The following is a 57,271-nucleotide window of genomic DNA, read 5'->3' as shown; positions in this document are numbered from 1 at the left end:
CATTTACTTTTTCAGATCCTGGTTTCCTCTGTCCCCATACTTTCACTTGCATATTTCTTGATCCCACAAGTGAACGCCATGAATCCCAAGCACACAGCGGTCCTGTCCTCCCAGCATGCATTGTCCTGTTCTGGCTCGTCGCAGAAGCACATCACAGGTCTCTGCAGTTTCACTTTGACACCAGGACCTTAGTGGGAAATGGGGCCTGCTCTTTAGCTTTGAGAAATTTTCTAATCAGCCTTCCCGGATCCACTGAGACCCGCGGAACTCACCACAATTAGTGTAATTCCCTTTTATCTGATTTCCTGTCAGTGTCTTTGTAGTCAAAAATGCCTTTTCACCACGGCTGCAAGCCACGAACAAAATTTTCTTTAGCGTTTGGCCTTAGCTTTCTTTGCCCTTTTTTTTTTTTTTTTTTTTTTTTTTTTTTTCCCCCCGAACAAACAATTTGAAGATGGAATTTTTGGGAATCAACAGTAGAAATGCTGAAGAAATTGGCATCAACTGCTGTAAACCAATGGTGTTGTTTTGGAAAACACACGGACGTTTCAAATCCAGTTCATTACTAATCATTTACAAATGCTGAAAGATAAGCTTCCCTGTCCTTAAGGACACAATGCATTTGTTCCTGTCATTGTTATTTAACTTTGCAAAAATTTATAGGGAAAAACACTTGTGTAGTCTCCACCACCCACTCAAAATCTTGAACAGATTGTTTTTATTGACTCATTATTGGTCACCAGGAGATGCTTTGGCCCCCTGCTGAGTGAATTTTTAAGCCAACATGTATTGAGTGTTATGATATAATCAGAAACAAATCAAAAGTTCCCCAGGGTTTGGTGTGGTAGTATTACAAGCCCTCTGTGAGCCGAAAAAAGTGACCCAGCGAGGGTTAACAAGAGCAGCACTGTGTTCCCTCCTCCTGACGTTGACTGAGCACTCACACACTCTTACACACACACACACACACACACACACTCACACACACACTTTCTCCGCTGAGGCCAGCAAAGAGCCAGAGAGGAGGGACCGTGTGCAGCTCTGAGAGCCAGCTGTCGTTCGCTCAGAGCTGGGGCTTTTCTATCTCTGACTCCTTCGCTCTCCACTGGCCTCATCACTCCATGGGACTCCAGACCTGGCCGCCCAGCAAACCAAGTCTGCCCTCCATGGCCTGCCTTGATGTGGAGACCCCTTCCATCTGCAGGGGTAAATTCAAATCAGGTGCTCTTCCTTATTTTCTTTTTTTTTTTCCCCCTTTTCTTGTTTTTGTTTGTTTCTTGTCTGATCCTTATGCATTTCATTGCTTTAATTGAGTATCCGCTTTGGGTTAACTCGAGCTTTTTGTTGTTAGTTTTTACTGATGCTGGCAGCAGGGGCAAGGGGATTGTAGTGACGTGGATGCAGACCTAACAGGAAATGACAGTGCAACAGTAAAGCTCATCACACTGACTCATGCCAAGCATCAGTCTTACAGGGGAGACCATTGATTTCTGACTGATCATAAAATAACATTACAGGATTATAAAATGAACTACAAAGACAGAGTAAGTTCGAGAGAGATTCAGGAGAGAATACGTGTCTGTCTCAGCTGCCTGTGTTTATAATGGCAATCTGCTCAAACATTGTTTTGCTTTTCTGTGACACAGTTTAAAATTCCCTGCTGTAAGATGGACACAATGACTTTTAGTCAAAGGAAGTGCAGTCCGCAAATATGCTGCTGATCAAGATTCTGTCATGATTTGAATATTTCTTATCTTCCTTGTGTGCATTCATCAGCTGCAAGTTCTTTTGATTAAACCAGGCCTTGAGTAATGTGAACTCTTAAATAAATAAAGCGCAACAAACCCGTCCTTTAATTATAAAAAAATAAATAAATAAATAAATCATTGTCACTGGTGTTTAGTATCTCTACCAGACTATTCAAACTGTTCTAACATCTGGGTTGTCATATTTGATAAAAACATTTGGCAGCCGCTGAACTTCACCTATATAAGATATAGGTTGAGATTCTTTCATCCTACAAAAAATAATTTACTACATCACTTTTTCCTGCAGTAAGAAGAGTGCTATCAACACTTAAATAACAAAAGCGTGTCAGAGTGGGTGTGAAAAAAGTAAGAAAAATTTTGTTTCCTTTCCGTCAGAGCCGTCAAATGAGATTTACGTGTAGAATAATGAATATAATAATACGAATATATTTTAGTCAGTGCCATTCATTGCAGTCAAAGACACTTTACATCAGTTGAAAAACATCCAGTTTCCGTTCTGTGTCCGACTTTAATTTGTAGTCCTTAAGCCTAGTGGATAAAGTGCTTTGTTGATTTTTTTTAGGACAAAATGAGTAGCACTATATTTCCTATGCGGTCCAATTTCAAATACTCCAGCATTATTTAAATATAGTTTGTCTACACAAAAGATGAATTACGTCAGGCGATATGTTTACTGATGCTTTGAATGATTGCGAGGTCACAATATAACAAGAAAGTTCAAATAAATTCAGGCACACAAAACGGCGAAGGACAGTTTCAATAAACCAGCGTAGTCTGCATATCATGGTTTAGTCTGTTTCTGGTTGTAGATGCACAAATCTTTGTTAAAATTGGATTTTGTTTAAAGTCTTTGGTATTTATAACAGCAAAGTCAACAGAGCCCAGTGTCAGTCCGTTTCTAAACTAAATTCAGCTTTGTTGGGCTGGGGCCTATCTGTATAATATTTTTTTTATTTATTTATTTTTTCATTTGTTTTTTTTTTTCTAAAAAAAAAAATCAAAAGAAAGTCAAATAGAAATAAAATGTCTGATGAGAGACCTCCAGGGATGATTTGCTGAGAACAATGTGGGTCTGAGATTAGGGATTACATCAGTTGGGAAGGATTTCTGCAGAGTCCTCTCTCTGTTTCTCCACAACCTCTGTTTACGCTCTGCTGGTGAGAAGGAGAGCGGAGCTGGTTTGCATCACAGAGAGGTTAGCCAGGGTTCAGGTTGAAACGCAAGATGGCAGAAAGCGAGGAGCACCCCGGGGGGGCGCCGGGTGTACCCCCATACCGATGCTCAAATTAAATTCTGCATTCCCCCTCGTGGTGCTGGAAGGCAGCTTTTGATCTTATTGATATGTAGTAATGTGCACTCATAAATTTTCTTGCTTGTGGCGTTCTCTTCAGGTCACAGTGGATACAAATATTGAAATAAACCAATGGCTTTTTTTTTTTTTTAAATCTCCTGTAATGATCTGTCTCATGCTGACCATAACCCCCCCCCCTGGCTTGGGTTAGTAATAGGAAACACAGCAGGCGGGGCAGGCACACAGTGTTCTCTGCCCCGCAGTTGATGGGCTGCTGTGAGAATGAACTCGGCCTCCCACCCTTTGCCTCTGCTTTTGTCGCTCTGCGTTCCCTTGCCCGCAACTAGAAGCCCGTGAATGTCCCCCTCAGCCCTGCGTACGACTGAAAAGCCCACCCCCTTAACTAACCCCCAATTTCATGGTTCCCAGGCCTTGTTCTCACAGCTGCCCAGTTTATTTTTGCTAGAGTGAGTCACAGAGGCCTGTTCAGACGAAGCGCATTTCCCAGGAGAGTTGAGCAGGTCTGGTGTGCTTGTGTGTGTGTGTGTGTGTGTGTGTGTGTGTGTGTTGGAGTAGCAGCCCGAGCCAATGAGCGGTTCTAACTAAACCGGCTTCAGTTCACTTGAGTGGTGATGATAAGGGCCTGATGTAGCTCGCACCGCCGCCTCATTCGTCACCATCGCCCGTCACCTTTCTCTTCAAACAGTTTTTTCATGCACGGAGGCCTGTGCTGTTATACTACAATAACATGTCCACGCTCCATTGTTAATAAATGTTTAAACTGCGGCCTTACTACAGTTTACACTGACGGGCAAACAACACTGAGGGCTGAGGACTGTATGTGGGGCCGGCAAACAAGATAGTCGCTTCTTTGATGTTGCATGGAAAGATTACATTTTAAAAACTCCCTCGGCTCTTTCATGGCGTCATGGCCACCTCCAGTTTTGCTCCTTATCAGAACTACAGCGCTAACCCTAATCCCTCTTTTATCTGCATATATTCGGCACAGTTGTTCCTAAACGCATTTGCATCCCACACAGGGGATATTGCCTCTCGCTGGGAAGGCTCTCGGCCAATCACGTTTGAGTCCAACTGTTGTCAAATGTTCGGTACTTTTAACAACCCCAGTTAAAACCATACAGGAAGTGAATAGGATGTCTGTGGTGGGGAACAGGCTGAAAGGCTGTCAGGCCTGTGGGGTAGTGTATTGATTGAGAAATAATAAGTACTTTGTTTGATTTGAAGTCTGGCAGGTTTAACGGTTTGAAGCGAAAGGTGGTCGTTACACAGCGGAGTTGGCTCTGGACGGTAAAAGTTGAAGTCTGACCTCTGTGTCTCTGCACTCCCACAGTCCTGCAGCTCTGTCTGCAGCAGAGGAGAACTCGGGAGCAGCTTGTGGAGCAAGGCATCATGCCACGTGAGTATTCACATCGCACGAGCACAACTCTAACCTCGCAAGAAAAAAAAAAAAAACTAGGTTAACTGACTGGCACCTACAGTATGGAAATTCAGACCGCCTCAGAGAAAGAAACCAGTTTCCTCTGAATGTGGACCGGCTTTCCTTCTCACAAGTATTTTCTGCTTTACTCAGAGAGAGTTTTGCTTACGTTGTCGTTATCACAGACGTCTTCATGGCTTCAAGAGAGAAAGAAAGACAGAGAGAGAGAGAGAGTGATTGCAACTTTTACATGAAGGCCCTTTCTGATAAAAATCAAGTGTTTAACCTCGTTGCCATATCCAAATGGGAGCTCCACCCTGGAGCTGCAGTGAACCAATAAATGACTGAAAAACAGTAACCGGTCATCTCGACTTGCAGTGGTGAGGGGTTTGAAAAAACAAACCCAAAACCTCCTCAGTGCAGAGAGTACAAGTTTGCATCAGCACAGCCGCTAACACTGTGTCAGCCACAGCCAGTTATATTTCATGGTTATGGTTATGTTACAGACGTGACCAATTAATTGTGCTAATAGCAGCTTACGCATTTCCTCCACTAACCATCTTGATACCCCCTGCTGTTTCGCCTGCCAACCCAGCAGCAGTGGTGGATGGGGCTCAAGTCTGATTCAGGATTCTCAGAGAGGCAGTAAATGAATATGTGCCTCCAGCGCAGCAGAAAATTTTTACAGTTTAAAGCAAGTCTGCCGAAGAATTTTAGGTAAAATGAGTCCATCGTTGTGCAGCACGGCGGCATAGTGGTTATCGCTGTTGTCTCACAACAAGAAGGGCGTGTGTTCGGTTCCCGGCCTGGGGCCTTTCTGTGTGGAGTTTCCATGTTCTCGCCGTTCTCCCACTGTCCAAAGACATCATGTTTGGGATAACTGTTGACTCTAAATTGTCCGTAGGTCTGAGTGGCTGTTGGTCTCTGTGTGTTGGCCCTGCGATGGACCGGCGGCCTTTCCAGGGTGACCCCGCCCTCACACAGTGTGAGCTGAGATTGGCTCCAGCTCCGCCCCCGTCGTAGAAACGGATACGCAGTCGAAGATGGATGAATGAATGAGTCCATCATTTGCATAGGGCAGGAAAAAGATGGCAGCTGTAAATGTTTACACACTGAACTGTCTTGGTCGGGATGTGTCGTTGACAAGTGGGCTGATTCTGCACAAGAATCTATTTTTTCCTCCAAACTGTGAGGTTCGTCTTACTTCCCCAAAAGGTTGCATCATTGCCCTCATAAAACCCTCACCAATAATGAAAGTGACTCAGCCGTTTAACACAGATCGGCCACCAAGCAGCCAAACCAGAGAGGACTAGCTCGTACTTAAAGACCCTCCTCATTCCTCCTTTGATGTGACAGACTCAGTCTGTGAGCGCAGTGTTTTACAGAACACCTAATAAAACACGAGCTGAATCTGTGACAGAATCATGCTGATAGCTGGGAAGGTAGAAAGAGAAAATGACAAAGCTCTTTCTTTTTGTCCGACTCTCTCTTGCAGAGACTCCTGCAGTCGGGTTTTCAACTCTTCTCTGGCTCCATGTGGCCAAATGACTCAACGACTGAGCCTCTCGTGGAGGTCAGTCACCCCTCTGCGGCCCGGTCAGGCATGGCTGCCACACAAAACTCTTATTCTCCACTTACGCGCTCGGTTACTCCCACAACTTTAGTCTTATGGCTGGTATGCAGTAAAGATTTAGGTGACAGGCAGGAATGTTTTGCTTTGCATCTGTGACACACTCCTCAGCCCCCCCCCCCCTCCCGCCACCCAGCCAGATTGTCTTTAAAGCAAACAGTGCTCATCATAGCAGAGGTGACTAGTCAGTGAGCCAGACCTCGCCTAAAGCAGCACGGATTTATTCTGAGAGATCAAAGAGTTACTCTCTGCATGGAACAATCTCCTCTCTGCTTGAATCAGTAAAGCTGACACTTCCTGTTGGACTCCCCTGAGATTCTGTTTATTATTAATGTCACACTCATGCAGAACAAAGACAAAACACATGAAAATAATACTGGGAAAAAAAAAAAAAGTGTTATTGTGGAGAGTGATTGTTGTTGTTATCCCGGAGAAGACAATCTGTGCAGCGATACGACATCCCTTGTCTTTGGACCCTTAAAATGGAAAAAGGAAAAATAAATCCAAATTTGAAGGGAGAAAAAAAAAAAAGCTATAAAATCTTGGAGAACTTCCAGGTGTCGCCGATGGATTGTATCTGAGATGCGAAATCGCATCTTCTCCACGAAACCTGGGGAAAGGACAAACTACACAAACACACAAGAGGCAAAAGAAAACACATCATAAATATCTAAGATAAGGAAACAAACACACAGAAGTGCAGAAACAAGAAGGAAGTTGGGATTTTTCATGGAAGAAGATCCAGATCTAAAACATCTGTAATGAGGCGCTGACAGCCGGAAGAGGGAGAGAGGTCCCAGGATGGTCCAGCACAGAAAGTCCGAGCGAAAAGAGAGGACAGGGAGGAGAGCAGGGCGAAAGAGACAGACAGCCTGGACACTGGTATGCTTGAGGGAATAAACAAACAGAATGTTACAGAGATACAGAGGTCGTCAGTAAGTTTACACCAACCTTGTCAGCAGGACAGCATGGACTCTGGTGTCTGACAGTTTAATGGATTCATTGGGACTCAGATTCAAAGTTCAGACATAAAGATGTGTTTGAGATGAGGAGGTTGTTCGTCTGAAGACAGATCGGACATAAGGGGATCAGAAAGCTTTAAGGAGATGAGGCAGGTGCAAAGCAGCCTGCCCATTTATGATTTTGTAAGTCATCAGAGGCTTAAAGCCTTAAATCTGATCTGACCTGGATGAGGGAGCCGACGACAAGAAGCTAAAGTTGATGTCATTTGGTCACTGAATTTCTGAATCACTTTGAACCATTTCAAGCACATTACAGTAATCCGGTCCGGATTTCAAATCTCAATATTTATTACAGACGGAGGAACTCATTTGTATCTTATTTGATGTTATGCTACACTGACAAAGAAGAGCAATTGTTCACTCTGTGTCTGTATCCGGTCAGGCCAATGAGCTCACTTTCATCTGAATTGGAGAAGCAGAAATCTTTGGACGTCCAGGTTTTCACAAGCCCTCTGATTTGAGAACTTGAGGAAGGTCATCAGTTTATACGGGAAAATACAGCTGAGCGTTGTGGTGGAAATTCTTCTGAGCTCACCGGGAGATTTCAGATGTTCAGCAGGAGATTTCAGATGTCTGATGCAGAAGTATTTATTGAAAGCCTGTTGTGCCAAGGACATAATTATAAACAGCACAATGTCTGCAAGTGAATCAAAGCAATGCCACACCAATTTCACCAGGTGTCCTTTCCAGCAGAGTGTGTGCAGATGAAGCGTCACATGACTTCATCATCACACCCACCAATGTTGGTTACTTGAACACTTAACACAACATCTCTATCTGGAACAAGAGTGACAACATGATAAAAGAAGAATAACATTCTTCCTCCACACAACGAAAGAAAATCTCAATTCCACTGAAAATGTCAGCCATGAATTTTGGATCACCTTCAGCTCATAGACCATGCCAGAAGTTTTTTTTTTTTTTTTTTGAGGGGGGGGGGGGTCAGAAATGATTTGTGTTAAAATGGAAGGAGCATTTTGCTCATATGTGGAAATACAGTCACCGGGAAAAGTAACAGATGTTGTTTATTTGCCTTCTCTCAGCTCTGAAAACACCGGCCGCCTTTCATGAGCAGATTCGCAGTCTGGAGAGAGCCAAGGTGAGATATCAACTAATGTCATCAACACTGCAGGTGATCCCGGTTTAATTTTTCCACACTATGTTGTGTTTTCATATTTAACAAGAAAAAAAAAATACCTCTCCTTAACAGACCGGAAACTTCTTGAAGCACAAACTCTGCAGCAGGCCTGAGCGCTCTGAGCTGGTCCGTATGCACATCCTACAAGGTGATCATCCTCCTGTGTGTTCTTGCTGGTCATTAGCATTCAGATAAGGGAGATGAATAAGGCGGTTATTCATCTGTCTGGATGTACTGCCTGTTTTGTTTTACAAAGTTATTACCAGATAAACGTCTTGGTGGCTTCCGACCTGAGCTGTTGTGAGTCACGCTGACGAAGCAGTTCAGGGGCTGACTGATGCTGGCCAGATCATGGCTAATGATCCTCTCGTGTGTTTACAGAGACACAGGCTGAACCCTCCCTTCAGGCCACACAGATGAAGCTGAAGAGGGCCAGACTGGCTGATGATCTCAACGAGAAGATCGCCCAGAGACCTGGACCCATGGAGCTGGTGGAGAAGAACATCCTGCCTGTGGACTCTGCTGACAAAGAGGTCACCAATGGTACATACACATCCATACCATGGCATCCTCACTTTCAAAGCCCAGAGACGTTAAAACTTTTTGTCTGAGCCCATTTTGCTATTAACAAGAAACATTTCACCGCTTACAGTGACACCCACATAGTTAGCATGTCCATCAGGTATCACAACGTTATTCGGGGTCCATCACTTTTGGCTGAACTTTGCAGCAGAAGCTCAGCGACCTTAGGGATAGCCTGGTTTATATCCGTCGATGAGTCAGCTATCTTAGTATATGAGTGCAGATTTTGCCTCCATTGTAAAACGTTGAGCGGTCGAAGAGACAAGAAGAACACTGTGTAGGTGCTGTCCGTTTCCCATTTATGTCAGCATGCTGGCGTTGGCTCAGAGCTCTGCTGAGCCCAAATGCACCCTTGCAGAATTATTCCAGTTGTTATTGTTCCATCTGCACTTTATTGCGTGTACAGTGAAGTGATCACTGCCTCGCAACTCAAGTTTTCCTTCTGCAATCAGAAAACGTGTACAGCTGGCAGCAAATCTCGGCAATGCTGAAAATTAAGTTTGGCCAGGGCCTTTAGATTAATCTCCATTAGGTTATACTTGTTTCTGTTTGATGTATGCCTTGTAGGTGATAAGACAAACCGCTCCAAGACAGCAGATATTTACAGCTTTGATGAGGACAGCAGTGATGCCTTATCACCAGAACAGCCTTCAAACCAGGAAACACCCAACTCCTCCTTGAAGGAGTCGGCGGGGACTGAGGCCATTTCAGCCTGCGGTCATTTAAACTCTCCCAAACAGGTACACCACTTCTGTGACAATTTCTAACAACTGTCCATGTCAGCAAAGAAGCAAAGAAACGTTATAAAAGGTTTTCCCGTTCAACAGGATTATTAAACACTGGAATTGAATCTAATGAAGCTCTGATACAAATATTCACTGAAGAGATAAATAATATTTTGACCTTATTATTTGCCGTATTTTTCACAATTTGTTGAAACAGATTGTACTCGTTTTTTATTTTCTCAGTGTTTATCAACCTGTTTTTGGTTATACTGTTTCATTTGAGCTGCTTTTCTTTTCTGGCATGAGATGATGATTAACAGGCATAGCGGCTTCAATGTTCTTACCGAGCAGCTCATGGTGTTTTGTTTTTTTTGGGGGGGATTTTTCTCTCTCTCTCTCTCTCTCTCTCTCTCTCTGTCTCTTCTTTTTTTAGCACTCCCCAACACCTATCTCGCAGTCCACGGCAGATTTGACCAACCTCGTCTCTACTACCGAGCAACAAAGCAACCAACAAGCACTTACTCCTCAGACAGTTCCCACTGTTGTTCCCAGTATCACACCAGGGCCCCTTCTTGTGAAGGTAAGCTAGGATTTATTTATTTATTTATTTTTAACAGCTTTAAGTTTGGAAAAAGTTTCCCTTTAAAGGGGTTCTTACACTCAAGTGGCAGCAATTTTAAAGAATGTGTTCATGTAGTTTATTGGAGTTAACACGGAACTGACCACTGGTCCTTTGCTCTTTGTCGTTCTGATTTATTTACAGATTTTTTATTTATTATATTTATAAACATTTTTTTTGTTGTTGTTGTCTGCTTAGGGAATGCGCTGATAGATGCAGTCTGTGTTTCGTCATTCTGAAAGTCACTTCAGTTTGGAGGTATTGAGCCAAGTCAACCACAGTTCAAAGAACAACAGGGTTTAAAATCATTAAATAAATCTTTGGTTTTAAATCTCTGCCAGCCACAGTTTGTCTTCAGTTAGGGTCAAATGAAAGCCTGGCTCAGGCAGGCCGTTTAAAATCAGGACAGGGTGAAGCAACGACTTCTGCATTTATCATAATCCATTTATTCTCTAAGCATGCAATGAACCCTCCCTCCCTTGGAATATGATAGGGTGAATAAATTTGACAAATTGGAGGGTGTGTGCTTGCTTAACCTAACTTGAGTTTCTGGTTTCATACTTAGGACCTGCTGCTCTTATGCCAAACCATTTTCATGTGTATCCTGCAATTGCAGGTGGTAAAACAATAAGGGTCACATTTCCACTACCCGTTTCCTCATCCTGCAGTTCTCGTCGGCTGTCAGAACAATGTTCCACCTCAGCATTTTGAGCTATAAAAATCCAGTACCAGTTCCAAACCTCGCACTGTTGGTACTGGCAGTGCAAACTGTGTTCCCTGATAAACTGGACAGAGATCAGTCACAGCAATCAAATTTCCTCCAGATGGTCCTCGCAGGTTTTACATGCCCCCTTTCTTTGTTTTCCTCCTCAGCAAAGCCTGCCCAAGATACCTGGTGATAAAAGCCGCAGCAAAAAGAGCAAAGAGTCAAAACCATGGGTGAAAAAGTTGAAGTATCATCAGTACATTCCTCCAGACCAGAAACAGGAGCTCAATGAAGTGCCGATGGACTCTGCTTATGCTCGCCTCCTGCAGCAGCAGCAGCAGTTCCTGCAGCTCCAGATCTTAAGCCAGCAACAGCAGCAATTCAACTACCAGGCCGTCCTGCCTACCACAGTCAAGTATGTCTTCATTCAACAACACAAACACTCCTTTTTTATTTGAATTTCTTTTCTTTCTTTTTTTATGAACTAAAATCAAATGCCCACATCTGGATTCAGAGAATCCAAGGCTCACTGCCACAGCTCTTCGGTCACAGTTGATGTTTGCTTCAAATACTTTACATTTCCTGCCCACATTTTCCAACACAGAAGCTGTTAATTGTGAAAAATGGATCATAGTTCCGACTCTGTACTCCCATTTTCTCCCATGTTATCACAACAGACCGGCAACTGAGGCACAAACCAGCTGTTCCAGTGCTCTGAGTGCAAACGTTGGTTCTGCTGCTGTGCATTCTCGCCACCCTCAGACGAACCGCAGGCCGGATCATTTACCAGCTAATCTGGATGAGATGAAGGTGACACACTGCTGCCTGCATGCAGTCTGACTTGATGTGGCTCATGCATGCTTCAGAGCAAAGTTTTGAGAGATGCTTTGTGATAATCTGCTCCGTTTGCAGGTGGCTGAGCTGAAAATGGAACTAAAACGCAGATCTCTGCCTGTTTCTGGGACTAAGACAGACCTGATAGAGAGGCTAAAGTTATATCAGGAGACCTCTAACATTCAGACTGCTGCAGCAATGGAAACCACAGCCGTCCCAGCGGCTTCACAGCCTGAAAGCATACGGCTAACCCCACCCGTGTCCCCCATAGCCTCCAAGGTGTCCTGTCTGGGTATAGAGGACAATAGTATGGCAGAGAGTCCAGCAAATCTTTCAGATGCTCTTTCTCCAACTTACACTGCTCCCTGCACAAGCTCACCTCAGAGAGCTCCACAGGAGGAGTTTTCCACAGAGACAAAGTCCTACGACAAGGACTCCGTCAAGGACGCGCGTCTTCATGAGAAGGACTCTGAAAAGGACAAACGTCTGTATGAGAAGGAGCGTCAAATTGAGGAGCTGATGAGGAAGCTGGAGCAGGAGCAGAGGTTGGTGGAGGAACTGAAGATGCAGCTCGAGGTGGAGAAGAGGAGCCAGCATGGAGATTCTCCACCTCAGCTCAGCCCTCTCACTCCCATGCAGGTCAAAGAGGAAAACAGGTCCCCCTTAAACTGCACCGCATCCTGTGGCTCTCCTGGTCTCCCGGTGTTGGTCAAACAAGAGGAGGCTGCAGATCAGAGCCACTTAGCCACTCCAAATCAATTCATCATCAGTCATCAGACCATCAAGCAGCCTGAAACTCTGCAGTCTGTCCAGGCCGGAGCACAGATCCTCCTGCCTGCTTCCCTTCCTGCCTCAGCAGTCGCCATCCAGCTCCCAGCCAACAGCATCAAATTACATCCCACTGCTAGCAGCGCAGCCACAGGCCTCGTCCAGACCTCTGGACAGGTGCCACAGAAAATAGAGGCCTCTGCAGCATTACAGCAGCAATGCAGCACTCAAGCTCAGCCACTGACAAAGGTAAGAAAACACACAGGCTGCCTCGGTCCGCCTCCCTATTAGTCATCACGATCAGCTGTGATTTCATGGTAGATCTGGATTCCTTCACAACATACAGACTTTAATTGTGCATGATCATCCGCACGTGAAACGTGTTTGCACCTGAAATCATAAAGTCGCTTTTCTGGGCAATAAATTGTCATGGGGCTACGCATCATAGATGTGGTGCAGTGTTTTGGATGGCACTGGCTAACACAGCACATGTCATACTGCACTGGGTCCTAAGTCTCACCACGGTAATAACAGGCTGCTGCTGAGTGGTGAAATCGTCGACTCGCATCAAAGGAAGGCCTGTGGAAATCTGGCTTTCTGGAGCAGGTGCTGAGCGAAGGCTGACCGTAGCACCCTTGCTGCTCTGTGTCGTCTTTTTGTTCGGAGGCCAAAATGCAGCCAGAATTAGCAACGCAAGCCGCAGCTCAATGCAAACACAGCAATTATGAGTTGTCACAAGTGAGGTATAATGTGGCGATGCCTCGGCAGAAGAGGTCACTTCAATTGAAGTTATTTTTCTGGAGAAGTTTTGGTCCACGTCCCAGCTACGCCCCTGATCCTCTGCTGCTCGGTGAAGTGTGCGTTGCAACAAGCTACTTTTCACGAGGTTGTGGCGGGAAGCACTTTAACCACATTGATTGCATTAATGCGTGCCTCCATGCTGACGTGTCTGAATTGTTCTGCAGGCGTGGAGGATGGAGACCACAGCACAAAGCTTACTCAACACATTCCCAGCAAGTGGACATTCAGCAGGAGCAACAGCGAACCAGCCAATCCCAACCGGATCCAGGAACAAGGTAGAAACTCTCAGTCTCAGCTTGTTATTATTTTATGTTTTTCTTAAAGCGCTTTACTGTTCAGACTACAGTTTTCTTTTTGTGCCTTTCCTCTGATTTCTTGAACTCTCATCGACTCCCAGTTTATTAACTTCTTAATAGAAAGTGACCTGCATCCTAACTGTTGTCTTGTTCCGTTCAACAGTCACCCAGTCCCAGTCAGCCATCGCTGATCTTCCAGCAGCCAACCTTCACAAACCACGTGTCAAAGTGTAAAGACCCTCCCCGATATGAGGATGCAGTTAAGCAGACCCGCAGCATGCTGACAGCTTCTCAGGTGAATAAATGAAACAATGAAATATACTGTTCGGTTTATTATACATTGAAGTTTTAACTGCTGGTTCTCATTATTTCTCTGGAGGGCCCCACTGCAGCTAGCCAACAGATGGATGACCTGTTTGACGTGTTGATCGAGAGCGGTGGTGAGAAACGCTGGACTCTTTTATTTATTTATTTATTTTTAGTAAATGACAATTTACTATTGGGTTTTTTTCACACTTTTTGTTCTGCATTTGTTTTTTCAGAGATCTCGCCCTTCATCAGACACGATCCTCCCAGCCTGGACAAGCCTCTCCCCGTCACCGCCAGCGTAACCACCCTTCCTATCAACATGGTTCTATCCCGTCCCCCTCCCATGGTCCAAGTGGCCCAGCTGCCAGCCTCGCCCCTTAGACCTTCAACTAGCTTGGCGGCGCTGACCTCTGATGGCCAGCTGGACACCCTCCTGGACTGCACGTTAGGTGCTGACACTGAACCACAAACACTGAACCTAATGGAGGAGTTACACTCTCCCATGGACGTAGACTTCAGTGAAAACACATCACCCTCTGCGTTGACCTTGCACAACACCAACATGGACAATATGGACTGGCTGGACCTCACCCTGTCTGTGCCAACAGAGGGGGTCAACCCTTTGGACATGTCAACACCGGTGGGTGTCTTCTCTTCTGACTTCCTGGACTCTCATGAACTGTGTTGATGGAAATGAGGTAATTCACAATGTCAATGCATATCCAGCGTGTTCAGCATTAAACAGCATATTAATCAATATATTCCATGCATGTAATCCATATACTGTATATTATCTGTAATCAAACAGCGCATTTACTCATATCACTGTGCATAGAGGGGCAGGAAAATGGACGCCATTTGGACTAGTGGATGAATTGGCATTTTTTTGGCATCATATTCCACAAGGAGGAGTGCACAGTGTAGAAAAGGGAGTTATGGAGGGTTAAAAGTGCAGGCTGGGAAAATATCTCATCTCTGCATCCTAGGTCCAGGCCGTTTATATGTCAGATGTGTGCTTTGTGCTCTGTTGCCCAAAAAAATAAATGATTGTGTGATAAAGATAAAGTCAAGTTCATCCGAGTTTGACTCCGATGAATCTATCAGAGGATGTTATTGAAGACAGACAAACTCCAGAACAACTGCATTTGAAGTGGAGCTGAGTTCTGTCGAGGTGGATTCTTACACCAGTCAACACCGTTTTTTAATTATTTAAGGGAGGAGTACATTTGTTTCCATGAGAGAATAAGAGCTGTTGGAAGTTTGGGCAGCTCTGTTGTGCTTTGAACGATTAATCCATTCGGTAATCAAGCCGTGTATTGTCGTTTTAGATGTTGCTTTGTTGCTTCCTTTGAGGCGTTAAACCCCTCTAATTATAGACAGGGCTGGTACTGGATCAGTTTTAGCTGATAACAAATCTGACTTTTAAGATTTGGATCTTAAGGTGTTTTGGTAGCAATCTCTTCTCACAATTGTCCTCTTTTCCCTCCAGCCTTTATGAATGTACATTGTTGTGTTGTAGCAGAAGCTACTGCACACTAGCTTGAAGTGTCAAGTGTTTCTTTAGCAGTAAAATCTCATGGATGGCAGAAAAACAACAAAAAGGAGTGTCCAGGTACGCTCTGCGTGTACTGCTGTAAGACCAGTTGTCCCATAAGCTTAAAAAAGGAGAATCACTTCTGGTTTCCGGCTCGTGTCCAAATAAAAAATAATAAATTGTCCCTGGAACATCACAGGGTTTAAGTCAATTTGACTTTTGGTTACACATTTTATTCAACAAGGTAGAAACACAAACACAGCAGATCAGACTACACCAAAGTGCCTGCAGCAACAGCAGACACAAGCTGAAGAGAAACACTCAGCAGGAGTTTGTTTTACTCTTTTTGCACGCTGAAATAACCTGAAGAGTTATTTGTATGGTAGTGACACCTGCTGGCCACGTCTGCTTTTTTTTTCTTCAGCAAATTGTAAAAGATGACTTGAGGTATGCAGGAAATAGAAGTGTCAGATAATCAAAAGACAGCAGCGTATTGTTTGTTGTGGCTGTGTTGGTGTGTGTCCTTTAGTGTTTCACTGTTTGCCTCTGCGGTTTATCGCAGGTGTCGCTGACAAACTCGCCTGAAGGCTAAAGGAAACATTGCTAAGAGGTTCTAATACGATTGACCTGGTCCCTCATTTGACTATTCAAATGTCGTTTCTGGATTATGTGCTGGAATGAGAAAAATATTGTCTTTGCTATCCTGGCGTAACTCAGCAGCAAGAAATATTTTGATGCCTAGTTTGAATGCCACGTTTTACACATTGTATATTTATGTTACCTTTTCTACAAATGTACCAGTTTTTTTGTAAATACAGAGATTATTTGGGATTTCACACTCAGCAAATGAGAATCTGCAGTACGACATTTACCCTTGAGTGCTTGTCATTAAAAACTACAACAAAAAAGCTTTAATTTTGTAGTTTCTTGAAATAAACTTAATTCTGACTGAGACTTAATTCTTTCTGCTGGTAAGCCTTGAAAGAGAATTTTTTTTTTTTTTTTTTTGGTAGTTCAGTGTGCTTAAAATCATATTGTGTAACAATCTGTGGAAGTCATCAACACAACTCCTGCCTTCAGTCCACTGAAAACAGAGCCATGCTGCTAAAATACCACTTCTCCCCAACAGTCCAGTGTCCTGCACATTTTCCTCTCAGAGCCTTTTAATCGTGCTGATTGTCGATCGACACTTTGGACATTTGTGTGCAGTCGATTTCATGGAATCCATGCAGAAGGGGATCAAGCAACATCCACCAACGCACCTGTGAACAACAGCAAGAAAATTAAGATCTCACGCCTGCAAAAAACACAAACAGGAAAACCATCCTCCAAAGTGATGAAGAGGGGAGAGGGCCCGTACCCAACCAAGGCTGTCATCCAACACACCATCCAGGTGACGCTGCTGACCGCCGTGGAGATTTCTGTCACAATAAACTGCTGACACTGCGGGCACTGGGTCCTGCATGGACACGTTGGGAGCTTTTTCATATCTAGGATCACTTTCGGGGCTGTGGGGAGAAGAAATATGACGCATTGTTTCCAGCGACGCACAACAAGATATACACAAAGGAAACACATGTTCATGCAATGTTGCCAAAGTGTGTGAGCTTTCAAACATGTTTATTTTGCTAAAAATGTTCCCAAAGAGTCCAAAAGGATTTCATGGGTGAGAACACTGGGTCTGTTTTTGTTCCTTTTTTTGGGCATCTAATGGCTGCAGGCATGTTGCCCAGATGACACACAGTGTTTTTTGTCCTGATGTAGGCCGGAACTGTGTGCATCAGTGACTCACCAGGTGTCATAGGTGGCGCCTCCACATAGAAAATATTCTTCTCAGGAGCAGGTTCATACTTCTCAGTAGAAGTGAACTTCACCTCTGTCGGAGAAGGCGGGGGACAAAAAGAAAGTGGTTATGAGTTCAAAGGGTGAAGGGGTGACGAGTCGCTGCGGGAAGTTTGGGCTCACCCTTCATGGAGTTCTTCTTCTGGTCTCCACTGAGGATGATGTCGAGGCCTTTCTGGACCTCGGCCGCTCTTTCGCCCAGTTCTTTCAGTTTGTCATCAATGCTGTCGAGCTCATGCTGGTTTGAGGCTGCCTCCTCTGGCAGGAAACAAACACATAAAACACACAGATTCGAAGAAATAAGTGTTTTAGCCTGGGATTTTCTTTTCCTCCTTTTTGATTTCAATTTCTTGCTTCTGTGTGCCACCTGTCTGTCCAAATTCAGCACGCTTCCTCAATTCTTGAAATATGCTTAGGATTTTCTTCCTCTCCAGAAGTTGACGCCTTTTCACTGAAAGCGCTTCCAGTTCTGCTGTTCTCATCTTCAGAGCTTTGTCTGAGGCCATGGTGTCGACTGAAAAGGCTGAAAAGGCAAATTGTCTTAACTGTATTTGTGTTTATGTTTGTTTGGTGCGCCCAATGTTCTGTCCTCAAGCTTAAAGCAGATGTTTGTAGATACTGTGTGTTCATAGTGACACCACAGAAGAAATTTAATCAGATTATAAAATATCCTGCGACCCAGAAACGGATAAGTAGTTGAAGATGAATGAATAATTAATAAGATATACATACAGTATGTGACCATTCATTTCAATGCGATGACTCAACATAAAGGCCAGCTTTGAGTATTAGCTGTACAGCAGCTCAGTAACAATAACAGATTATTTATGACTCAAACATCAGAAAATCGTTCTTCTTCTTAATAGTTTTCAAAGCAACACTTTAAACATCATGACATAACAGCTGCAGATCTCCAATGCTTGTAATAAGACCTGTGCTGTGCTAGCTTAGTGCACAAACAGGACTAAAATCTTAACGAACAATTTCAGAAAACTGAATTGAAAACGCCATTAAAGAGAAATGTAACGCATAAGAGAAAAAGAGTGTGTGTTACCGAAGCGCCTCAGCTGCCTCCAGTGTATCCTGTGTAAGTAACATCAAACTAAGTCAACAAAGACTTATAGTGTTGATGTACACCAGGAAATTATTCAAATCAGCAGGTCTGCTCAAACATGCTATTGAATTCAAACGCTGTTTGTGCTATGCACGCTAAAAGAAAACCGACACGGTAAATGTTTAGGAAAAACTGTAGTACATTTAATATTTGCTGAAAATTATACAAACACCTCAGTAAATAGCTTCTTTAAGGAACAATAACATTTGTAAAGTGATCAGAGAGATTTACAACACAACTGTCCCAAACACTTTAAATAAAATACATTTTATTATTATCAATACAAAGTTGTTTCATCTGTGACGTTTCACTTCTTTCTCAGCCTCTTCATGAACGTCACTTCATCTCTGTTCCTGATCCCGTAGCTGAATATGTTTAAAAGAAGGAAAAGAGCTCAGAGAGTGTTGATGATTATGGAATATCTAAAGTAATAAATTTATACACTTACTCTTTAAGCCTCATCTTGTCATCGTCAAGCTTTTCCCCCTGAAATACCAAATGATAAGTTCTCCAAACGTATCTCCTGTGAAAGAAAAGAGACAAAACAGTTGAACAAATGATAATTATGAATGTTAAAATCTGTTATACGTTCTTTTGTTTGTGTGTGTGGTTTTTTTGTGGTTTTACCAGCTGACATGTTTCACACCACCTTCACGTTGTTGTTTCAGCTCAGCAAATCTTTGGATTGCCTTTTTCAGTTCAAGGACAGTAGCGTTCTGCACCACCACTATGGCTTCGAGAGAAAAAACAGAGTGTTAGGTTTGTAGAAAAACATATATACATATCACAACAACAAAATGGCCACTTCAGCACTTACGCATTACTTCACCATCTGCCTTTAAAACCCTCACTGTCATGGCCTGACCGTACTCCAAAGCAATCTGAGAATTTACCTCCTCCAGAGTCACCTACATCAGATCGAGATCAGAAAGACATTTCACAGGACTTCAATCTATCAGTGCTGAGTCTGACTGCTTTCAAACAGACATTCAGAAATAATGACACAATTTAAAAAAAAAAAAAAAATTCAACAAAAAGCCTGATACTTGAAGTGAATGATGTTCCAACTTTCAACTTGTGCTGACACAATTATTCCGTTAATCGAATGGTCAGTTACCAGAAAATGAATAAATCCTTTATAATCTGAGTCAGGTAGCAGACAACAATGACTGATTCTCAACTGTGGCCCTTTTTAACGAATTTTTAATTGATTATTTTGGATGTTTATCGGATATTTCATCCATTCAGAAAATGTCATCTTGGGCTCGTTGGAGGACAGATCACCTGGATCGGGAGGTCGCAGAGCAAAGGGTCCTGCACAAGTTTAGCGAGTCCTTCCTCAAACATATCCAGAATCTCCGAGTGAGGAAGAGACTCCTCATCTTCCTCTTCCTCCTGTTCATCCGGAGCGGCCATGTTCTCCTCCTTCACCTCCTCCTGGGCTCCATCGGAGTCCCGGACCTGCTCCTCCATCACTTTTTGGAAACCACGAACCGGTGAAGGTAAACAACGCCGAGTGCTGCACGAATTACTTACCGGAAGGACTGCGTAAACTAAAATACAAAGTTCCGCTCAGCCGAACTCATTTCAAACATCACTTCAGTGTGTTATTAAACGATTACATTTTCCACTTCAATAACAATAACCTTATTGAGGCATTATAATTTAATGGATTCTTTTATTTCAAAATAAAAAATGGTCCTTGTCTTTTTTGCTTGTTTCTTGCCGGGCTGTAAAAAACAAACAAAGGGAGCTTCCGCTTCCGGTGCCGCAGCTTCCGCCATATGCGCCGAACTGCTAAAGCTAGTTTTTGTGCGAAATAGCGTAATTCTGCTGTATTTGTCGGTTTATTTTACAAATTGAAGTTGCCCAAATCTTCGGATAACATGCTCCTTTTCTGTCCGACCTGTGGGAACGTTTTAATTGTGGAGGAAGGACAGAAGTGCATGAGGTTCGCCTGTAACACTTGTCCTTACGTCCACAACATCACCAGAAAGGTGAGTTATCCGACAGAAAAAACACCATTAAACACACATTTAGTCATGTTTTGAACTAGTCGTTATGTCTTTGCTTTGTATTTAGAGGTGCTGCTGTTGAGTGATTTTTGGTTATTTTTCTGGCTGCAGGTGAACAACAGGAAGTACCCGAAGCTAAAGGAGGTGGATGATGTTCTTGGTGGAGCTGCAGCCTGGGAAAACGTGGACTCAACTCCCGGTGAGTCATCCTCAGATCCACTGCCTTGGTGAATTTGGGGACAAACTTGTTGAAACCAGACCTTATGGTCTTTTGTCCATTTGAGTGTGTAGTCCTCGGGGCTCTGCTGCACCCCTGACTTGAAAGTTGACTCTATAAAATGGAAATTCATAGATATGAAATGACAAAGGTATGTAGTTAAATGTGAGAAGAGGCTAATATAATAGTCAGTGAAAAGAGGTCTTCGTCTGCAGCAGGTCTCTTTGGGTAGATCAGCAACATGCTGCTGTAAGACAACTGTAAATTATGTTGGGACCCAAAGTGATCTGAAGTTCGATGAAGGTGATGAAACTACTTAACAGGGAAGAGAAAAAATCTTAGTTGGTGTTTGCAAACAATAACAGTGATGTAGATCTTTGTTTACTGTATACTGTAGAGATACATTTATATTAAAACAAATTTCCCAAACAGATTGGGCAGACCGCTGTAAGACATTTGAGCAGACTTTGGTCACAGTGTGTCTGAGTGATACAAGTTATCTTCATGCGCTTTAAAACAGTTTACTGTGAGTTGGCAATATTATTGGCTCTTCATAACGCAGCACACACATTCATCAGTGGAGTCTGATTCTATGCTGTCACTATAACTATAATGTTAATATTGTGTGATAGCTGCCTGTGTCATTCATTTACTTTGTGGATTTAACCACAGAGACAAAACATACATGAGATACTAAGTTTGTTTCATTTTAAATATCATCTTCAGTTCACTGAGATCTGGTAAATGCATATAAAAATACCAGTTTGAGAAATATTGACTAAGAAATTTTTTATTTTACTCAAACTAGCCAGAGTTCAGTATTATAAATTTAATATGAACATTTTATCAATGCCAGAGTATTTAATTTTGCAATGAATCAAAGTTTACCAGTCATCGCATGTAGAGGATTTTTTAAGCTGTTAATCTACAGTTGATCCTTTCTGTCTGGCTAATCCTGACGTGAAGCTCTATTTTAAATGCACATCTGCATTTATGAATGTGACTTATCTGTGGAAAAGCTCTTCTTGTTTCAATTTGGCTCGCATTTTTCTCTTTACACTATAAAGCCAAGATGCAGTCCATGTGATCAAAGAGTGACACTTCCCATTTGTCTGTTTTCAGAAACTTGTCCCAAGTGTGAGCATCCTCGGGCGTATTTCATGCAGATTCAGACCAGATCAGCCGATGAACCAATGACGACATTTTACAAATGCTGCAATGCCCAGTGTGGACATCGGTGGAGGGACTGACACGTTTGCATTTTGAAATTATTTATTAGCTTCTTAAGTGAGAGATTATCATGGGATGAGCCTTTATTTACTCACAACAGGCTCTGGTTTTGATTATTTTTATTATATGTTGAGGCACAGCTGGAGAAATGTTTCCTTTCTTCTTTACAGATTATAGTTGTACAAAGTGTTCAATTTCACTTCGTAGGCATAATGAAGTTTCTAGATAACATTAAAATGAATTTCAAAGAAAAATCATGTTCTGCTTTTTATTGATAAAATAGTACCTGTATACAACAGTCAAACAAATTTTGACTTACATGGTCATAAGTATCACAGACATTTAGAGAGAAATGCAGGCCAGCATTATTCACAACCATGGCATATTGTATTAAAAGTTAAATGCAATCGTTTAATTCAAAGAGGAATCCTCTTGCACATCTTAGCTAGCCTCAAGAGAAAACAAAAATCAAATGCAGGCAGTGTAAGGTAACTAATTGATTTCGATGTGGCTCATGCAGGCAAACTGCACTTGGTGAGCAAAGGTGAATGGCAGGTCAGGCATGCTCTGGTGTAACAATGTCAGTATTGATTTCAATGGAACCACAATGTAATTTTGCAAGATGACTGATACAATCATTTATTTCAAGCTTATTCCTAGCATAGATTACTTTTTTTTTTATTACTGTATTAGCCCAAAGACATCTGTGTTTGTTTTCTAACATGCATCTGAGCAATGCAGGTAATCTTAAAGGGCTGGTGCCATATTAAGAAGGTAACAGCCTATAGAGAGTTATGTCATGATGGAGCCACCAGTTTTATTTGACCAACGTTTTCACTGTCTACTGTAACTACCTGTTTCCTGTGGCAGCTAACCTCAACTGGCCCCATTAGTGAGAATATAACAGCCAGAGAGGACATAAGATTACAAAAGACGTCATCAGAAACATTAAATCCCCTCCGTCTGCCAAATTTACTCCCACTCTGCTTTACTTTGGAGTTAACCAAAATGACCTAACAACTAACCCAGTGAAAGCCAAAATAGTGCACTGCTTTAACTAATTCAATGACCTTTACATCACATCTTTTCCCTCAAGACAAACGATTTTCAGAGGCTGACAGGAGTATCTATTGATTTAAACCTAAAGTGCAAATGTTACATATATTTTCAAATTTGAGCACAGGGTGGACAGAGGGCCTTGATGCAACTCAACTGAAAATCGCTCAATACTTTTTTTTACCGCTCACTGAAGCCCAAATGATCACTAAATATAGCAAGTAACATCAATCTTGGGCATTTCCAAAAAAGCAAATACATCCACTTACCAGATGAAAATGGCTGATTATTAGTTCACATTTAGAATGGGATCATGATAAAAGGAAAAAACTAGGCCTGTTAGAACAAAATTATCAGACAAAGACAAAAATGTTCACAGTTCTTAAGATTAGTTTGTTAAAGTAGTCGATAAAATATATAAAAAAAAAAAAAGGTATCCCAGCATGTCTGACTTCAGCACTTGCTTCTAAGCAAGATTCACAGATTATTTCAAATAAATAAAATTTGCATTTTTTTCACAGTTTTTTTCTACTGAGGTTATCTGTCTATCCACACATTTCTTCGTTTTACCTGCGTAATGCTGCGTAAAGCCTTTTTTCCCAGATGCACCGGTGAGCCTGATGCTCTGAATGTTTTAGTTCACAACATCCGCTGTAGTTCGGTGAGAGATTTGTACATTTCAAATGCATATTTATATATGAAAGACCTATGCTGAAAGATATACACAGTAAATAATCAGTGAAATCATGAGAAAACTGCACTTACAATTTGAGAGGGCTACACAACACTTTGCAAAAATGTGGGCGGGGAAAAAAAAAAGCCTGTCACTACCAGCAGGAGGAGCTGTGAGTTTTTATGTGTGAGCATGTACATGTCTCTGTAGCATACAGCTATTGGAGGTTAGCATATACGCTTGTATGTGTAAATGTAGCCCTTACAGTAAGGGCAGGTGTGTGTCACATCCTTGAGGTCATCAATCAGACAAGGAATCAAGCAGCAGCCTAGATCACACCTGAAAATCAGGAAAAGAGAGGCAACATATTATGTTTAATATTACTGACCACTCAAAACTTTGCTAACTTTAGCAATACTTCCAACAACCAGCAAAGAATACATGTCAATTGCTTGAAGACGATAACATCTGGAGTCAAAAGCATTCCCAGTGTGATGTCTGTGACAGAAGCGGCTTGGTGACATTGTGAAAGTGACGCCTTTCTGTCGGCCCTGATCTGAATAAAGTCAGGAAGTGTATGTCTAGATATCCTGAAATGGACGGCACAGATGCCTCTGAATGCAAAGTATCCCATTGCATAACTCAAAATAAGCTTGTTGACTGAATTAAGAACTTGTTGTTGGCACTTTTGCATGTCTGTGGATAAAATTTCTATCTCTTTTAAATTTGCTTGTGACCAACCCCTTTAATTTGCATGATTCTCACCACAAATGGCTGCTCTTGTTTTGCATACAAGTGGCTTACTGAGAACAAACTGCCTGTGTGAGCTAACAGACAGCAAGAGTGAATGATTGTGAGTTTGAACCACAATGCTACTTTGAGACAAGGGCCTGCTTTCATCACAGTTTGATTTGAATATCAGAAGACAATGGCTGAACGTTTTGGGTCAAGACAAAAGCTTTTACACAGACCTCTCCATAAATGCCTTATCACTCCAAGAGCCCAACTTCAACTTATCAGCCCACATTTCTCCAATGTGATCTACTCACCCTACAAAGAAGCAGAAGAGGCAGAAGAGTGTGTTCATGAGGCCGACGTCGTGGGAGATGCGTGTGACGATCGCCTGCTGACAATGCGGACACACCGTCTGCACTGGTGATGTCTGGAACATTTCCCCCTGCAGTACGGTCACAGTGGTGGCTGCCCCCGGAGGAGCCAGGACGGTCGCTGTGTGTCCTCCCATGTGGACAAAGTGACTGGGACCAGGGCCCATCTGTCCTGGCACTGGATGAGGAAAGTGTCCTGGGGGTGGTGGGTAGTGGCCGCCTGAGTAAAAGATAAAGAAAATTTGAGAGTTTAAACTGTCTGATGTATTTTTCAAGTTCTCTCATTTAAAAACTTAAATTCAGTTGAACACACAGGACATTGAAGAGGACTGGATGTTTGCTTCGGTTTTCTGATTCCTGCTAACTAATACTGAGGTTGAATCTCAATGAACAAATGATTTTTGGAGACACTTTTTGGACTTTCCAGGCTATTAACATTAAACGTACATTCATCATGCAGCCACGAATTAGCCTAACACATTAGCCAAGACACTTTTACATGTCTGACGGGTTGTTTTGATGATTGATATGTTAATTTCACATATGGTGACTCTGCAGCACCTTGAGGTGGCATTGGCATTGGCATGGGCATGGGACCTTCTCCGGGGACATGTGGTGGAAGGAAGCCTGGGTGTGGGGCCTCGTAGGGTGGAGGACCATAGTCTGGAGGCAAGGGCTGTCCCGGTGGAGGTGCAGTTCTTACAGGAACCGCTTCTGAAAGATAACACACACATAAGAAAGAAAAGGTTAGAAAGAAAGAATTGACAATATAGTATTCATATCACTAATGTGGCTAAGATTCATTCAACTAGCTTTATGATTCCTGCTGCATTAATGTCAGAGTATTAGGTTTAATACAGATTTCTTCTTCACAAGGGTTTTGTGATTAGTTAAGTTCACTTTTTAATGATAATCAATTTTTATTTTGATGAAGTAAAATTTTCAAAGTTTGTTGTTAGAAAAAAGAAAATACAAAAACTGCACTATAATGAATTCATATATATAAACAAGAAAAAGGCAACACAAATTCTGTATCAATGAGCACCTCATTTCACAATTCGACATGTTTTGTTTTGTGTTTTTTTTATTACCAGGTTGTCCATTCTTCTCCTCAATAAGAGGGGCACTGGGGCCTCCGGGGTATGGAGGAGGAGGATCACTGGACATACTGGCCGGTTGTCTGGACAGGGAGAGGGGATGGACGACAAGTTCCTCTCACAACTCTCCTTTGGATTTTCACTGTTAGATTAATTAAAAAGACAACAGCAAAAAAAAGACAAAACACTTGAAGTCCCACAGCTTATTACTCTGACACAAACTTCTCCCAAGTCATACATTTGTTCCAGCAACATTCAGAGAGGCTAATGAGGTACATGGTGTAAGTGCTGATAACAGTCTAATCATGAACAACGTTTTAGAACATGCAAAATACAGCAGTTTGGTGATTAAAAGACTGATTAATGTTGTTGCTGTTCTTGTACTGCAGCGATATATTGGAGCCTTCAGTCTATAATAACAATGATACCTGAGACGACCTGACATGAGTCATAAATATTTTGGTCAACACTGTGACTTTTACCTGGAAATGAGTTGTTGCATGACAAAGCTGACACTCCAGAATAATGTTAATCAGCAGCAAAGAAAACACAGTAGTAATTAATTAATTCTACTTATTAAAATATACCTACTCTGGAGGCCTGTAAGAAAAGATAACAATCACAGAAAAAGATCATCACCACCACCACAAATTAGAGTTCACATGTTTTCCTATCTCAGGGCTCGGGTTACAGCAGGAAGTGTGTTGTCACTGTGGCTAAATAACACATAATTTGGCATTTGCGGAACGCTTCATTCGAAGAGTTCAAAAAAATGTCTTTAAGAAACATTCAAATTGGCAGGATTTTTACTTTAATGTCTGCACTATGATTTTCTGGTGATGATATGACTGCAGAGAGCTGCAGGGAAATTTAAACACAGTTGGCAGTGCTGTGTTGTTCAAATGAAAGTAAATGTTATTTCACAGACAACTTGGCTCTCCACGTGTTGGTCTGTTGAAAACAACCTATAGCAATCAAAATAATATTTGTTATATGCAATGTTAAGGTGTGTGTACATCGTAAATAACTGGCTGACAAGAAGGCAAATATTTACCTGTTTTTATTTAAGAAAGATTCCTCTTGATGAATCAGGCAACCTGTAATATGATATAAAGCAGCAAAGAGATTAAAATGTACCAGACTCCATAACAAAACATGTGACTCATTGTATTGGGATCTGTCCCCTAAATAAAATCGGGTTGTCCTTCACCCCCCGTCCAATAACATCCACCTAGTTCCATGTACCATGTTCAGTTTTTAAAGATTTATCCTGTTGACAAAAGCAAACAAACCAAAAAAGAAAAGAAAAAAAAAAAACAAACCTTGACAACAATAAAATTCTTTGGCTTCCTACTGTTGTGATGTTCAATGCACTTATGTTATTTAAATAGCCGACGTGCTGCCCAGAATCAAAACATTATATCTGTTACATCCTCACTTTCAGCTGAACAGCCCCCAGGCTGCTAAACAAAAACAATTACAACAACAACAAAACACCATCACACACACACAAAAAAACAACTCACAATTTCTGCTCCTTTAAAAAATAAGATAAAAATAAATACCAGTTTTCTGGAAAGCATTCCTTCTACATTGATGCTAACAGTTCTGTGCTAAACAACTACATCGCTAAAGCTAGCTGATTTTTTTTTTTTAATCCTTTCCCAGATAATCCAGCTCAAAACTACTTGCACAACTAACCATGAATAACTCAGTTGCGTAACACAGTTTAACGAAAGGAGAGAGATCATTTGTGTTAAATTAAAACGGACATGTTGCGCAAAAGAAACGCTGTGACTGTTATTATCGATAACTGGCAGCAGAAATAAGGCGATGTAGTAAACGAAACCAGAGCTGGTTAACAGGAAATGAACGATTGTTGATATCAGCTAGTTCCTATTATATGTTTAAGAGTGACTGGCATTTAGTCTTTTTCCTTTTTTTGTGTGTATTTAGCTGTTTGGGTTCTTTCAGAGGCGAGGATGACTGCTCAGCTCGAGCTAATATCCGTTAGCTAGCGAGCTAGCTAGTTAGTTGACGTTATCGACCGAAGCACAAAAACAGATAAAAGGCAGAAATGTACACACGAACCGGCTAAATTTCTCACTATCGTGGAGCACTGTTTATTCTCACGACTGTTACGATCCAGCTGTCAGTGTCATAATAGCTGGTTTTTACCTGGTTCCGAGGGGAAAGGCGAGCTAGTCCGCCGTGGAGCCCGAAGTTTGTTTGACGTTAGCGGCTCCAACGTCAGGCTGAGACGGGCCGACTCTGCCCGTCAGTGTTTATTATCACCGGCAGACCTCCACAAATACCGAAAATAAATTTACTGATGTCAATCCTTAAAAGAGACACAAACACCGAACAACTAACGCTTTCATAGCATTTCCTCACACATATATATGGAAACTGGTTACATTTGCACGTTGTTTTTTTTTTTTTGTTTGTTTGTTTGTTTTTTTTACATTTTTAATGTTTGTGTGTAAAATACTATCTCATAAAAATTAAATATTATCTAATATAGTAAACTACATAAATGTATAAATAAAATATAACATGTTTGATCATGACCCCTTTTTTGCTCGTGAATTTTGAAAATTTGTGTGCAACTTAACTTTTATCCATAACTCTGTTGTCTATCTTTACATACATATATAATAACATAAATATAAGTATATATAAATATGGTAATTTTTTTATTTCAGTTGACCTGAGTTGTTGACCTACTGCCACCAATGCAAGACAAAATACAAAAAAACAAAAAAACAAAAAACTGTTATTAACATAACCTCATAAGCTCAGTGTTGTTTTAGTATAAAGTGAAAACAAAAATATTTGTTTAAGATTACAGTTTGGAGTTGAACCATTTTATAATTTATCAGAATACGACACAGTGGTTCATTTGAAACTCAATATAAAGTGCCTCCCAGTGCTCACAGTGAGCAACTGCAACACTGTTAAACTAATGACACAACAATTTAGCAATAAAATCCCAATAACTGATTGTCAAATTACCCAGAATGAGCAGTATCATCACTGTGTGGTGCAATTATCTAATAGAAAACAATCCAATCGAGATGACACTGTACTGCCAAACATCTGTGAAATAAAGTATAATTGTTAAACTAAATTATTAACACTGACAGAAGCACAAACACGATTTGTATTGATAGTTTCAAAGATTTATACAATGTGATGAAAGTGTCCATTACTGGGTTATTTACTGGTGCTTTATGGATCAGTTTAGATATTTAGTAATAACATATTTGGCTTTTTTACTTGACATGATGGCTTAGGGAATGCAGAATTTAAGTGTCATGCTGCCAAAGCATCAGTAATAATAAATACTAATGAAGCAATAAAAGCTTATAAGGCCTTAAACCTTAATGCTGATAATATGTGTAATAGCACTAACATGATGATCTGATTATGAGTTTATTTTATACATCGATCGTTTCTGTTTCTATAATAACTTTCTTCACATCTTCCTTCCTCTTTGTTCCCCAAATGTAATAAAATAATTCCGAAAAACACACCACCCTGAAGCTGACTCCCCGGCGGGCGGTCCCCTGACACAGACCGAACGCCCCGACTTCCGGGTAGCGCTTGGAAACAGCCAATCAGATCGCCTCCCTGCTTCGTTAGCACCGCTCGGCCAAAACAACAGCCTCCCGTCGCTCTGTGTGTGTGCGTGTGTGTGTGCGCGTGTGTGTGTTTCCTGGTAGCGTCCGCGGCACAGCCACCGATTGACCAAACCTGTAAAATGTTAAACTAACGAAAACGGGTTTTTTTTTATTTATTTTTTTCTTTTATTTTTTTTATCACAGCACCTCTGTTGATGTTAGCTGTGCTTTGGCGTTTGAGCGCCGCCGGAGCTGCTGACTCGCCGTCCGCTAGCTGCTGCTAAGCTAACCGTAGCTAACGTCGGCGATCCAGCGGAGGAAAGATGGGCTCCATCCTGAGCCGCAGGATCGCTGGTGTTGAGGACATCGATATCCAGGCCAACTCGGCCTATCGATTCCCACCCAAATCCGGTGAGCGATCGTCGCTGCCTCTCGGCTGGGTTTCGTATCTCACACCTTCGGTGGCTGTCTAAAAGCAGCAGGAGGAAGCGCTCCCAAATGACCGAGAGGTGTTTAGTTAGACAACGACTTAAACATCCGTCTGCTTTTTCCTGCAGGAATGTCACACATTACTCTCGTTATATTCGTCTTTTGACCAGTCACAGGATTAAAACAAGTCTGTTTATTTAGTTTTTACAACATCGATTTTAAATAAAAAAAAAAACAAAAACAAATCCTCTTCAGTAACTAAGGGGGAAAAAGTTGGTGACATCCGGAGAACCGACACACTTATGTTTTTGTTTTTATTTTCCTACTTCAGCTTTAATGATACTTGTCAATATTTATTGAGACTTTCGGTGCTTGTTAATGTGAAACCAACAAGTCTGCCTAATTTTAAACCCCATTTAAAAAAAAAAAAACAAAAAACCAAGAATCAGATATTTTATTGCCAGCTAATGTTTCACTAGGTCACAAGTTTACACCCAGCCACATTATCACCACTGAAATGGTGATTAATGTGGCTTGTTTATGGATGGAAAATGTTGTACACATACATACATGCGAAGTATCATGTTGTGCTACAGCTGATGTAATGGTAGAGGTAGAAGAGAGAAGGTTTTGGTGGTCATGTTGCTGTTTTTGTGTTGTGTTTAGGTGTTAAACAGTAAGATGGGGTTGTGTGACTGCCTAACACGTACCTCAGTTCCTTCCAATTTAGTGAATCCTCTATCTTTTTGCCTCATATTACATTCCACCTCCTATTGTACAGCTAAAGCAATTTATTTTTGCTCAGGCCGCTTGAAGTAAGTGCATATTGACTGAGCTAACTGAAAGAAATGTACTAAAAAAAATATTAAGGGAAGTTAGCAGTGACATGCTGGCATTTCCTTTATTATTTTTATTATTTATGTCTTTTTTTTTTTTTTTTTTTTTTTTTTTATTCCTCCTCCGTCCTCAGGGAATTACTTTGCGAGCCACTTCTTCATGGGAGGAGAGAAATTCGACACACCACATCCAGAGGGATATCTTTTTGGAGAAAACATGGATCTGAATTTCCTTGGGAACAGGCCAGTGCAGGTGAAAACCTGATGTTTATTCAACTTGCTTGTTTTGAAACGCTGTCTGTTTTCCACAGATTTAAAGCAACAATGGTGTAGTTCTATTTTTATTGCCAATGAGTTTCACCAAACGATGAAAGAAAAGAAATTTAAATCATGTATCATTCATTTGATGTTATTATTTTCCCTAGTTTCCATACGTGACACCTGCACCCCATGAGCCTGTGAAAACCCTGAGGAGTCTGGTCAACATTAGAAAAGACTCTCTGCGCTTGGTCAGGTAAATTTTTCCAGGCAGCCTCATGATGCAAATCATACTGAGAGCAAAGAACTGTTTTAAAGAAGCGCCTCTCAAATGTTGTTGATCCTAGATACAAAGATGATTCCGACACACTGGTGGAGGAAGGTGGAAAGCCAAAGGTCCAGTACGGAGTGGAGTTCACCTTTGATGCTGATGCTCGGGTGGCCATCACCCTCTACTGCCAGGCATTTGAGGAGTTCTCCAATGGGATGGCAGTGTAAGACTCTTATAAAGGGTTAACTTTAATTTTTTATTTAATTTAATTTTTTTTAAATTGGACTAAATCTGCTGAAAATAATAAGCTACTTAAAATGTTAAATTTTGTCTTTTAGTCATTGAATCGAATTTAAATCCATTTTAGAACTTGTCTCTATTAAGGGCATTTTGTATCCATCCAATTTGAATCAGAGCAGCTTAATTGAAACTGCATTTTGGTGTAAAACATGTAAACCGTTTTATGGATGGAGAGATTCAAGCCTTGGAGCACAAAGACTGGAATAGATATAGTGGGCCCCTAGCAACCACCAGTAACCATGGATACCGCAGTTAAGATTCAGAAGGAGATGAAAGTAGTACTTTGTACTGAAGTTATTGTTTAGTGATGAGACTGAATAATGATTCATTTTTTCTGTCATCACAAAGATCAGACATTGCTGCTGTTGTACTGCTCTTTTTAGTCTTAATTTTATGCTGTCTAGAGTCTAGAGACTAAGGAATTCATCCACGCTGATAAGTGCCTAAATGTCAGCTTTTTTTCCTGCTTTCCGTCTCAGTGAAATAGAGTGCACTGGATGACAGATCCAGGACTTATTCATCCCCCTGCACACTGATCACTTTTCTCTTATCATACTTTATTTAGATACAGCCCAAAGGATCCATCAATGGTCTCTGAAACTGTGCACTACAAGCGAGGGGTGAGCCAGCAGTTCTCCATGCCGTCTTTCAAAATAGATTTCAGCGAATGGAAAGAGGAAGATGTAAGTATCTGGAGCGATTAGTGGAGTTCATCACTTGAAAACACACAACTAAAGTACACCACTTGGCCTGTCTCACTAAATATCATGTTTATACATTTTGGGCAGAAGATTAGATCATTGTATCAACATAACATTTGAATTTTACACACAGACACTCTGAAAGCACCATACTGATTGTAACCTGCTTCTTATTGAAATGTACCTTTCCCCCTGAAGCTGAACTTTGACCTTGATCGAGGAGTGTTCCCCATGGTTATCCAGGCTGTGGTTGATGAAGGAGATGGTAGGTTACAAGGGCTGCACGGCGACAGTATGTCTTTTTTCAGACAGGCAGAAACATGTATCATAAGGTAGCAGCTCAGAAGTTACAAGACTATTCATTAATAACAGCGATCATTAATAAGGTTAGTTGAAAACTTTTTTTTTTTTTTTTTTAAAGATTGCCTTGGACATGCTCATGTACTTCTGGCAGCATTTGAAAGAGTAAGTATTGAGCTGTATGAAAGTAATTTAAATCTGTATAAGCAAACATTTGGAATGACATTAAACATGTTTTCTTGTTTTTCTTTGTTTTTTTTCACACCTCCAGCACGTTGATGGCAGTTTCTCTGTCAAACCTCTGAAGCAGAAACAAATTGTAAGTTTATAAAAATTCTTTCATCTTAACATTTAATGCCAACATCATAAGCATTTTTATCACAGTTTGGGTTTTCAGGTTTGATCTGTTCATCTCGTTTATCATTCAATTCTACTTAAGATTTTTTTTAATCTTATAGCAGTGTAGTCAGTAATTTACGAAGCGCAGCGTGTCAATAAATCAGTGCAGGCCAGGTGAAGGACATGGGGTCAACATTCATGGAATGGCTCTGAATAAATTATAACCAGTTCTATTCCAGCTGCGTTCTGTTTTCATCCTCATATCATCTGCAGCTTTTGTAAGCCCTCCATGGCACAAAATCTGTGCCAAGACCCCAGGGAGCATGCAGACCTTTTAAGGAGCCGTTGAACGTAAACTTACAAGCAGCTCCAGATAATTGTACGCATGCTCTATATAAGACTGTAGATAACAGTGAGCAGTGAAATATATGTAGTAGTTGTTTAAGACCACTTCTGTCATCCCTCTCTAAAATAAAAACAATGAACACAAGACAGTGGGGATAATATTTTGTATCTTTTGCTCACCCCTCGGATAATTTTTCATTGTCTCTGTGCAGGTGGACCGTGTGAGCTACCTCTTACAGGAGATCTATGGGATTGAGAACAAAAACAACCAAGAAACCAAGGTTTAAGCTGCTCTGGAATTTACAATGCTTCAGACGTCAGCACTGTTTTATTTGTATGGTTTACGATTTTTCTCTGTCCAGCCCTCCGATGATGAGAACAGTGACAACAGCAACGAATGCGTTGTCTGCCTGTCAGACCTGAGAGATACGCTCATCTTGCCCTGCAGACATCTGTGTCTTTGCAACTCATGTGCAGACACTCTTCGTTACCAGGCCAACAACTGTCCAATCTGCAGGCTGCGTAAGAGCTGTTACATTATCGTCGCAAACTTGTGCTCTTTAACAGGCTTTAGGCGTGCTATTTAAGACGGAACTTCAAAATGTCATAACTTAACAGGATGGCACGGTTACTGTGTTCAGTTTAACCTGGTCTTCTTCTACTCAGCTTTTAGAGCCCTCCTGCAGATCAGAGCTGTGAGGAAAAAGCCTGGAGCTCTGTCTCCTGTTTCTTTCAGCCCTGTTCTGGCTCAGACTATGGACCATGACGAGCACTCAGTAAGTATCATGCACATCTATGCATTACCAGCTAACCCTATCTCTAAAGTGCAGCAACATCAACAGGAAACATGTTCTTATTTTCAACACAATAAGAAGTTGAGCAATCCAGGCGTTGCTCAGTATCACATATGTAAAATTAAGTCCATTCCTCCCTTAATGTGTGTTCAACTTATAAAATATTACTTTTGCATGTTTTTGCAATCACATCTTATATGGTTATTGTTGCGTTGCATCAGATTGTCAGATATCAGTTTTCCTCCATGTTGTACAGCACCTTGTTCCTAAGTTAACTGTCAGCCCACTTTATCCGGCTCTTTATCTGCTAATAGTGCGTATCTGAGTGATGTTGTCGAATTTTTCACACTCACAATACACTATCACCAAAAGTCTTTGTGACTGTTTCTTTGCAGAGCACAGACTCAGTCCCTCCAGGCTTTGAGCCAATCTCACTGTTAGAGGCTCTGAATGGTCTGCGGTCCGTGTCTCCAGCCATCCCATCTGCCCCCCTGTACGATGAAATCAACTTCTCGGGTGGCATGGGTGGTGAGAGCCGACAACTGAGCTCCCCAGAGCATTTGAATGATGGGAGTCTGCAGAAAAGCAAAGTCAGCAAGTCACCTGACAGGTAGCGTTATTTGACTCGTTGGTAATCAGGTTAAGATTATCAAAATGTTTACACGTATTACAATAGTCAAAAACGCTGCTTTACATTCATCTTTGTTAGCAATTAGATTTGATCTGAGAGTTTTCTGTTGTTGTTCCTTAATGATTTACCTTGTGCTGCACTCCCAGCACCCTTAGGTCTCCATCCTCCCCAATCCAGGAGGAGGATGAGGAGAAGCTGTCTGAGATGTCTGATGCTCAGCCACACACACTGCTGTCCAGCAGCCCTGCTCCCACCGATGTGAGCCACACTTCACTGCCCAACATCTAAACTTTTTCCTGCAGAGAAAAACTTAAAAAAGACACAATATTTAATTTTATTTTTTTTTACCCTTCTCTTCCAGGCCACAGCAACTGAGGATGTGGCAGAGTCTCTGTCTCCAGATGATGGTGAGTTCTCTCATTTGACAAACAAACAATCAATAATGCGTTTGACAGCTCTGACAAAGTTGCTCTTCTCTGGTGCAGAAGACAGAATGCATTCTGGAGGGGACATCCTGCAGGACTGCAGCAGTGAGCACAGCAGCTTGACCAAAACGGAGAGCGACCCACCGGGTGACCTGTCTCTGCCAGGTGAAAAATCCTCTGTCAGGAACTGATCATATCTCTCAAAGGCCCTACAAGGAGAGAACAGGAAATGTCATATTTTTACATTATAGCCCTGTACCATCTGGTGACGGCTCCTAAAATAATCTCTTCTTGCTCATTTTTGACACTTTTCCAATTGATAAAACTCTGTTCTAGTACTCAGGTTCAATGTCTCTCTTCTCTTATCCAAGACTTTACTTCTGTAATTCCCTGTGCTTTGCATCTAACCTGAGTGCTCTTGTGCTTCTTTCGGTTTCCTAACACTCCTCTCCTGTTCCTTGTCATCTTATCCCTTCACTCTGCTTCACTTTGGGCAGCTCTAGGTCCTGATTCCTGCTCTATTGGTATGGAGGAATAACTGTGGTATGTAAGCTTCCCTGTTTGTGCTGCTTCTCTTTGTATGAGCTCTACTGCTCCCACTAAATCTGGTTCTCCATGAAAGATGTAGCAGTTATTAATCTCTGAATTTGCTACTTTTTTGCAACCAGTTTTTAATGAAGAGCAGGCCTTAGCATATAAAGAACAAGAACTATTTTTCTGATGTGTCTCTGCTTAAAATCTCACTTTGTGTCTTGCTCTGCAGGTTCATCAGAGTCAACAGAAAGCCTGAAAAGTCAGAGCACAAACTGCTCCAGCCAGCCTCTCCTGTGTCCCACAAACTGCCTTCACATGGAAGATGAGCATCTCAACCCCTGACTCAGATCATCCATCAGGACAGATTTATGCTTTAAAAAGACTCCACCTACCCCCCAGTCCAGCCCAGTCTTCTGCTTCAATGATCAGAGTCAACCGAGGCTCTGACAGGAAGCTCACCAGGACCAGGGAGGACTCTGTTTATCCCATTAATGTCTCTGACATTATAAAAGAATTTTAATCCATGCAAAGATGCCCACAGTACCTTTTGTTATTGTTTCCCCAACTTTGAAAACATTTCATTAACTGTCAGATGGTGTTCAGTTGTGTGTTTTGGTTTGAACTAGTAATGTGGACTTCAGCGATATTTCACTACCTGTCATGGTGGTGCTTCTAAGCACACTTAATTAAATTAACTATGTACAAATTCCTTAACACTAAATTCATAAGAACATATAATTACAGTTTGTGTTTAGATATTGTATTCATTAGTGACATACATGAATAAACGTGACAACTTGTTTTTCCAGTCAGGTGGAGCATTTTTGGTCCCGAGCAGATATTTGAAAACATATTATTATATATTTGTGTCTCTATTTGAAGTGATTTTTTTTATTTTTTTGCACTGGTTTATAATCCATTCCTTAGAACAAGAGTTGATGGCGACATTGCTTTAAGTTGTCTGCAGTCTTAAACATCTACATTTAACCTTGTTTTTTTTGTTTGTTTGTTTTTTTGTATCATTTCAAATAATATATGTATTATAACTGTACTCAAATCCTGTGTAGTTCCAAAATTCTATACTTGCATATTCTATGAACTACTCACATTGAAGTAACGAGACTACATTCAGATAACATGCACATATTTAAGACTTTGGTAATCAGTAAGAGCTAAAGATTTACATTTTAACAGCTGAACTCAAAGACAGTTAAAGCCTGCAACAAGCATATAGAAGCTCTAGCTACGTGTATGTTGACTGACTCAGTGTGGCACAGTAAGTGTGCTTGATCTCTGTAAGGTCTTTTTTTATGGCAATACTGGTGTCTGCTTATGTGATGTAGCTACAAAAAAAAAAAAAAAAAGGTTGGGTGTTTGTGTGGCTGCAGCACCTTTTGCGTACCTTGGTCCTGTATGTGTAGCGCCATGCATATAGATCTATGTGCCTTGAATTGATATGGCTGCCTGCTTGTTGCATTGGACATTAGTGTTCTTCAAAATGCTACAACACACAACAGTTTTCAGCCCAGAGACAGGATTTTTGATGCTGATGTATAGAGCCATTTTTTTTTTCTATCGCAAACACAATGCCACTGGAAAAGACTGTATCATTATCGAGCAATATGAAGTTAAGCTGTTCATTTATTGTGTCATGACCATTTCGCAATTATGCATTTAATCTTAGTGTTTAGGTTCAAGTGGATTCTCTTAATGTACGTTTGACTAAAAGGAAAACATCCAATGCAGTTGATGCAAACAATGCATTTCAATAATTGGGCTAACATTTGCATGTGAATTTGTAGACGCTTAAATCTCTCATAGCTTTTAAGTATTGTGGTTATTTTGCCCCGCCTCCCCTCTTTACTCTTCTGTGCCATTTGAACTTGACACTGTGCCTTCCTGTTCTTGTTCTGACCACTATTGACCTGGTATCCAGGATAACTCCACAGTAGGTGGTTTGTGGCTCTCTGTAAAATCAATACCTGTCCTTCCTCGTGTGTATAGCAGCATGTGTATAACAATAAAGAACAAAGACTCAGTACTTCGACTACCACTCCTTCTCTATGAACCTGGGACTCTCATACAATTCTGTAAACATGATGAGGAGTAACCATTAACCAGCTGAATGGTTGTTAAACTCAAGCTGAACAGAGTGTGATCTGAACGGTCAGATCAGTCAGAGCTGGGGGGGTGTTAGTGATGGGTGGGCTACTGCACAGGGAAAACACTGTTGGAAATAATTGCTTGGCATATTTATTTTTCATTTCCATTTAAAAAAAAAAAAAAGTTACTAATAGTTGTGTTTAGTTGTTGGAGTTGCATTTAGAACTACATACGTTTAAAATATAAAACTACAGCAATAATCCAAAATAAGCGCACTCTCAGACGAAACTTTTACTGCTCACTTAAACTTGATCATTCTGAATTCCCAGTGGAAACACTACACTCTGCTGGACAAGTAGGCAGTAAAACTGTGCAGTGAAATTTGGTTTAACTCTATTTTTATCCACCGTCCTCCACCTGAAAGGCCCGCTGGCTCTCTGACTTTTGAGTCCTTTTGGGAGCTAAATATTCTCCTTGTTAATGCTGAAGATAAATTTATTAAATTATTAAATTTGCTGGTGAATAAACATCCTCTGGTAGCAGGAGGTTGGCAGATAAGACAGAACAGCCTGCGTTGTCATCATATTAACCAGAACTGACCGAGTCACGAATACTAACTCACATTCATCCAAATGCACTTTTAACGACAGCTAATTTCTTCCAACTGTTAAAAAAAAACAACTTGATAGAGTGTCATTAGTAAAATCACAAATCACTGGAGTTTTTAATTTATGTTTTCTGAGGGGTTTTCTGTTGGTTTCAGAAAATCTTGTACATACTTTATTATTTTACATAAATTATGTCAGAAACATAGAAAACTTACTTCCATCCATAAAACTAATTCGGCAAATCAAAATACAGACTTGCATGTATTTTTTGAGTATATTCATTTTCTTTATTAATTTATAACTTTTTATTAAATTATATTAAAAGATTACGCCTTTTGCGGTTGTTCTAAGCCATAATTGCTTGGATTTTTTTGCATGATCTGCTCGTTGTCTATCATTTGCTGCAGGTGAAGCAGGCTACGCTACAACAGTGGCCTGATGTATTTTCCCAGTTAGCTGTCCCTTTAAATCTGTGCATGGTGTTTCATGTTTCCAACATAATGGCATTCCTGTGCAGTAAATGGTTAACCGCTGCTCTCCGCTCAGCCGGACCAACAGGTGTACACCACACTTTAATGAGGATTCGGTTACACTGCAGCGTCAAGCTTGCCAATAAAAATATAATACTCTGAGAAAATGTGTGTGAAAGAATATGAGTACACACAACATAATTAAGACTAGGCTCTATAATGCTTTCAGCTAAAGAAAGACAGTGAGGTTTTATTATATGTGCTTCCATGAAGTGAAAGTTTAATCTCGCTTCATTTACAATCTCCTTTCCCAAACTCTTTTTGAGTTGATGTGCTGAAACATGAATCTGTAACTCTCTAAGGTCAATAGCATCACTCTGTTGGCTTCAACAAGCTGCTGTAAGAGGAATTACCCCCCCACCCCCCACCTCCTCTCAGGCCACACAGACTGCATTCACAAATACATTGGATTATATCAAGTTCTGCATCGGAAATGTGACCGTGGATAAAACATTCGGTGTTTTCCCTGGATGACCAGCCAGGTCCATAAAATCCTTCAGGTCTGGTAACAGAGCTCTATACAATGCAGCGCACGCTGACCCGAAACGACCACACCAACGCTAAACCACTCCAATCCTGCCCCCACCAGGGTCCAACACCCTGGTGGGGGCCCCCCCTCACTATAGAGGAGCATGGCGTGAGGAGGGAACTCCTGGCAGTAAACTCCAGGAAGGCTGCTTGCCCAGATGGAATACCTGGCAAGCTACTCAGAGCATGTTCCAACCAGCTCTTGTCCGTCTTCAACAGGATTTTCAATCCCCCTCTGGGCCAAGCAGCCATCCAGCTCTGCCTAGAAACAGCCACACTCATCCCAAAGAAGTCACCCACAGTCCTACACCCTAAATGATTACAGCCCTCACGGCAATAATCATGACGGGCTTCAAGAGGCTGGCTCGTCAGCACATCGAAGGCTGCCGCCTCTCACCTTTGACCCGCACCAGTTTGCTTATCTACAGAAGCCGCCGCCACCACCACAGCTCTCCACTCTGTGCTGAGCCACCAGGAAAAACGGCAGCGCTATGTCAGGACGCTGTTTGTGGCATTCATTACAATCCTCCCGGACATTGTGATCACCAAGCTGACCGCCCCGGGCCTCCCCCCCTCTCACGTGTGCCTGGATAAGAGACTTTTTTAAGCAGCCCGGCCTCAATATGTCAGACTTACTGTGCAGGACAGAGCACACTAAGCGCTGGCTCCCCACAGGGCTGTGTGCTCAGCCCCCTCCTGTAATGTCTCTACACCCATGACTGCAATCCAACCCACAAAGCCAACATCATTGTCATGTTTACGGTCGACACCACAGTGCAAATTGATTAATTGTGCGTTCATCTTACCTGCTGTTTATTCAGTTTTTTTTTTACTGCACTGCACTTTATACTGTCCTTTTTTATCATCAGTTTTAATGCTGAATGAATTTTTTATACCAGATGGAGTAGTGCTCCTAATTTCGTCACGTGTTTTCCAGTGACAATAAAGCTTTCTGATGTCTGATTTCTGGTTCATGCTTGCCTCTGACATTTAATGAGCTCACCAGCAGAGCATTGGCTGCCATTGACCAGCTGTCCAGATGTTGAATTAAAGCAGATCTCCTAGTCTTTACTGTTGGGGAAGACCAAAAGAAAGCAGTGGGCCCAAACAACACTCCTTCAAACACCTATTTCAAGTCTTTCTCCTGAAGCTACAGTAAAATCATTATGGGCTGAGCCTTGAGCCAGATGATTGTGGTGTGAAGCCTGTTTGTTCCTGCAGAGGAACCTGCTGAAAACAGGTTGGATAAGCATTCTCTACTTTTTGTTTCTTTTCATTTTCTGCAGATGAATCAGAAAGAAAAGCTGCTGTAAATGTTAAATACACTCTAGGAACTAATGATGAAACTGTTTTTTTTTTTGTTTGTTTGTTTGTTTTTTTCTGCTCTTGCAAACCTAATTAATTTATTTGTAATATTAGACAGTGCCATGTTTCCCACACCGGTCCTGAGATCATCTCTCAGCAAAAAATTTCAAATTTTACTTGAACTCAAATGGCCCCTTGAAATTCTCAGATTGTGTGTCGGCAGTCTGTATAGGTTTACAGGTTTACCTGAAGCAGCCAAAGCAAGTGCTCTCTCATTTAATTAGTCTGTGCTAAACCTCTTGGAGGCATGAAATCATCCCAACAACAATCCACACAAATCCCCTCCGCCCTTCAGCCGCTGCAGTTAAATTAGCTCACATGCGTGTCATCATACCTCTAAAAACACACATCTGAATGTACAGCACAAATGTGTTGACATTCAGGGCTGGAACTCACATATCATCTGATCAAGGCAAAACCTTTTCCTATCTTGATGTTTATGAGTGATACCATTTCCCTCATTGCTTTTCTTGGTGTGGGAAACATGCACATTAATCACTATAAGCATCCTGATAAGACAGAATTTGTGACTATTTAAAATGTGAACAATTACATTCTCATATTGGTCTTTAAAAAAAAAACCAAAAAAACAACAACAATTATTTTAATTAAAAGAGGAAATACCCTCCGAGACAATACCTGTCTTTGGAGAGCAGGGGATTTAGGGACTTTAGAAACACGTGCACAGACAGCTTTCCTACTTTGAAGGCACCACTTCATAGTATGAGCTCAGAGAGCAAGAAGACGAGGAGGAGAGTGAGTGAGCAAGAGAGACACGGAGGTCATCATCCTGCCTGCTGTAGTCAGACAGATTGTGAGAGCAGAAGAGAACAGGGGAAGTTTCTCTGACTTGATTTAACTGAATAACTGAAATCACAGAAGTGAAATTGTGTATATAAAAATAAAAAAAGAAGGAAAAACAGACAAACGAAAGGATCTCTGGGCAGTGAGACATCATGACACAGCAGATCAGCGGCTCACCGTTCCTAAAGCCTTTCTTTCTGAAGACGCCCGTCAGAGTGGTCAGTCCTCTGCGACGACGACGACACACGCTGCCCGCCAGCGAGTTCAGGAACCTCACGCCACAGGATGCCATCAGTGTGTTCGAAATTGAGAGAGAAGGTGAACTCACTTCCACATGAATTTTACAAAAAGAAAGAAATGATTGTGTTTCCCATTTTGTCATCGCAGAAAGTATAAATGTACCCAATCTTAGATTCTGTTTTTGAAGTATCAGCAGATATTAGATGTAGGAGAACACAGTGAATGTACTAGCTGCTTTCTTTCCCCCCAGCGTTTGTGTCTGTGTCTGGAGAGTGTCCACTTACCCTGGACGAGGTCCTGAATTTCCTCAGTGAGTGTCCTGAGCTTTCGCTGGGTTGGTTTGAGGAGGGACAGCTGGTGGCCTTCATCATCGGCTCTGGCTGGGACAAGGAGAGGCTTTCTCAGGTATACAAAATCAGTGATGTGCTTAAAAAAAAAACAAACAAACATATTTCATGCAAACTAGTGATTGGTAATTGCGATTTATTTAATTGATCCCTCTGTTTGACCTGTCTGCTTCAGGAGGCCATGACTCAGCATGTCCCAGACACTCCTACAGTGCACATCCACGTGCTGTCAGTGCACCGTCACTGTCGCCAGCAAGGCAAGGGCTCCATCCTCCTGTGGCGTTACTTGCAGTACCTGCGCTGCATGCCGGGCCTCCGCCGAGCTCTGCTGATCTGTGAGGACTTCCTGGTGCCGTTCTACCTCAAGGCCGGCTTCAAGGAGAAAGGGCCGTCAGCCATCTCCGTGTCCAACATGCACTTCCACGAGATGGAGTACACGCTCGCAGGGCAGGCCTACGCCAGGAGGAACAGTGGCTGCTAGTTCCCCCATCCTTTTCCTCACCCTCACTCCACTTACTCACCACTGACATGGACTCAGAGCAGAAAAAGATAAACAAAGCTCAGCTGACAGATGGACAGATAGAAACACGGGGCCAGTAGAAACCAAATGACTGGGATCAGCATCCTTCTGTCTCACTGTATCCTTTGCAAGGACTGCGTGAGGCCAGAAGGAGAAACCAAGAGCGGATTCACTCCTCCATGCAAAGAAATGAAGAAGTGGCTTTGCGGATTAGAACTGTCTTATCAGCCATCATATTATATTCCTTGTACTGCCAGTAGAATAACAGCTTTGTAGGCATAAAACTGTTATTCCATTTAATTACTATCTGTCAAAACATTTCATGGTCTTTAACGTAATCGAGGCAATTCATGGAAAAACATTAAATCTTGGGTTGTGATCTGGAGTACTGTTAGATTTTTGTAAACCGTATAAATTAAAATCTGTTGAATTCAGCATCAGATTTGTGACAGGGGTGGATTTAAGGACTTGCACGCAGACAGTCGAATTTCATCTTCAAACGGCATTGTCTGGTAATTGAGGAATAAAAGTCACACACTGTTTGAATTTGGAGATTTTTTTTTACTGTTGTTTTCAGTTACATGTGAGTAGACAGGTAGCTAAAACACTACCGTGTTCAAGACAATCATTACTTCTTGAGAAGCAATAAAATAAAAGAAAACATTCGAGTGCTCAGCATAATGTAACAAAAATATGGCAGTAGTTGGTACATTTATCAACAAGGCACCAAAGGTAATATTTGATTTTCGTCCCTGCTTCTGTATGAGTTGCCTGAATAATAATAATAACAACAACCGATGTTCGGAGTTTCGATGTAAAAAATAATAATAGTAATATTCCTTCTCTCTGTACCAGCGCTGGTTTGTCTAATTCCTACCTCACATGTAAAGGGCAGCTGGGAGCTTTCAAGAGGTTCATGGGTGCCATACCTTGAGGGACAGGGAGGTGATTAAAGGAAACCCTTATGATGAGCGGCATAGGTATTCATACTGACGAGAGTAAAAAACAAAACAAAAACACAAGCATAGTCATAGTTCACAGAGGTGGGGGGGGGGGTGACAATCCCCACTGGCGCAGAGTGGAGACACAGACTGGCTGATAGCCCCCGTCAGTCCTCATCCTTTTGACCTGACGCCATTCCTGTTGAGCGCAGGCCGCCTGCGTCTTCAGTGAAGGTGAGCGTTGAGGTCGTACTTCTCGCAGAATTTGTCCGTGAAAGGGATGCAGGTGAGCAACTCGCACCATTCACACTTGATTGGGTAGACATAGAAGAGCACCACCAGGCCTGAAAAGAGCCCGACAAACACCAGCAGGAAGACAATGATCTGACAGCGTTTGCGGTACAGGTCCATGCGGCCAAAGCTGATGTAGGGGAGGAAGGCGAAGGAAAGGAAGAAGCCGGAGATGAAGCCACAAATGTGGGCAAAATTGTCGATCCAAGGCAACAGCCCGAAAGCAAAGAGGAAGAGCACCACACACAGGAGCTTGGTGAAGGCCCTCCAGGGCTGGGCCAGGATCTGCCAGCTCTGAAACAACTCCACGAACAGGCAGGCCAGGATCCCAAACTGAGAGCCAGCTGGACCCACCTGAGATAGAGACAGCAGAGGGGGGGGGGGGGGGGGGGGGGGGGGGGGGGTGAGCCTGAGGGAACTCCACAAAAACATTTCTAACAAGTTCTCTGCTTAGTGCTTTGTTGATGCCCGATGATCTCCCAGGGAGAAATCTCTCCACACATAATAAGACTCACAAATACGCTGACATTTTCACCGTGCGTGATCACCTCAGCTCTGTAGGGCAGGAAGATGGCTGAAGCTAAGTTGCCAGTGATGCCACTGAGGATGTAAATGATTGAGATGCGCAGCCAGCCTGCGAGCTTCTCCAGGTCCCTCAGGATGGTCATCTGGAAAGCCACTGACACCAGGCAGTGAAGAATCCTGGAGGGGGGGAGGGGGCAGATGTAGACGAATGTTGCTCATGTGTGTGCAATGTGATGTTTGTGCATCTCTGTGGGTAAAAAAAAAAATTGCAAGTGCTGGGCAGATAATCCCTGAGTGTGTTGAAGAGGCAAACCCCTGAACTTCGGCCATCGGCAAAATCGGCCTCTATCTCACTGAAGCTTAATGAGTTCATGTATTGAGGGCACTTTGTTTAATTACCCGGGAGACAGATAACAGCCAGGCATGAAGGTGAAGCAGCGCTCCTCTTAGCTGTGAGGTCAGCTCTTTGCGCCGATCGACTGACAGCTCCAAACTACGCCAATGTTGTGCTGTCAGTCTGGGATTTGTGATATATAGCAGTCAGTTATGAGCGAGGTCATCAGCGTAAGTCAAAATCATTTTTAGATGGAGCAATTCCACATGTGCACACAGTAAAAGAGGTTTTCGGTGAAGCAGCATCTCCCAGTAAAAACAGCATTGGCTGTTTAGGGCAGCGCTCTGAGTATAAGTGAAACTGAGCTACCCAACATTTCAGCTTTATTAGCTCTCCCAGTGGAGTCGTGTTTTCACTTTATGTATCTATTGATTTTGTACCAAATCAATTTGCACTAAACTTGGTGGCCGGAGCAGCCAAAGTCCCGGTAAAAGCTATTTAAACACCAGTGCTGAATTCAAAGGACTTCTTCTTTCTTCAAAAAAAAAAAAAAAAAAGGCATAATTTTCCCATCGCTATTCTGCATCTTGTATATTTGATATAAAAATGCTCCAGAAACACAAGATAAAGTAGATCATAGACATATCAGAAACTTACATTTATCTACAAAGAAGAGTAAAGCAGAGACAAGTTAAGGAACTCCTTCATTTTTATTTATGAGTCCCTTTTCTCCTGACGGAGGAAAAAAAAAATCTGCAAAATCCACCCAGTTTTCTCAGAAATTCTTGATTTTATCAGATTCTAGAGTAGCAGAGAAAGTCGCCCTCTTCGTCATATCAATGGAATGGATCTTAAAAGGCTTTTTAAAGGGCCTAACCCAATTCTGAGTGCGTTTTATTTAGAAGTGTACATTGTACCGGTGCACTCCGGCCATTTGGGGATGTCAGGGCCTAACCCAGGTTTAGGTTGCCAAACATCTGCCAAACATATTTCGCCAAATTTGATCTTTCAAGCATCCCGTTCTTCGTGGCTTTATGCAAATGTGTAGCTGCTGGCCTGAGACAAAACAGATCTTCTGCTCTATTTAAATATTTGCTTGGACTCACTCATAGCTGCGTGATCTGCTTTTATTCGTATGACTGTGTAGGGAACACTTTATACACTGAAAGTTTGTGGGTTTGTTTGTTTTTTTTTTAATATGTTTCTGCTTCTTCTTTATCTGATTAAGCAGAATTACCTGTCAAAATCCTGACAGTTGCTGACTTACCCAGCATGCAGGAAAAGTGAGAGCCAGAGCCGGTAAAACTGATCTGGGATCTCGGGGTTGAGGAAAGGCAACAGTCCGCAGACATCATCCATGCAGTGCACCTGAGGAGGGAGCAGAGCAAAGCATATCAACGGATGCCTTCCAGTCATACTGAAAGATACAACCAGGCGGACGTGTCAGGGGAAGGAAGTGACAATCAAAGGCCATAAATTAGATGCAAACGAAGAATCTGGCACACTGTCTACACAGACACGTATGGTGAGCTCTCATTCAACTGCTTTGGTGTTCAGGAAGAACACAAACGAGTACACTAGGTTAAAAATAGCAACAGACACAGCACAGATTAGATTTTGCACTGCCTGCATGAAAGCTTCAGCTTCTCCTCAATTTTTTTTTCCCCCACGAGAAACTGAAATATCTCATTTGCGAGCGCTGCTTACTTGAGAGCAGAGAGTAGCCTCCTCATGAAAGTAGCCCTTCATGAAGTCACAATATTCCCGGGATGTGATCTCACACCTTGAAGAGTACAACCAGCAGTTAGTGATTTAGTACTAGTAGAGGACAGATTGTTCTCAAAGCTCCACGAGCGCTGCTCACCTCCCTTTGGTTCCTATGCAGCAGGGTCTGCCCGTGATGGTACAGTCTATATGAGGCAGGTTGGTGTGGTTCCCTGTGTTGTACCTGGTACAAATCTAATCGAGCAAAGGAACGACAGTCAGTCAACAGAAATTTATATCTACAGGCCCAAGACGTTACAATTTGGTCCAGTAGCAGAGTAACACAACCAAAACGCACTACCCCATCGATGAAAAACCTTGGATATGTGAGAGCTGAACTCCCGAAGACTGTGCATTTTAATGGATTTGTGCGGTTTTGTAATCAAATCCAGCAGTCTATTCAACTCCAGATTGTGTGGTATTTATTCTGGGGTGGAAACTTAATTGTGCAACTCTGTGTGACCCAAGAAAAAAAAAACAAAAACAAACAAACCACCCAACCCAACAGTAATCATGGTTAAAGTGGGAGTGTGTGGGTTTTTTTTTTTTTTTTTTAGAAGTTAATGCATCAGTGGATCACAATGAGAAAAAAGATTAAACCATTCTGCTGGTAGCTTCAGACGTTTTGTGTGTCTGCAGTATATTTACATATTTGCAAGGAAGGAGACACCCTGCTGGCACCAAGTCAACTGATGGCCATGCCTTTATGTCTAAACCTCAAACAGCCCAGTCTGAAACATTTTCAGACCCCTAGATGAACGGATTCAGGTTTTTTTTACTGTACTGACCGGCCATTTGGTGATGTCATCAGGCCATTCATGTGGAGATACTGAAGCAGGTTCGAGGCATATCCTGCAAAGAGACGTACAAAAACATACAACAAAACAGCAAATTTTGTGCTTTTACTATTAATCAACACTTTTAATATTAATCAGTACTATTAATCCATTCATGTGCGCCTTACCTGGGGTCCTGATGGCACACCGAGCCGTACTGTCTGATTTTACCATTTAACTGGGGAGCGCTGGAGTGCCTCGGCCACTTCACCCACACAGCCAGAGTGCTCTGGAAATAAAACCCGCAGAGACAGGGGATTAAAACTGTCCTTGCCCCATGGCCTGTATTGGAATTATGAAATGTCACGAAACAAAGAATTGGGTGTGTTTACAGACCGAGCACTCCTCCTCTGAGGTTTGGACACAGCCAGAGCGATCATTCCGCACACAGCAGGCAGAGTTGCGTTCGATAGCTCTTTTTTCCCTGATAAGTTCATGCACCTGTTTGTCCTGCCGCATGCATGGAGAAAATTTGGCCCCCAAGTGGATCAGAGCTTCCTGTTGAAAGACAATTAAACATAATTATTAGGTATCTTTGGGTATGATTGAAAACGGAAGAAGAGAAGAGTGCTCACCGAACTCGGCCCGATCCAGAAGTTCTCCTGCTGCACAAACTTGACATTTTCATACACGCCTTTGTTTCTTAAAACCTTTGACAGAAGACATCACAATCAAAGAGTGACCTTGAAGTTGGAAATGAGACTTACAACAAGATGAAACTTGCAGAAGTGTGTTCACAAACATTACTGATTCGGACTCACAGAATCAACCGTCTCATGCTGGGAGAAGCCCACGGGTGCAATACCATAGATGCATACAGCCAAGATAGTGATGAGCAAATGGACAAAGGTGATCCAGTATGTAAAAAAAGGCCTAGAGAGAGATTAAGAAACAGCAGTACTCAGCCTCCATCAGTCTCATCCACTGAGGAAAGCAGACAGACGGAGCCCGTCGGTCAGATTCGTGTTGTGGTGGAGTACCTGTGATCATCCATGTCCTCTATTTGCCTCTTGACGTAGCTGTCGATACGCTTGCGGTAAGTGCGGTTTGTGAGTTTCCCCACCATGCCCAGCCCATAAGGCCTCTTCTCGCGGGCAAACAGTTTCTTGACAGGTACGACGATGCGCTGGCCACGCCGCTGCCCGTTAACGCTCACCACCTCCTGCCGCAGCGGCACCTTCGGCGGACCTGGAGTTCCTTCTTTGGCTTTACGCCACCCTCGCTCCAGGGGTCTGGAAGAAGTAACAGACGGGATGATAGAGAAGCACGGAAATGAAAAGTGGTTTATGAGCTTAATGGTGCAGAAAAAAAGAGATGATAATCTCTCCATATTCTGACATGCTATCTTTTATCTGGGCTTGTTTTCATCACAAACAAGACCAATAATATTCACATCATATCGGTTATTAATATACCTAAAAAAAAAAAAAAAATCTAATCTTTGTGGATTTTGTCTTGGTTATAATATTAGAATATTACAAATACACAAATCCTTACGTACAATGGATCATCATTTTTAAAATGTTTGTGGATAACTGTGATCAACAGCACAGTAACTCACAGCATGAGGTGACTTCTCTCCAGCTCGGTTTTATCTAGCGCGCTGCCTGTCAGCTCCGTTTCATCTTTCTTGCTGCTGGGCTCCGCATCTTTGATGGCCGCCTCAGACGGCGATTCGAACACCTCGTCTGCGTACGTGGACAACTCCTCGTGCATCAGAATATCCTACAAAGGGTCGCAGTGGGGGGGAATGACAAAAGTCAGAATTCCCAGGGTTATTGGAATAAGAATTATTCTGTTATAATTAAATGGTTGCATAGTAACAACGGCAAAACAGCACTGTTGTTTTTCCGGCATTACTCTGGCAAAGAAGGACGTGTCCAGTTCATCAGGAAAGTCGACCACATCTTCATCCATGAAGCTGGCAGGGGTAAAGCTTCGTCTTTGGGCCCGTCTTAGAGTGCTCTCCCGTAACGAACGTCCCTGAAGAACACAACGATAAACACATATGCATTTCTACATATACGCTTTCCATCACAGCACGTTATATTAGTGACACAGTGCTGATAAAGCACAGAAATGTCTGTATTTCATTTGCTTTCCTCTCCATTTATTCACCTTCACCAGCGCTGCCGCAGCCCTGAAGCTCATCTTTGCCACCGACTCCCTCTTGCGTCTGCGAGGCAGCCGGTTGAGACCTGAGCGGGAGCTGGTGAAGGAACAGAGGGACGCCGCTCCGGGGGTGATGGGGGTCTGAGGCACGCTGTAGCCGTCCACCTCCTCGACCATCCGGAAAGCTCGTCCCCGTGCCAGTGGGTCCACGATCTGGAGACCCAGGTGGTGATCAGACGTATGCATCAACACAGTACGACTACTAAAGAAATATCCCAACACAATATAAAAGCTGTACAATCAGTCTTCGCTCATTTAAAACATTTTCTAAAAGGACTCTGTATAATTTTTAAACTGAAAACTTGATTGTTCACCATTTGAAATACATAAAACACACAAAAGAGCCCATATATCCCTTTACCTTTTGCATGCCATGCTGTGAGGAGGGGACATACAGAGGAGGCGGGGTCTCAGTGCTGGTTAAGGAGATGTTGTCTTGGCTGGGCAGATCCATCTCTCGGATAACCTGCGGTTTCAGCTTTCCGTAGCGCAGGCTGCAGTGGCGCAGACTTTTCCTCTGCCATTTCTGAGTGGCGTCGCCGTCTTTACTGACTCCAAACCAGTCCGCTGTCCCCCTAACACCACAAACACTGGCCTTTCAGTTCAGGGTCACAACATTCACATACATATTTTGCTCCTTAAGAACAGAGATTACATCCTATCTGAGAGAGTCACACTTGCAAAAGAGATAGACGCGCTCACTGATGACCCTCTAAAGAGCTCAGCCGACAAAGAAGTGAGGCTGCGAACATGCAAGGGACTGATAAGCCCGCACTCCCTGGGATGGTCAAAGCGTGGCCCAGATAGTCTGAGTAATAGGAGCAGTAAAGGCAACAAGCCTGGGCATGTTCATTCTCAGACACACTGAGACAGACAGGTATACACAAATTCAACCACAGTGTTTGTCACACATGTTCAGAGGAGAGCACAAGAGGATTACAGTCATTTTAATGCTGCAAATAAAATCCAACTTATTCAGATTTTCCTAATCATAACTGACACAAACAGACACCAAATCCAACTGACACAGAGAATGGGGGATTTTTTCTGAGGTTTTATCTCTGTCCCGCCTTTCTCTCTGCTCCACCGAACCTCGAACGCAATCCAGTTGTTGGTAGTTGAGGCCTAATAAGTACCAGAGCAAATAATCTTACTGCACCCTGAGGCCAGGAAGTGGAAGTGGAAACATTCTTCAAAGGAACGCTCAGGCATGCTCGCTGTTTCTTTCCCTAATCACCAGCTGCAGAATGATTGTGCAGTGACGTTAGGTTGAAATGCATTTCTCATGAGCACACTTCGCTCTATGGTTCTTCCAGTGAACAAACTTCCCTGGATCCTGTGTGTTTCGTGTTGGCGGCATGATTCAGCAGCTAATATTCTTGTCGTGGCCTCGTTGTGTCGAATGAGCGTCCACTAAAAAAGGCCACGAGACTACTGGCTAACTGACACGCACAGCAGAGGAGCAACAGCTGCTATTGTGGGATGCTGTTTGACAGATGTGCAGAGAAACCAGTGACCCCTCCCATTCCTGTCAATTTCTTTCTCTCAGAAATACAGGGGAACTTAAAATGTAAAAAGGAAATGACAGCTTTAGGTTTCAGGTCCTCTTATGACTCATGTCTGCAGCAGGCGAAGAGAAACAAAATCAACTCTTGGGATATTGACCTTATATATGAATGGGTTGGGTTTTTTTTTTTTTTTTCCTCTTTTCTTAAAGCATCATGGTATTTAACAATAAAAGCTAAACACACACTGAGTATAGTCATCATAAACAAGTGAGTTAACGCCAGGCCTTCATCCAGGCCCTAACACCTGCAGTCTCATGAGGGACTTCCTGCCGTACCTGAGCAAGGTTCTGGAGAGAGAGTGGTGCTTCCTGGTGCTGTGGCGTGCAGCCCGCTGGCCCTTAATGGGCACCGTGTTAATCCGCTCAAAGTGCACCCTTCTGCTGCTGTGACCAGGCAGAGCGGGGCCGGAGGGACAGTGGGAAGGAGGAGGAAAGAGAAAAGACAACAAGAGGCAGTGAGAAGGAAAAGTGCAGCTGGACAGTGCTGTAGCCATCATGCAGAGCGAGCAAAGCGGAATTTTTAAGGTTAAGACTTGTTTTTCATTGAGATTTACAACGTTAGGAAAGTGATTACCGAGCACATAATTCTGAGGTTGTTAATCAGAAACAGGCGTTCAGGTTTTAAAAGGGTAAGTGAAGAAGAAACGCTGCAGATATAGGAACATTTTTTTTTTCTCCCTACAGGAAACACGCTGCCAACAGACGCCACTTAGCTTATGTAATATTGCATCGCATTTCATTCCCAACCTGTTGTGAATGCAAAAAAAAAACAAAAAAACAACACAACTTGTGTGCTACACCGCAAAAGTTCTTTACATAACATCAGCATCAGATGTTGATCTCACATATCAAATCCAACAAGTGCCTTGCTTTCTATCTTTTACCTCTTTATGGTTTGAGTGATGGATGACTGACGCTGCAGGACAGGCCGTCGGGTGTCAAAGAAGTCCCGGGGTGGGGACTGGAGGTGAGATGTCTCCACTGGCATGCTGATGCTGCGCAGGAAGCCCTGCCTCTTCACTGGCTGCAGAGAAATGACACATAACAAAAGCACATGTGAAAAACACAAGAGAGGAAGGGACAGACAGCAATGTCAAAGATAACAGTGGGATTCGGTGAGAACAAGAACAAGAACAACGACAACAACAAAAAAAAAAAGCACCTGAACAAAAGTGGGAGGCTCATCTAGAGACATCTGAGTTGTGGGAATGTCCAGTCTGAGCCAGGGAGGTTTCTTCCTCTGCAGGCTGCTGGTGCTCTCCCTCCGTGGTTCAGCCATGTTCTCTGTCCCACCCCAGGCCTGCCAGCTACAGGCAGCAAAACGAGAAGTCAATCAGGCATTTTAATCGCACATAATCTGAAGTAATTTAAATCAAGATCCAACTTCAAAAATGATGATTCTGTTGCAAAATGGTTTCACAAGAGGGTGCTAAGGCCTCATATTTTCCTCAAGTACGGTCACCCCCTTATAACTTTTCATTAGATAGTCAAGATGTAAAGTTCTGAGAACCATCAACAGCTGTTCCCCAAAACAGAACAAAAAAAAAAAAAGGCAATAAACATTTGTGCTGCAGAATGAGGAAGTTTGCAGTCTTAAAAATAATCCCTCAATTCTACAGTTAGAATTAAACTTAATCCCCATGGGTGGTTAAAAGTTGCCCTGCTTCCAGCAGACATCTATCAGAGCCTAATGACTGTGTGCATGCATTCCCACGACGCGGCCTGTGGACCACAGGAGGTGCACCGTAAACTTCAGCATCAGACAGCCTGCCTGTAGCTGCAGCCTAGTTTTTCCCCAGCCCTTCGTTTTATTGTCCCGCTGTCTAACCTCACTGCTCTCAGCCCGGTGGTCCATTTCCTGTCGCTTTCCTGACGCTTATTATCCCCCATGAGTATTTTTGCTCATTTAGTTGTGGACAGACATCATTTATTTTCACTCACAAAAAACCCTGCTCGACTCTTCTGGCCTTAATGCAAAGTGCAAATGTGTAAAGTTGTGAAGGAAGGTTCTCTCTGCAGCTCTGGAGCTGTTACAAAACCATATGAAATTGGAAATTGCCCCTTCCCGTCTATTCCACTTTCATTCAATTAAAATGCCAAAGTCTCTGAGTCACATCAAGGGTTTGGAGCTCTGAGAAGCCACACAGGGTCATGTCCTCACATTTGGGGGAAAAAAAAAAATAAAAAGATCCGTGCCTACTGACCACATCTGCATCATGTTGCCATTTTTACACACCACAGGCTTCTGTTTTAGCCCAAGTGATGGTGAGAAATTTCTTCAGTGTCTCAGAAGAGACGGAAGGAAAACCTCAGACAGGGCAGCAAAGATCATCACCGATGTGTTAATATTTAAACACGGTCTGGGTCTTCGGCGACGGATGCCTCTCAATTTATAAATTCACAGCATTTCTATAGTTATAAAATTACCTGCTCACATTTCTGCCACAATATACTTTAATGTTTGCACTGTAAGTTATTATAGTGGAGTTTCCTCTATCCTGCCCCGTCAGTCAAGGAGGACCTTGTCAAGTTATTAGGCTCTTATATTGAGTGCTGTTTGACCTCCATTGACATTATCTGGATTCTGATATGAGATTAGCAAAAGCAGACTGGACTAAAGCCAGAGCTTTGACCCATTTATCAGGTCACTTCCATCAGGACTCAGTATTGCGTAATCATCACACACCCGATCCCCCTCATGGACTGCTTAGTAACGTTTGGGAAATGCAAATGTGCCACCAGTATCTCAGCTTGTGCACAACTTGCTGTTAAAACAACAGTCCTCTGTCTCGCTCGAGGCTAGAACGCTCGACATTTATTCGCTTTTGTCATTAGTTCAAACAGCAGGGCTCCTGATACAGAGCAGATCTGCAGAGGGAGTGTCGGTTTCAGATTGGAAGAGACTGGGAGTGAAGTGAAAGCAGACAACGAGGCAACTTGATTTCCACTCCACGCAGGATGTTGTTGGTTTTCTTAAGCTTTGGCTCCTCCTGCATTAACTCTGTTTACCCTGAATGCTCAGTTCTTGCTCTTCTATCCTACAGAAGAAGAGAGCAAACACCTCCCATTGTTCCTGCGCTGAACTTCTCCTCCTGCTGTCGGCTTTTTTCCTGCCTACAGTCTCCCACTCATTCTAGTTCTTACTTGCATGTGGTCTCTGTGCGAGTGGTTACTGTTAATAGGCAATTACAGCCTCAAAGTTCCTTTACGCCTGCTCTCTACTCGCTTGTCAGATTAAACCAATGCAAACAAATTAGAAGATAAAACATTCCAAACTCTGTAGTTGAATGAAATGGTGGCTGAAATATTTGACTTTAAATGGCAGTGAAATGGAAGCCGACCTCACACCCTGTAGACACATGGAAGTAGTCTCCCCCTGCAAAACTTCATGCTGCAGCAACAGTGCGGCCTTGCAGTTCAGTGGGGGGTTTAAGAGATTTCAGCCCCAAATAAACCTCCAACTTTTGTCCAGCAGCCAAGCCCGATGAATGTGTGTCTCCCTCCATCTCACTTGTCCTGCTCCAAAGACAACATGGTAGCTGAACTGGAGCGGGCCTGTGACTTGAGTTTAGCTGGAACAGTGAGCAAGGTCGCAGCCACCAACTCGTTTCTCACTGCGAGGGAGCAATCGAGCTGTCACTCATCCCTCCAATGAGTGGTGATTAGAAATCCATGCACAGAGAAGATGGAGACTGAGGCCGGTCCCTGTCTGGGAAAGACGGGGCCTTCATGGGCAGGAAGTCCTCCAAAGGCTGTTATCCTTGGGGGAAGGAGAGCTGATTCTGAATTCGGAGTTTGGCACCTATCCAGCGCGGAGGATGGGCCCTCCCCTGACAGAGCATGTTATCTGCTCATGGTCAAGTTCGACGGTAGAAGAAAGTCACTCTTAAAGCAATAGTTCAGTGAGACAAGATTATTTTAGTTGAGCCGAGCAGCTGCTTGACTAACGCACCATTTCTTATCTTATTCTCAAGGTGATTGTGCCTTTTTTTCTTTTTTTCTTAGCTGAGATGTTGTATGGCAACAACTCCATGTGTCTTATAGTTTCCCACGGTGTTTACATTCTCAGCATTGATTTGAGGCTCACATTCTTCAAACCGCCATGATTACATCAAGTTTCTTTTTGACAGATTTGTTTTGACTTCCAGTTTCAAATCTGATTAGGGAAAAAAACAAATAAAGTTTAAAAAGAGAAAACACCCACACCCATTACTGACACTGCGCCACACAAGATTGGCTTCCTGCTGTCGTTTGGTTTTTATGAAAAAGTAACACTTCCTACTCAATGCTGAGACCCACAACAATCACACATGGATTCTTTTTAAATTACGCCTCTCCAGTCTTCTCTCTAGCAGGGAGGGGAATTCAGACAGGCGGCCACAACAACAACAACAGAGGACACACTGATGACTCCCCAGGTGCAAGGACGTCCAGCGGGCCATAATGACTAGGTTTGACAGGCATAACCAGCAGTCTGCTGGACTGCAAGATATTGTATTATGTCCTGCATATAAACTCGAGCCAGATGAGGCTCATCATGCCATAATTTAATATAATAGGCTGAAAAATGGTCTTCAGTCATGCAGAGGAAGACCCGATAGGCCCAGCCGTCACAGGTGAGGCTCAGCGAGCAGGGCTCTGAGCGCCACCTTGAACTTGAGTGACAGAGCTCGATCAGGGTGGGGGCCGATCCTCAATATAGCCGCTTCACCCAGGCAGCTCTTATACTTCAAATATGCATAGAAGCTTCCAGAAGATGAACATTGTCCTCCTGTTTGTCATCCATCATAAATAAAATAGTGACCCGTCTTCTCCGGTCCCTATTCTCTCCTGCAGAAGAAGAGAAAAGGAGGAGCTATATTCATATTTTCTAAAAAGAGCCAATCAGGTGTTTGATTTATGAATTGCACATTTTTTGAGATAGTCACATTAGAAATATTTGTGCATTCTTCAAATCTTCTTTTACCAGGGCCATTTGTAATCTCAGCACATGCCTTCACCACATTCCTCAAGATCTCTGGCTGAAACCGAACCAAGCTGAAACGGCAGAGCAGGAAACCACATGAAGTCTAACCATTATGGACAGGAGCTGGCTGGTTTCCGGGTACTGTGTGTACTCGGCTGCTATACACCACTCTACAGGAGGCAGGCGAGCTGCAGCCGCGCTGAGGGTGGTTGTGTCATTGAGGCTGACAGAGCCTCAGGTGGCCCGCCGAGTAGGGCCCTGCCTGCTACCAGCAGGGCCCATGGAGGCAGGGTGGATGCAGGGAATGACGACTCGGTGCTTAGCGTGTGCAGGCAGGCGCCATGATGCATGACCTCATTAATCTGAGTAGTGAGAAGGCCGGATACCTCCTTCTTGAGAGTGGCGCCGTTTCCTGGCCTCAGGCCTCTGTTCGCCTTTTCTCCTTTTCATCCTCTTTCTCTTCCTGCCTGCGTAGTTCTGCTTTTTGTGCACTTTGGCTAGAATTAACCCCGCCGTTCTACCAAAACCCTTTCTCTGTATTTGTACGCTTTTCAGTATCGGCCAACAGATTTTTAAGTTCCGGCCAAATTATTGCATTCATGAAAACCTGATTTTCACAAGCAGGTTATGTTAGTTTTTCCCGATACCCAACCAGTTAGTCATTCACCATAAATGCTCCTGGTATCCATTGTTTCTTCAGCCTCACTCCATGCTGGAGGCGAGTCTTGACACTGGAAACAATGGAGGGAAACAACACTATTGAAGCAGTTACTCTACTGAAAATTTCTCTGCCTAGAATCACTAGAAATGTTCTAAATGTTCTCCCTAACAATAAAAGCCAGTCTGGATGAGACACACTCAGTGGTGCCATAGTGAAATCATGCTCGGCATACAGCAGCTGTACTTCCCATAATCAGGATTTCATAATCATAAGAAAAAACACATGAGCACATTCTAATGAATGGGTGGAGGCATTTCGAAAACAATCCGAAGAAGCAACATATCTAGCAATACAGCCTGCCGTAAGATTGAAACATTAATCATTTGCACTTGATGACATCTCAGGCATGTGTGTTCTTAAGCGCCTGCAGGCATCTGAGGCCCATCTGCACGCTGACTGCGGAGAGCAGGATGCTTTTGATCTTCGCATGGAGCGCTGTGCATCCAACCAGGAAGAATTAAGAAACTGACAAAACTACAAAGCTACTGCTATTTCGATTGTGGCGAGGAGA

At 42.6% G+C, this 57,271-nt stretch overlaps 8 protein-coding genes across 17 annotated transcripts; 4 read left to right on the top strand and 4 right to left on the bottom strand.

Moving 5' to 3' along the window:
* The first annotated feature begins 975 nt into the window (after positions 1 to 975).
* mrtfbb (myocardin related transcription factor Bb) lies at positions 976 to 16,377 on the top strand. Of its 5 annotated transcripts, none has more exons than XM_029508336.1 (15): positions 1,156 to 1,206; positions 4,412 to 4,477; positions 5,994 to 6,071; positions 8,194 to 8,249; positions 8,361 to 8,436; positions 8,670 to 8,831; positions 9,438 to 9,610; positions 10,029 to 10,175; positions 11,088 to 11,335; positions 11,598 to 11,730; positions 11,833 to 12,771; positions 13,488 to 13,598; positions 13,783 to 13,914; positions 13,999 to 14,059; positions 14,162 to 16,377. In XM_029508336.1, exons 5-15 carry the CDS (start codon positions 8,421 to 8,423, stop codon positions 14,614 to 14,616), a joined length of 2,577 nt encoding a protein of 858 aa, XP_029364196.1. In that variant the 5' UTR covers positions 1,156 to 1,206; positions 4,412 to 4,477; positions 5,994 to 6,071; positions 8,194 to 8,249; positions 8,361 to 8,420; the 3' UTR covers positions 14,617 to 16,377. The 5 variants fall into 5 exon arrangements, with proteins under 5 accessions (XP_029364194.1, XP_029364193.1, XP_029364195.1 ...); XM_029508337.1 differs by having other exon boundaries at positions 1,172 to 1,221; XM_029508334.1 differs by lacking the exon at positions 5,994 to 6,071 and having other exon boundaries at positions 976 to 1,206.
* On the bottom strand, positions 15,685 to 18,377 carry LOC115047421 (cell death-inducing p53-target protein 1-like). The gene is made up of 6 exons (XM_029508338.1): positions 18,359 to 18,377; positions 17,672 to 17,827; positions 17,428 to 17,562; positions 17,255 to 17,338; positions 16,823 to 16,970; positions 15,685 to 16,724 (listed from the first exon to the last, which is right to left on the bottom strand). Exons 2-6 carry the CDS (start codon positions 17,808 to 17,810, stop codon positions 16,616 to 16,618), a joined length of 615 nt encoding a protein of 204 aa, XP_029364198.1. The 5' UTR covers positions 17,811 to 17,827; positions 18,359 to 18,377; the 3' UTR covers positions 15,685 to 16,615.
* A 190-nt stretch (positions 18,378 to 18,567) lies between these two features.
* On the bottom strand, positions 18,568 to 19,921 carry snrnp25 (small nuclear ribonucleoprotein 25). The gene is made up of 5 exons (XM_029509123.1): positions 19,703 to 19,921; positions 19,236 to 19,326; positions 19,046 to 19,151; positions 18,867 to 18,941; positions 18,568 to 18,783 (listed from the first exon to the last, which is right to left on the bottom strand). Exons 1-5 carry the CDS (start codon positions 19,889 to 19,891, stop codon positions 18,726 to 18,728), a joined length of 519 nt encoding a protein of 172 aa, XP_029364983.1. The 5' UTR covers positions 19,892 to 19,921; the 3' UTR covers positions 18,568 to 18,725.
* Positions 19,922 to 20,177: 256 nt separating this feature from the next.
* Positions 20,178 to 22,128, top strand: polr3k (polymerase (RNA) III (DNA directed) polypeptide K). Its single transcript, XM_029509306.1, has 3 exons — positions 20,178 to 20,415; positions 20,545 to 20,632; positions 21,773 to 22,128. Exons 1-3 carry the CDS (start codon positions 20,305 to 20,307, stop codon positions 21,898 to 21,900), a joined length of 327 nt encoding a protein of 108 aa, XP_029365166.1. The 5' UTR covers positions 20,178 to 20,304; the 3' UTR covers positions 21,901 to 22,128.
* Positions 22,129 to 22,134: 6 nt separating this feature from the next.
* Positions 22,135 to 28,100, bottom strand: cdip1 (cell death-inducing p53 target 1). Of its 4 annotated transcripts, none has more exons than XM_029509302.1 (6): positions 27,991 to 28,100; positions 26,867 to 26,909; positions 25,807 to 25,954; positions 25,277 to 25,429; positions 24,659 to 24,935; positions 22,135 to 23,948 (listed from the first exon to the last, which is right to left on the bottom strand). In XM_029509302.1, the coding sequence occupies exons 3-6, from the start codon at positions 25,880 to 25,882 to the stop codon at positions 23,837 to 23,839; spliced, it is 618 nt and encodes a 205-aa protein (XP_029365162.1). In that variant the 5' UTR covers positions 25,883 to 25,954; positions 26,867 to 26,909; positions 27,991 to 28,100; the 3' UTR covers positions 22,135 to 23,836. The 4 variants fall into 4 exon arrangements, with proteins under 4 accessions (XP_029365162.1, XP_029365165.1, XP_029365164.1 ...); XM_029509305.1 differs by having other exon boundaries at positions 25,277 to 25,426; XM_029509304.1 differs by lacking the exon at positions 27,991 to 28,100 and adding an exon at positions 27,339 to 27,968.
* A 1,418-nt stretch (positions 28,101 to 29,518) lies between these two features.
* Positions 29,519 to 37,639, top strand: mgrn1b (mahogunin, ring finger 1b). 3 transcript variants are annotated; one of them, XM_029508984.1, is made up of 17 exons: positions 29,519 to 29,846; positions 30,835 to 30,953; positions 31,126 to 31,214; positions 31,306 to 31,452; positions 32,095 to 32,212; positions 32,429 to 32,495; positions 32,652 to 32,695; positions 32,802 to 32,849; positions 33,427 to 33,495; positions 33,577 to 33,736; positions 33,881 to 33,990; positions 34,404 to 34,618; positions 34,786 to 34,897; positions 35,001 to 35,046; positions 35,125 to 35,229; positions 35,562 to 35,607; positions 35,828 to 37,639. In XM_029508984.1, exons 1-16 carry the CDS (start codon positions 29,759 to 29,761, stop codon positions 35,600 to 35,602), a joined length of 1,578 nt encoding a protein of 525 aa, XP_029364844.1. In that variant the 5' UTR covers positions 29,519 to 29,758; the 3' UTR covers positions 35,603 to 35,607; positions 35,828 to 37,639. The 3 variants fall into 3 exon arrangements, with proteins under 3 accessions (XP_029364844.1, XP_029364841.1, XP_029364843.1); XM_029508981.1 differs by lacking the exon at positions 35,562 to 35,607; XM_029508983.1 differs by lacking the exons at positions 35,001 to 35,046; positions 35,562 to 35,607 and having other exon boundaries at positions 34,786 to 34,895; positions 35,071 to 35,229.
* Positions 37,640 to 41,688: 4,049 nt separating this feature from the next.
* Positions 41,689 to 42,719, top strand: aanat2 (arylalkylamine N-acetyltransferase 2). The gene is made up of 3 exons (XM_029508452.1): positions 41,689 to 41,854; positions 42,027 to 42,181; positions 42,299 to 42,719. The coding sequence occupies exons 1-3, from the start codon at positions 41,689 to 41,691 to the stop codon at positions 42,602 to 42,604; spliced, it is 627 nt and encodes a 208-aa protein (XP_029364312.1). The 3' UTR covers positions 42,605 to 42,719.
* Positions 42,720 to 43,189: 470 nt separating this feature from the next.
* Positions 43,190 to 52,380, bottom strand: rhbdf1a (rhomboid 5 homolog 1a (Drosophila)). The gene is made up of 17 exons (XM_029508514.1): positions 52,236 to 52,380; positions 51,958 to 52,097; positions 49,868 to 50,081; positions 49,453 to 49,659; positions 49,195 to 49,317; positions 48,896 to 49,059; positions 48,315 to 48,566; positions 48,096 to 48,207; positions 47,910 to 47,984; positions 47,671 to 47,832; positions 47,463 to 47,563; positions 47,287 to 47,350; positions 46,599 to 46,693; positions 46,442 to 46,517; positions 46,002 to 46,102; positions 44,424 to 44,577; positions 43,190 to 44,229 (listed from the first exon to the last, which is right to left on the bottom strand). Exons 1-17 carry the CDS (start codon positions 52,350 to 52,352, stop codon positions 43,810 to 43,812), a joined length of 2,577 nt encoding a protein of 858 aa, XP_029364374.1. The 5' UTR covers positions 52,353 to 52,380; the 3' UTR covers positions 43,190 to 43,809.
* Positions 52,381 to 57,271: the final 4,891 nt, after the last annotated feature.

Source organism: Echeneis naucrates, chromosome 8 (assembly GCF_900963305.1).
Source record: "Echeneis naucrates chromosome 8, fEcheNa1.1, whole genome shotgun sequence".
NCBI lineage: Eukaryota > Metazoa > Chordata > Actinopteri > Carangiformes > Echeneidae > Echeneis > Echeneis naucrates.
The sequence above is the reverse complement of the archived record's forward strand: the minus strand, read 5'-3'. Positions and strand labels throughout refer to the sequence as shown.

Coding starts and splice junctions, on each gene's coding strand:
- mrtfbb (XM_029508333.1), top strand. CDS start 1,122: ATGGGACTCCAGACCTGGCCGCCCAGCAAACCAAGTCTGCCCTCCATG. Junction 8,437..8,669: donor CCGTATGCACATCCTACAAG/GTGATCATCCTC, acceptor GTGTGTTTACAG/AGACACAGGCTGAACCCTCC. Junction 9,611..10,028: donor ATTTAAACTCTCCCAAACAG/GTACACCACTTC, acceptor TTCTTTTTTTAG/CACTCCCCAACACCTATCTC.
- LOC115047421 (XM_029508338.1), bottom strand. CDS start 17,810: ATGGCCTCAGACAAAGCTCTGAAGATGAGAACAGCAGAACTGGAAGCG. Junction 17,563..17,671: donor TGCTGAATTTGGACAGACAG/GTGGCACACAGA, acceptor GTTTCCTGCCAG/AGGAGGCAGCCTCAAACCAG. Junction 16,725..16,822: donor TGGATGACAGCCTTGGTTGG/GTACGGGCCCTC, acceptor TGTTGTTCACAG/GTGCGTTGGTGGATGTTGCT.
- snrnp25 (XM_029509123.1), bottom strand. CDS start 19,891: ATGGAGGAGCAGGTCCGGGACTCCGATGGAGCCCAGGAGGAGGTGAAG. Junction 18,942..19,045: donor GGTGTGAAACATGTCAGCTG/GTAAAACCACAA, acceptor TTTCTTTCACAG/GAGATACGTTTGGAGAACTT. Junction 18,784..18,866: donor GACAAGATGAGGCTTAAAGA/GTAAGTGTATAA, acceptor AAACATATTCAG/CTACGGGATCAGGAACAGAG.
- polr3k (XM_029509306.1), top strand. CDS start 20,305: ATGCTCCTTTTCTGTCCGACCTGTGGGAACGTTTTAATTGTGGAGGAA. Junction 20,416..20,544: donor TCCACAACATCACCAGAAAG/GTGAGTTATCCG, acceptor TTCTGGCTGCAG/GTGAACAACAGGAAGTACCC. Junction 20,633..21,772: donor AAACGTGGACTCAACTCCCG/GTGAGTCATCCT, acceptor GTCTGTTTTCAG/AAACTTGTCCCAAGTGTGAG.
- cdip1 (XM_029509302.1), bottom strand. CDS start 25,882: ATGTCCAGTGATCCTCCTCCTCCATACCCCGGAGGCCCCAGTGCCCCT. Junction 24,936..25,276: donor AATGCCAATGCCACCTCAAG/GTGCTGCAGAGT, acceptor TCTTTTACTCAG/GCGGCCACTACCCACCACCC. Junction 23,949..24,658: donor CTCTTCTGCTTCTTTGTAGG/GTGAGTAGATCA, acceptor CCTGATTTTCAG/GTGTGATCTAGGCTGCTGCT.
- mgrn1b (XM_029508983.1), top strand. CDS start 29,759: ATGGGCTCCATCCTGAGCCGCAGGATCGCTGGTGTTGAGGACATCGAT. Junction 32,696..32,801: donor TTCTGGCAGCATTTGAAAGA/GTAAGTATTGAG, acceptor TCACACCTCCAG/CACGTTGATGGCAGTTTCTC. Junction 34,896..35,070: donor CAGCAGCCCTGCTCCCACCG/ATGTGAGCCACA, acceptor ATTTGACAAACA/AACAATCAATAATGCGTTTG.
- aanat2 (XM_029508452.1), top strand. CDS start 41,689: ATGACACAGCAGATCAGCGGCTCACCGTTCCTAAAGCCTTTCTTTCTG. Junction 41,855..42,026: donor GTTCGAAATTGAGAGAGAAG/GTGAACTCACTT, acceptor CTTTCCCCCCAG/CGTTTGTGTCTGTGTCTGGA. Junction 42,182..42,298: donor ACAAGGAGAGGCTTTCTCAG/GTATACAAAATC, acceptor TGTCTGCTTCAG/GAGGCCATGACTCAGCATGT.
- rhbdf1a (XM_029508514.1), bottom strand. CDS start 52,352: ATGGCTGAACCACGGAGGGAGAGCACCAGCAGCCTGCAGAGGAAGAAA. Junction 49,060..49,194: donor ACACGTCCTTCTTTGCCAGA/GTAATGCCGGAA, acceptor GACCCTTTGTAG/GATATTCTGATGCACGAGGA. Junction 48,208..48,314: donor GAGGACATGGATGATCACAG/GTACTCCACCAC, acceptor ATCTCTCTCTAG/GCCTTTTTTTACATACTGGA.